General features: G+C 45.7%; 1 protein-coding gene across 1 annotated transcript; it reads right to left on the reverse strand.

Annotated features, from left to right (window-relative positions):
• Nucleotides 1-1067: 1067 nt before the first annotated feature.
• Nucleotides 1068-60496, reverse strand: EIF4B (eukaryotic translation initiation factor 4B). The gene is made up of 15 exons (XM_068267238.1): nt 60424-60496; nt 37317-37514; nt 32759-32967; nt 30462-30578; nt 22787-22841; nt 21826-21969; nt 19172-19300; nt 15580-15795; nt 15198-15441; nt 14097-14188; nt 12881-13088; nt 7933-7991; nt 7790-7847; nt 6995-7058; nt 1068-2388 (listed from the first exon to the last, which is right to left on the reverse strand). The coding sequence occupies exons 1-15, from the start codon at nt 60434-60436 to the stop codon at nt 2314-2316; spliced, it is 1881 nt and encodes a 626-aa protein (XP_068123339.1). The 5' UTR covers nt 60437-60496; the 3' UTR covers nt 1068-2313.
• Nucleotides 60497-72089: the final 11593 nt, after the last annotated feature.

Below are 72089 nucleotides of genomic sequence, written 5' to 3' on the forward strand. Positions count from 1 at the left end.
GAGGTCATTCATTAACTCCTTCCGTGTAGTTCTAGGATGCTTTTTCACCTTTCTCAGAACCATTGACACCCCACGAGGTGAGATCTTGCGTGGAGCCCCAGAGCGAGGTTGATTGATGGTCATTTTGTGCTCCTTCCATTTTCGAACAATCGCACCAACAGTTGTCACCTTCTCTCCCAGCTTCTTGCTAATGGTTTTGTAGCCCATTCCAGCCTTGTGCATGTCTACAATTTTGTCTCTGACATCCTTGGACAGCTCTTTGGTCTTTCCCATGTTGGAGAGTTTGGAGTCTGCTTTTTTGATTGATTCTGTGGACAGGTGTCTTTTATACAGGTGACTAGTTAAGACAGGTGTCCTTAATGAGGGTGACTAATTGAGTAGAAGTGTCTAACCACTCTGTGGGAGCCAGAACTCTTAGGGCCCGTTCAGATCACAAATGCGGATGGCCATGCGTGCGGAACGCGCGCGGACCGCAACACGTACGAACGCATGGCCATCCGCGTTTGTGTGCGTTGCGTGGCTGATCCCATCACTGAAAAGTGAATGGGACAGCCACGCGTTTTAGCAAAATCTGCGTGCAGCATGCGTTCCCGGACAACGCATGCAGTGTGAACATCAGACATTCCACTCTATGCAACGTCTGATGTCGTGCGTATCGGCCACCTGCACACGTTTCCAAAACGCGGCTGGAAACGCGTGCAGTGTGAACGGGCCCTTAATGGTTGGTAGGGGTTCAAAAACTTATTTCACTCAATGAAATGCAAATCAGTTGCTATCTTTTATTTAAGGTTATTTTTTCGATTTTCCTTTTGATGTGCGATCTGCCACTGTTAAAATAAACCTACCATTGAAATGATACTGTTCTGAGACTTTTCATTTCTTTGTCATTGGACAAACTTACAAAATCAGTGAGGGGTCAAATAATTATTTCCTCCACTGTATAAGATCCACATTTGATAATCATGCGCTTTCATAAATGGCTCACATTATATTCACAGAAAAATACTGACGCATCATTTTACACTCAAGCAGGGATAATTCCAATAAACCAAACAGTGAAACAGACGTAATACTTTAAAGATTAGTTTATTTGAGGGGGGACAGAGCTGATAAACAAAACAAAAATAGAGGGTTGGTCAGGTACTTTACATGATAATAAAACATCTCCCAGAAAGCTGATTACAAATCATTACAAGTTTTTCTTTTTTTTATAATTATATATTTTCTTCAGATTACACTTCTGCGGAAAGTGTAAAATGTTAAACCGAGGTTTCAATGACCGGTCCAAGAGAGACAGAAAAGGACCCAGCTTCTCAGATGCACATTAGTTATAAATTAGGGAAGGCCAGATGGAAGGGGGGTGGTGGCGGGGTGGAGAAGGACCAATCTTGATTCGGGATTTGTCAGCTGTGTCAAAGGCAGTGTTCTGGATGCAACATGCCGCTCACACGCCACCAGCTCCAAATACTTTATAGGAAAAACAAAAAATAAAAGAAAACCTTCCTAGGAACAGAAGTTTACTGCTACAGCAGTCTCCTGGTAACCAACTGCATCACACCAAGCCTGAGGGGGAGGGTCTCCTAACACAATCGTGGGCCAGAGGATACAGCTAGTTAACTTATCCTTGGCAAAGTGGATGAGGGGCTCCTGGCCAACTGCTCGAAGTCTGACTGCAAACCATGCATCTGAAGACTTCCTTTTCATTACTGAATGGGGCTTCATCATACAATTCATGTCATTTGCTATAACCATAATGTGCTAAAAATGTAATCATTCTTATATCAGGTCCAGCAAACCAGGTCTATGAATTTCTGTCTTGCTAATATTAAAAATAGGAGCTCTGGGAGCCGCCTAAAGTCTGATAGCGGATACCATACTTGGCTTCCTGAAAATCAATGGCTTTTTGGGCATAAAAATGATAAACCTTTGTGCAATGTAGCAGAGGTGTTTCCAGGAAGCATTAAATATACTATGTGATAATCCTGCTGACTTCCCTTTCCCAGAGAAAGCAGGAACTGCGATCAAAGGCTCCCTTGCCACACTCTGCACTTACGCCCCCCTCCTAATTCACGTACACACGGTATAAAGCTGCAGCAGCATGCAAGAGAACAAACAGCTCGTTGTGTATCAACTGAAGATCATTATCTGAGGTGTCAAAGTCTGACCAGCTTTTAGATTTCTGAGGGGACAGAGCCGGAAGGGGTGTTGCTTTTTCTTGCTCTGGCTTATGCCAATGACTGTCATGGAATAGGGCATATGGGAGATTAAAAGGAGAGGGAAGGAAGGAATCCATGGACGCAGGTGTTCCACGAGTTACTCTGCGTACTCTTCAGGTTCCTCTTCGCCATCCATTAACAAAGCTGCATATTTACTTGCTTGGCTAAATTTCTGCAGGTGTGACAGGAAAACAAATATTAGGAAACCATGCTTAAATACAACTGCTCAAGTCTCATAAAAACAAGGAAGAAATATTTAAAAGTTAATGTGGCCAGGTTTCTGTGGTTACCCCATATGACCTGTCTGAGGTCTGGTTCTGCTGCCGGGGCAGGTGACGGAATGAGGAGGACTGAACACTTGTGACACATAGCAGTAGATATATTGAATGTTATACTGTTACAACTGAATGATTTTGCAGATTTTCAGTAAAATGTAATAAAGAAAAACATTGAAGGTGAATTAACCTCCCTGGCGTGAACCCCCAGTCAGACTCGGGGCGGAAAACCGCAGCTCAGAGCTGTAACCCGAAGCCTGACTCGTGGTAGCCAGCAGGAGTTCTATGCAATTCACTTCCCAGGGATCCAGACATTGGTAGCAATTCTCCTTCCTGTTCTCAGAGGCTCTGTATCCCTCTGGTGAGATCGCAGTTTGTCGTCACGACGACAGATGGAAATCTCACTACAGGGTTACAACGCCAGCCAGAGGATGGAGGGAGAGTTGCAGCGCTGGATCTAAGGGAGGTAAGATCTCTGCAGTAGGATTATTTCCGGATTTTAGGGTCTGAAAGTGTGCTAACAAATTGCATCGCTTTTAGATCCTAAAATACAGAAATATCATCATCAGGGAGGGTAAAGCTTTGAATCAAAAAGACAGAAGTAGTCAAGCTAGACTGAACCTACGTTAGACTGCTTCTGCAGTCAAATGCCATCCAGTATATGGCAATCCTCAAACAGGATTACAGCAGAATACACTTCCCTATACACATTATATGAGAAGCCTCAACAAGTCAAAGATGGGTCAGGACCACCAGAATTAATTTATAGCTCTTTATTGCATCACAAGCAAGGCAGCAGTGGCAGGCGCTGTTTCCGGCCAATATTCTCAAACTGGCTTCTTTCAGTATGAGAAAGGGCACATTAGTCCAAAACTGTCACTGCTGCCTTGCTTGTGATGCAATAAAGAGCTATCAATTCATTCTGGTGGTCTTGACCCATCTAGGATTTATTGATCTTTTCCCCCTGGAAGCACTGGGGAAGGGGTCTTGGCACACCGTCCTCATGGGTGCTCCTTCACTTGTTTTCTGTATATGAGAAGGCTCAACTTCTAATTAAGTACATGTCTGCTTTTAACATGATCCTCTAATTGAGAGATATGGAGGCTGCAATATGCATTTCCTTTGAATCATGCCTATAGCCTGGCTGTCCTGACTCTCTAATAGCATAAAGGTGCCAATCAAGGATACAATCTTAACAAATCATGTAGTAGAATTGGACACTTTAGCTATAAAAGTGATAAGATTGTACAGTACATGCATGATTATACCATAAATCGGCAGTGACCCAGAGCTAGCATACAGATCAGATATGCTGATTAAAGTTTGACCACAGAAGCCAAGCTAAGGCCCTGTACCAAATGATTTTCCCAATGACCGGCGCTACTTTCCGCGACCAGTGATCGTTTCCACAATTTCTGAAACTAACATCGTTTAGCGTAACACGGCGAGAACAACTGTCACAGTAAATTTTTAAGAGCCCCAACGACTCCGCGCAAAGTACTGCGATCGCTTGACTTCCCGTTCACACCCGTCGTGTGACGCCACACACTCGCCGGCAGGAAGATGAATCAATGAACGCTCGTCATGAGGAGGGCGTCGCTGGATCAGTCTTCCTCTGTCGGGTGGTGAGTATTCAGCTTTAGGTGTGCCATTCAAAAAGCCAAAAAGATCAACAGAACAGCCAGGCAAACCGGCATAGCTTAAAAGAAAACGCATATGGCAATCTCCATAACCCTCTCAATACAGGGGTCACTTCAACCTCTGAGCCATAAACTTGCTTATGCAGAAGTTTCAAGTACATAAATACACTAGTGTGGCCTACAAGAGACGTGCTTAATGTACTGCTGAAGTTCATTACCCTCAGTTAAGACTTCCTCTTCCTATTCCAGTCTCAGCTTTCTATCATGTTTTCAGGCGACCAGTGGAGTCAATTTGATTTTTGACCACCAAATTATCTTTACTAAACATGGGAGACTTTTGTTGTTGAGCACACTTTGGGTGACAGGAGCAAGCCTTGTAGTTAGAACTCCTCATACCCACATGTAAAGGGGCCCATACACTGGTCGGTTACAACTATCGATTGATCAATTCTATAAAATCAATTAGAAATCGATTCTTTCAAATCGATCGATTTGTGGCCGATTTCAATGGATTTGATCTGACAGGATGGAAGATCTAGGTCGATCTGCTGCTGGTAGCAGATTCATGGCCCATAGAGTCGCATTGGATCTAATGGTCCAATAGTGCATTTAGATCGATTTCCAATAGATTTCTTCCTGAACTCTATTGGAAATCTGTTCCTAGTGTGTGGCTAACGTCAGATTCGACTTGCCAGGCATCTGACAGAAATCTGATGGTCAAATCTGCTGCGGGAATCTGATGTGTGCCACACACTAGGAACAGATTTCCAATAGATTTCAGAACGAAATTGTTTAGAAATCCAACTAAATGCATTATTGGACCATAAAGGGGCCCGTACACTGGTCGATTTCAGCAATCAATTGATCAATCGATTCTTTAGATTTGCAGACGGTTTTGATCAATTTGATCTGACAGGATGGAAAATCTAGGTCGATTTGCTGCTGGCAGCAGATCGATGGCTCAGAGTAGCATTGGATCTAATGGTGCAAGAATGCATTTAGATCGATTACCAATAGATTTCATTCTGAAATCTATTGGGAATCTGTTCCCTAGTGTGTGGCACACATCAGATAGATACCTGTCAGATTTGACTTGAAAGGCATCTGTTGATCTCCACTGAAATTGCCACTAAAATAAAGTGCTAGTGCTATACAATTAGAAATCACTTGGTGATATCTAATTATATAGCACTAGCACTTTATTTTAGTGGCAATTTCAGTGGAGATCAACAAAATAATAAAAATACTCCCTTATATATTAGTGTTTGTTCCCCTGTGGGAATATGTGACGCGGATGTCTCTAGATTATAATATTTTTTTAATTACTAATGAGGCACCGCTATGCACTTTACCACATGATTCCCCCAGGCGAACAATCAATCCATCTAGAATCATTTTTGACATTTGACTTAGTTTATGATTAATGTTATTTAGGGGCCTGTGACCCTGGTTGGCTGCTTGTTTTTAATTGTTTTTTAAATCATTGAGCTGGTTATGAATAAAGATCTTTTCATTTGATCTTTGTGTCTCAGGCTCTATTTATATATTTTTGCTTGTTTACAGCTATTTATGATATTACTTATGACCAGTGAGGGGGACCTTTGTTCTTTTTTGTTGTAGTCAGTATCCTATTGAGGCTTCCTTCAGTATTCAAATGTCCTGTGTCACTGAGTGTGGCTCCACTCCAGATCGCGCTCTTCTGTTACGATTGTGGCCGTGCATGCGCACTACCACTGAGCTGCTCGTACAGGAGTGGCTCCGACTTACTGTGCATGTGTGGGCGGCTCGCACAGCTATACTGCAGGAAGAGGACCTGCACAGCTACGATATTAGTGACAATGCCCAGTCGTTAATCTTCGGGACAACAGGGTATTGTCGCTGATCATATTTTCTTATTAACTTTAACCTCTTGAGGACTGCAGTGTTAACCCCCCCCCCCCCCTAGTGACCAGGCCATTTTATGTAAAATTGGCCACTGCAGCTTTAAGGCCAAGCTGCAGGGCTGCACAACCCAGCACACAAGTGATCCCCCCCCCCCCCTTTTCTCCCCACCAACAGAGCTCTCTGTTGGTGCGGTCTGATCGCTCCCCCCATGTTTTTTTTTTTTTTTAATAAAAACCCCATCTCTTTAAAGATTTTCCCTCCCTCCCCCAGCCTATCACAGCCGATCGCTTCTAAGTCCCCCAGGGGGCTGCTGCTAATCGCAGCGCTATACTGATGTAAACACGGCGGTTTCGCTGTGTAACAGTCTCCCGAACGGCAATCGCTGCTCGAAGACTGAAGGCGGAACTCGGCTCCGCCCCTCAAGCAGGTGGTGTGCGCGATCTCCTACAAACTGCTGCCCCAGGACTTTACACCGATCAGCGTTAGGCGGTCCTGGGGCTGCCGCCACAGGCACGCCCATTGGCGTGACGCAGTCAGCAAGCAGTTAAAATGCATATAAAATAAAATTCTTAGGAAAAGGTACCAATCAAAGAAAGCCTAATTTGTGGTAAAAAAAACCACACCATATAGATCATTTTAATGTGATGATAAGTAGTGATAAAGTAATTGTCGAATGAATGGACGTAGTGCTGAAATGTGAAAATTGGATACAGTACTAACCCAAGTACTGAGAAGCCTCTGTATGGTCCAGGGACTTACTCTATCCTTCCTTGATCCCACTGCTGTTGCCAGGACCCTCTTTAGCTTTGCGGGCCTATTCACGTAAGAGTGTGGCCATGCATGAATACGGTATGCACCTACTCAGAAGCATGCAGCCACTTTTTCCCCTTCCAGGTATACCCATGATCACCTAGTTCTATATTGGCTAATCTGCACGCCAGGAGGCGGTAACTAGAGGTGTAGATGAAAAATATCTTACCGCTGACTGTTCATCGTTTCGCCTTGGCTCTGACATTAAGTTTGAATCTATATCCTTCTCTTTCCTGCAAGTAAAAACAAAACTTCAGTTTTCAATGTGACATTACACTAAAGACAAAACTTTGGAATCAATTGCGTGATATATACACTACATGATTTGCAAATCTGAACGTAGATCAAAGGAACACTTCGGTGAAAATCAAAACACAACACGTGAACAAGTGATTTAGAGTGTGGTATTCCATAGTAACATGCATAGGGAATGAATGTTGTTCTCTATGGGAAGGGGTGTGGCATTCCATAGTAACAGGCATAGGGCATGAAGGTTGTTCTCTATGGGAAGGGGTGTGGCATTCCATAGTAACAGGCATAGGGAATGAAGGTTGTTCTCTATGGGAAGGGGTGTGGCATTCCATAGTAACATGCATAGGGAATAAAGGTTGTTCTCTATGGGAGGGGTGTGGCATTCCATAGTAACAGGCATAGAGAATGAAGGTTGTTCTCTATGGGAAGGGGTGTGGCATTCCATAGTAACAGGCATAGGGAATGAAGGTTGTTCTCTATGGGAAGGGGTGTGGCATTCCATAGTAACATGCATAGGGAATAAAGGTTGTTCTCTATGGGAGGGGTGTGGCATTCCATAGTAACAGGCATAGAGAATGAAGGTTGTTCTCTATGGGAAGGGGTGTGGCATTCCATAGTAACAGGCATAGGGAATGAAGGTTTTTCTTCTCCATGGGAAAGATACTAGATTAGGTTCCTTCACCCCCATAACTTGGCTATCTATGCAGCTTACCTCTCAGTTCCTCTGCCGCGCTCTCCCATGCTGCGCCCGCTGGACTCTATGTTCTCATCTACAATAAAAGATAAAGTGTATGTTTTACCTGGGCTGCTACTAAAGCTACATGACTACACACAGTTCTGGAGGAGAACACTTACCTCTTTTCTGAGAACCCCCAGACTGCCGCCTTTCTGAATCATGAGATCTTTCTCCTCCACTACAAGAAAAACACCCGTTAAGTCGGCTGGGCAAACCCCTAAAACTCACACTGAACAGGTTTTTCTAGCATATATAATACAACAAACAGTCCACATACTTGAAGTGTACCTGAGATGTGTGAACACCATTCCGTGTAAACTTAAAAAGAGAACCCGAGGTGGGTTCTAAGAATCCAATGAGGGGGGATGGGGTGTAACGTATAAACAGGGTGATCGGGGGGTGCCCGGCACTTGCACTAGCTAGCCTAGTGCTAGCTAGATGATTTTCAGCCATTAGGGACATTTATGGGGGACTCCTGGGGCCACAGAGCAGTATGCCCCATACAGTGCCGAGCATACCGCTAAGGAGGCTAAAGGATATCTGAAGTGAGAGGGATGAGGAGGCTGCCATTTCTCTCCTAGTGATCTTTCTGGCATCAGTAATATATGAATCACACATTTAAAACAAGCATGTAACTAGTGCAGTCAGATGTCATTTAGAGCAGTGTTTCTCAACATTTTATTGGTATGTACCCCTTTTAAAACCCTGGACTTATCAAGTACCCCCTAGCATAGTAAACATTATCACAAGTACCCCTTGACAAATATATATTTAATCGTAGTACATGATAATTGGTTCTAAACCATTTCCAAGTATTTGCTGTTGCTTTTAATTAGCTAAAACACTAATTTGGTGTTGTCTAAATAAGATTTATTCTTTTCTAAAACTCGAAATGTGTTAGTCTTTATTAAATATATCAAGCCCGAGTACCCCCTGGAACCATCAGAAGTACCCCCTGGGGTCCGCGTACCACAAGTTGAGAACCTAGGATTTAGAGCACCTGATCTGCATGCTTGGTATGGGGAAAAGTATTCAAGGTAAAGTATCAGAAAGACAGCCAGGTGATGTGCATTTAAAATGGATCTGAGATAAACTTTTACTCATTGCATAATTGTGTTCCTTTCATATAGTTTATAGGGCATTCCTCAAGCCAAATACTTTGTTTTAATACTCTAATTCCCTATAAACTAAACAAGCCTCGCCCACAGCTTCCCTAGAGTGCCTTGGCACTCTCAGACTTAGTAGCAAGGGCTTATGGGAGCTCAGTCTGGGCAGGAGGAGGTTACTAGCCAAAGATTTCAGAGGCAGAGGGGAGGAAGGAGAAAGAGGGGAGTGACGTTTTCACAGGCTGAGGGCTGGAGATGCAGATCAGCTTGCCTGCGTGTAATGTGAAAAATAGAACATGGCCGCTCTCATTGTATCACAGGAAGAAATCAAATTGTTGAAGCTAGATTTGCTGTGTAACTTTAGATAAGATATATAGACAAGTTACTTGTTATAGCTAGTTTTTCATCTTGGATCCACTTTAAAAAGGAAATAAATGTGGCCTCCATATCATCTCACTTCAGGATTTATTCAAAATACAGAGTAGTAGTTATGGTCAATGATATTCACATTAGTTTGAGTTGATGCTGTATTACAATTGTTTATGCAAACATGCAAGCAACTGCAGGATTTCATTGGTCCTTTATCAAGATAGATACATTTGAATAATTTTCCACAAACGAACTCATTTGCATCTGACCATCCCTACAGAGAAGTTAGATGTACTGTACTAGAAACTGAGTCTAATGATTTATCCATCAACTTCACAGCCCTGGTAGAAACAGGCCTTAAAGGGATACTGTAGGGAAGGGGGGGGGGGGGGGGGTCGGAGGAAAAGGAGTTGAACTTACCTGTGGCTTCTATTGGTCCCCCGCTGACATCCTGTACCCACGCAGCCACTCACCGATGCTCCGGCCCCGCCTCCGGGTCACTTCTGGAATTTCAGACTTTTAAAGTCTGAAATTCCAGCTGTGCCTGTGTTGCCGTGTCCTCGATCCCGCCAATGTCACCAGGAGCGTACTGCGCAGGCACAGACCATACTGGGCCTGCGCACAACGCTCCTGGTGACATCAGCGGGATAGAGGACACGGCAACGCAGGCGCAGTGGTTTTCAGACTTTAAAGTCTGAAATTCCAGAAGTGAACCGGAGGCGGGGCCAGAGCATCAGTGAGTGGCTGCGTGGGTACAGGATGTCTGCGGGGAACCAATAGAAGCCACGGGTAAGTTCAACTCATTTTCCTCCGACCCCCTACAGTATTCCTTTAAAGGGATACTGGGGGGGGGGGGGGGGGGGGGGTCGGGGGAAAAGGAGTTGAATTTACCCGGTCTTTGAGGGGACTACTGTCCTTGGTTAGCTTTTTTTTTTTCTCTTGTTTATTTTTTTATGAGCAGGAGCGAGGACACGGCAACGCAGGCGCAGTGGATTTCAGACTTTAAAGTCTGAAATTCCAGAAGTGAACCGGAGGCAGGGCCAGAGCATTGGGGAGTGGCTGCGTGGGCACAGGATGTCTGCGGGGGACCATTAGAAGCCCCAGGTAAGTTCCACTCATTTTCCCCCGACCCCCCTACAGTATTCCTTTAAGGGAATCGCCAGGCAAAAAAAAAGTTTCACTTACCTGGGGCTTCTACCAGCCCCATGCAGCCACCCTGTGCTGTCATAGTCACTCACTGCTGCTCCATACCACCCCCCCCCCCCCCCGTTTCGTTCGACCTCACGGCAGGCAGCCCGCATTGCGTACATTTTTACGCATTCCCCGCCTCCCCTGAGGTCGGCGAAAAGCGAAACTAGCTGGCGTGGCTTGGGGTTCTGGAGGGGTGAATGGAGCAGCAGTGAGTGACTACGAGGGCACAGGATGACTATGGGGCTGATAGAAGCCCCAGGTAAGTGAAACTTTTTTTTTTTTGCCTGACGATTCCTTTAAAAGTATAACAGGTCAGTGTATGGATTACGCGTATGTATTAGGCTCCCTGCACACTGCAAATCCGTTTTGCGATTACGATTCAGTTTCTCAATTCAGATTTTCCCTGAAAGCATTCAACAGAAAAACGGATCAAAAAATGCAGCATGCAGTAAAGATTAAAAATCGGAATCAGATGTAAAAACCGATTAAAAAGCGGAATCGTAATCGAATGCAGTGTGCAGGGAGCCTTAAAGTGCATCTGAAATCAGAACTTCCTCTATGCTCTAAAAGAAAACCAACATCATTACCTTTAAAGAAAAACATTTCTTTGTTACAGCCAAACAATCCAGCAATACATGTACATTGTGTCTACTTCCTATGTTCATGGAAGCAGACGTAAGGTTAACATGCTTTGTTTACAAATGATCTGCTCTGCCGAGGCAGCCAGCTGGCACAGCTGAATGATCCAATTACGGATGTGATTAGCAACAGATGAGGGGGAATTAGGCTAAACTTTAAATACATACAGGGTGCATTTCTCTCGGTTTTATTTCTGTCCAGAGCAAGAGTTCAGGTCCACTTTAACTGGGTTAACCCTCCTGGCGGTTTGCAAAAAAAATCGCCAGGGGGCAGCAAATCTTTTTTTTTTAAATTTTTTTTTTTTTTTCATGTAGCGAGACAAAGTCTCGCTACATGATAGCCGCTGCTCAGCGGCATCCCCCCAGCCCCTCCGATCGCCGCCGGCGATCGGAGATCCCGTTCAAAGAACGGGATCTCCCGGAGGGCTTCCCCCGTCGCCATGGCGACGGGGCGGGATGACGTCATCGACGTCGTGACGTCAAAGGGGATTCCGATCCACCCCATAGAGCTGCCTGGCACTGATTGGCCAGGCAGCGCACGGGGTCTGGGGGGGGGGGGGGGGGGGGGGCGGCTGCGGCGCGACGGATCGGCGGCGATCGGGCACTGCACGCAGCTAGCAAAGTGCTAGCTGCGTGCAGCAAAAAAAAAAATTATGCAAATCGGCCCAGCGGGGCCTGAGCGGTGCCTTCCGGCGGCTTACCCCGAGCTCAGCTCGGGCTTACCGCCAGGAAGGTTAAGCCAACATCTTAAATGTATTACAGCTATGAACTAAACAGTTCTGGGGGCTCCTGTGAGAGCAGCCATGGTAGCTCCTGGAGGATACATGGTTAGGGGACTCTCCACCATTCATAATAAATCCTCCAGTTATAAAGATTCCAATTTCTTGATAAAGGAAGAAACATTAGCATCCACTACAGGTTGCTAGTTTATTGCTCCAGCTTTGTGTCAAGATAGGTGGGAACAAACTTACCATTGAATTATTGTCAGTGACAAATGTCTTCTTTAAAGAAAACCCGAGGTGGCATCACAAGAAAAGAAAATACTACCTGCTTCACAACGCCTCCAGGATGCAGCCTCGCCGCTCTCCGTGGCCCCGTTCACCCTCCAACCAATGGCAGACAAAACCAAGTACTTCCTGGGTCACGGCTTAGCTGCCGATTGGAGGTGAGGGAGTGAGGTGAGGAGGCGGGGAAGCGATGCAGGGGGAGGCAATGCAGGGGAGGCGGGGGGAGCATTTAGATTGACGGTGGCAGGTAAACAGCAGGCTAACGACAATTAGATTGTCGCTAGCCTGTCGCTTTTTTGGGGGGGGGAGCACAAGAAAGCAAAGAGGGAGCTGACCGTAGCACATAGAGGACCCAGAGGCATGTCAATGAGCAGAGAACATGCCTCTGTGTCCTGTAATTTATTGTGTGAGCCGCCTCACGTACTCTCAGGAGCAGCCATGTAGAGCTACATACACACTTGACTTTTGGCTGAAACTATCTGGAGCAACGTTACAAGTCTAGCAAAATCTGAAGTGTGTACAGCTTTGGCTGGCTTCCTCTATCAGTATGGCATGATGGAGTTTGTTCCTACAGCGTGGTGCTGCTCACACCTCCTCCTCTCTCCATAGAGCAGAACACCCTGCTTGGCTGCAAACTGAGCTGGGTCTCCATACAGGTCTCATCACAGTAATCCAATAATGATCATTTTGCAAATACTGCTGGCGTGTACCTGACTTTGTACTTTCTGATTTAGATATAGCTCGTTACACACTTACCTCTGAGAGGACTCTGAACTGAGGGAGCGAGATGGGGTAGGTGCTGTGCTACGTTTCACCCATGCATTCTCCTTAGGAGGTGGAGCAGGCATAACTTTTAATGGTTGATGGGTGGAGTCCGATTTTGGGGATTTCAAGCTAGGAGATTCCTCATCTTTTCCAAATACTTCATTCTCTACAGATTTCTCACTTTCCCTCCTTCGTGAGACTGCAGAAAAGCAGAAAGAGGTTACAGTTTATGCTTGTGCACTGTGCAAATAATTGTTATTGCAGTTATGATTGGTCAACGAGATGCAAATAATTTCAAGTTGAGAGATGCAGTACGCAAATTTTGTATGCAGCTTGAGCAAGAACCAATCAAATCCTGCTGAGGTCAAATTAAATTGGTCCATTTTCAAGTTGAATCAATTTGCATAATACTGCATCAATTCAAAATGATTCGCATCTCATTGACCATCCTTAATTGTAGTTACCTGTCTTTGCCCCCAATAACCTGAACTTGACACAAACACTGGGGTAGAAGTGTCCTTTACAGCGCCATCAAAACCTGGACATCTCGTTTCAAGACTGGGCATTTCAAAACACATTTGCCGGTATATTGAGCTTTTCTCCTGGCAGACTCAAAGCACTTGAGCTGCAGCCACTAAGACGCCCTCAGTAGACCGTAGCAGTGTTAGGGAGTCTAGCCCAAGGACTCCGCACTGAATAGGTGCTGGCTTACAGAACAGGTTGTAGATGAGCCCCGCAGGAGGTGCCCCTCAACTGACCTGGTAACCTGCGAGGCTGTCCATGAGCTGATTGAGGACTGGTAAACTCCAACAAAAAAAAGAGCCCAGATACTGAGCATCTAATGGGAGTGTTTTGGGTTTATCACCACTGTCCAGGAAATGCACCTGCTTTGAGAGAAGTGGGCCAGGAGACCTGATGCAGCATATGGTAGATCAGGCAAATATTACAGCACTTCCTGCAATACTCTGCATGGGGAGGGGGCCTGAATATACTATACTGTTTTATCTCACATGAGTTAACTCATGAGTGGCGGCATGGACTGCAGATTTAGTACATTGTTCTTTTAACCCGCTTCAAAGTGCTTCTTCTCTACACCACCCTTCATAGCAATGTGAAGCTAGCCTACAGACTAGCAATGCAGCACATGACCCCAAACAGCCACCCAAGGGATCAAGTCCTGTTCCCTCAAATGTTGCCCTTTACTCACTTCTTGAGGATGAGCCACTGGTGCCTGTTTGAGACGACTCGCTTCCAGTCCTAGATCGCTCTTGGTTGTCTTCACTTCGCCAACTTGGATGTCTAATGATAAAAAGATTTTACAGCACTTGAGACACAGAAAACTACAACTCCTGCGGCAGGAAAAAGTTAATAAACCCAGTGCTTTATGTATGCAAATACTGCAGTCAAGCTACAGTCCAATACAGTCCTCTCCTGAAAAGTTAATGGCAAGAAAACACATTTCTCTGGCTGAGTAAACAATGCCGATAATACCAGCTAATAAATTCCTTATGTGGGGAGATAAACAAATCTGACTTCACAATAAACACTCTGGTGCTGTGCATGCTTCACAGTTAAAATGTATTCCTTAGTATAGAAAGTGTGAAGGTGGGCATACAGTTAACATTTTTCCAGCCCTATCGACCATCGCATTTGATAATTATTTCGGGCTGAAATCGATCAAATGCATAGATAGAGCATGCTGGGAAATATCAGTCGAAAGTGCTAAAATCAGGTGCTTGGCAGTAATGGCATTCAATATCACGACAACTGGCACATGCAACATACCCCCGGCTGCTATCCCACCACCACCTCCCTAACCCCGGTGCCCTTGCTGTGTAAATTCTCACCTGCCTGCTGGAGTGACTCCCAGCGTCCTCCACTGTCACCTGCGTTAGAGTGCCTGTACTGCATGGCACCAGGTGTATAAGGGACGTCACACACCACAGCACTTGCTGTAAGTGTGTTATGGTGGAGGACTCCAGGAGCTGTACCAGGTGAGAATTTAAACATAAGGGGATGCAGGTAAGCAGTGGAGGTGGGGTCACTAGGCTGATTCCAGATAGAGGTTATGAAATGTATTGGGAATTGGTCTGCTGAGTATGGGCCGACAACATATCTCTCTGGTAAGGTTCCATAACAGAGATCTGTCTCATGGTTGATCTGAGACTCCAGGAACGTTCTATTTATCGTTGCGACTACACATACAAGTCTCAAGTTATTTTCAGATCAGGTTTGGTTTACTAGAATTACTACCGTTGTCAAATGAAATTACAAGGTTGCATAAACATATTTAAAGCACCCCCCTTACCTCTCTCTTGGCTTCCTATCCATCTGTCGAGGTCTATCATCATCCAGATGACGTTGTTGCAGTTTTTCCTGCTCCTTCTGCAATCGCTCCTCCACCTCGCGTTCTCGGGCTGCAGTGTCCACAGGTTTAGCACCCCCAAATATGGAGGCTGCTCTACTAGATGCTACTGGACCACCACTGGTGGGTTCATCCTCTTTAGGGGCAGTTCGAGGTTTGAGATTCAGCTTTGGCCTTTGTGGAGGACCTGCATTGAAAAAAAAATGGCACAGTGAACTTACCAGCTGAACTGAAATAGAAAAAAGCCTTTCTAGATTTCAATCACAGACAGGAAAAAGTCAACAATGATACATGCAACAAGATAGATAAGCATGTTGGGTCTTACCTCTTTCTTCCCTCCTGTCATCGCTTCGAGAAGAGCCGTTCCATCTGTCTGATCTCTCCTCGCGGCGGTCATCATACCTACCGCTATCTCCATATCTATCTCCTCCACTACTACCACCACCACTACCACCACCCCTGTAGTCATCATCTCGACGATATCCGCTGCCAAAGGCTCTCCTGCCACTACTTCCTCCTTCTCCTCCTCGAGAGCCATAACCTATAAGGCAAACAGGAAAATTTAGGCATACAAGAATAGCAGATATGTTGCAGATGATTACTGAATTGAAGGAAACACTGTACTGCTTTAATAAAAGGTATCTTCCCACAAGAGAGGTTCGTAAATACCATTAGGGGGGTGTGCATGTTTGTGTGCGCTGCTCATCTGTACGCTCTTCTCCAGCCAGACCCACAACTGGAGCAGTTTTAAGTTCCCATCAGCAGTAGTGCGATTCCGACACAATGCATGCTGGGAGATCCTTCAATCTGAGTACATCTCCTGTCCAGGATGTACTCATCTTGAAGGACTACACCTCCTGCCAAGCCTTTGATGAAGCAGTAACAGAGAAAAAGCTGTCAGGTCATCTGCCTACACCACTAGTGTACTGCTGTATTTGCACCTAGCTAACAAAGGGGCGTTTTAAGGTTTGGTGAATTTCCTGGCATGCATTAAGCACAACCTCCCAACTACTAACCACTAACCACTTCAGGATGAGATAAATTTCACATATCAGCACTGCTCCCATTAATTCGCCAATAACTTCATTACTACTTATCACAACTATATGATCTGTTTTTTTAAGGACATTAGGATTTTAGTGCATAAAATTTTTGTTTAGTAATTACCTTATCTATGCATTTTAAAAGGAAAAGGGGAAAATGGAAGAACACACCATTTCTCCATTTACATCCATTATAGCTTTACAATAAACAGTGCTAACTATACCTTAAACCCACAAATTGTATTTGCTTATCCATCCTGTTTACTACAACATTTAGATTATGTTCTTAGCACAATGAATGACAATACTGTATTAAGAAATAAAGGTGTCTTTCTGTTTTTGCTTTACCATTATACACCATCAATGATTACAAGTCCTTATTTTCAAAAATAACAGTAATATACCCTTCATGGCATACATATTTAAAAAGGGCAAGTTCCTATGGTAACAATAGTTCTTTTCTTTTATATTCTGTAACTTTGTTTTAATTATTAAAGAGAATCTGTATTGTTAAAATTGCACAAAAGTAAACATACCAGTGCGTTAGGGGACATCTATTACCCTCTGTCACAATTTCGCCGCTCCCCGCCGCATTAAAAGTGGTTAAAAACTGTTTTAAAAAGTTTGTTTATAAACAAAATGGCCACCAAAACAGGAAGTAGGTTGATGTACAGCATGTCCACACATAGAAAATACATCCATACACAAGCAGACTGTATACACCCTTCCTTTTGAATCTCAAGAGATCATTGTGTGTTTCTTTCCCCCTGCATCTCTCATGCACTGAAGTTTAAGGCTGCTCTTTTCTTCCTGCAAACACCTTTGCCCTTGTCTGAATTTCCTCAGTATGTGAAAGCCCAGCCAGCTCAGAGGACGATTTATCCAGCTTGTAAAAGATAAGAGAGCAGAGAGAAGCTGCCCTAATCTAAATAATACACAGGCAGTGTGCATAGAGGGGCCTGGAAGGGGGAGTTCATAGCAGAACCACAACACTGAAGAACTTGGCAGCCTTCCAGACACAGGCCGACAAGTCTGACAGGGGAAATATACATTGATTTATTACAGAGACTGTGATAGCAGAAAGTGCTGCAGTAAGCAAGAACACATTAGAATAGCTTTTGGAACTTGTAGGATGATAAAAAACCGAATGCAATTTTTGTTACAGAGTCTCTTTAAGTATTGGTTTTGGTACAGAATATACAAAAATGTTATTGCTTTTGATTTGGTTACTAAATAATACACAAGACATAGCACTTAACCCTAAAACACCCTGAAATCTATTCTAATACTTATCACGGTTAAAATGTTACCAAATATGTATTGTTTGATCATAATTTTGAAATTATGTTGAATTGAGTTTGTCCCTACCTATTTCTTATGTGACATGGGTCCAAGCTTTAAAACACACCAAAATGTATTCTACAACTCGTCCTGGTTAAAATGATACCCCATGTGTCACATTCAGTAACAAACTGGTGGTGCACTCTCCACAACTACACTGGATGTGTATACAAGTCCAGTTAGCTTAAGTGGTTAAGATCCAGGTGGTGCGGATTTGTAAGCCAGAAGCACTGGTAACATTTAGAAAGGGAATTTTGCAGCACACCACAAATCCTTCCTTTGTGCAAAATGCATAGGTGAGAGACACAGGCTACTTGGTCTAAAAGATATATACTTAACCCTCCTGGCGGTTCGATTTTTCTGCCAGATAGGCCGAAATCCTTTTTTTTTTATTTTTCTTATTTTTTTTGTTTCATGTAAAGCTACCAGAGTGGTAAGCTACATGAAACACCACTAGAGGGCGCATGTGTCCCTCTAGTGCGATTGTCGCTGGCATCAATAGCAAACAGGGGAACGCGTATAGAACACGTTCCCCTGTTTGGCTTCTCCTGTCGCCATGGCGACGATCGGAATAACGTCATGGACGTCAGCCAATGTCCTGACGTCAGACGCCTCCGATCCAGCCCATAGCGCTGCCTATAACTCATTGGTCTGGGCAGCGCAGGGCTCTGGCGAGGAGCCCTCTTGCGCCGCTGCGTGCGGGCAATCGCCGCAGAGCGGCGGCGATCAAGCTGTACGCGCAGCTAGCAAAGTGCTAGCTGCGTGTACAGCAATTTAAATGGGGCAAATCACCCCACCAGGGGCTGAGATATCTTCCTGCGCGGCATAGCCCGAGCTCAGCTCGGGCTTACCGCCAGGAAAGTTAATGCTGGCCCTACTCCCATTTTTCAGAAGCTTTTGAATCTCCCTATGATTGGAAAGGCAATGTGAGTTTCGGAACAGAAGTCGTCTTGTTTTTTTAGGGTTAAGCGATGAAATACTGGGATTACCAAAGGTCCACAAGCCCCTCAGACCTCCGGAGAGTTGCCCTATAGAAGCTAGCATTGGTACTTTGGGAGAGAGGTTGGACAACTAATAATCACCTTCAACTCCCTGGTGCGTCGTCTTCCTGGTTATATCAGAGATTCAAAATCTGTTTTGGAATCATTACAAGATATCTCCTGGCAGGAATCATATTAACGAGTTACGTTCGATATTAAGAGTTGTGCATTTCTGTACAGTGACAGAAGTCAATTTTTAGCTTTCCTCAGCTTTATGTTGAGGTTTATTGAAGTATGCCTTTGCACACTTTTCTGTGTCAGGTTTGTAAGAAAAGAAAGTGGAACATAAAACTCAGAAACTCTGCATAATACATAGACGGGACAGAACAGTGTTAATGTGGATGTCCATTTGCTTTGAAGGAGTTCACACAGTAAGGAAAGAAAATTACATAACTAACGAGTCTACACATCAGAGACCTAAAAAATTAATTTCCATGTAGAATACACATACAGGAGACTGTAAACTCACATGGTCAGAGTTCATAATACTTGCCTCTATCGTAATCTCTGCGATCACGGTCATCATAACGATCCCTTCCTCTGTCGCGATCATAGCGGTCGTCCCGGCGTGGGCCATCACGGTCTCTGTAACGGTCTGACTCATAGCGGTCATTTCTATACCCTGTAAAGTGACTGACGTTATTCTACAAAACTTAAGAACACAAATACCATGACATAACTACAGAAGACCCCAGCAGTCAATATTCACATGGCTGTCATATGTAGAACAATACTTCTACCCAGGTAACATGTATTATTCTGGACTTCAGGAAAAGTGACAAAAGATAGTTCACTAAACAGCTGATTAAACTTTTTTTTTAACTTACGCTATGTCTCACTTCAGACCTGCAGAATCTGATGCGCTCATCACATCCAGCTCTCCCTGAACAGGCTTTTCACAAACTCCAGTGACAGACACTAGACTGGGTGTAAGATGCAATTAGCAGGCTAGATGAGCTGTTAGCAGGCTAGAGTTTTCTACTCTCTTTTCAAAGGCTATAGGAGGTGTAGACTGCTGCAGTGCACTTGTGCTCAAACCATTTATAGGACACTTGAACAAAGGGATATGGAGGCTGCCATATTTATGCCCTTTTAAAGAGACTAACAATTTTCAGACTGATTTATTCTATCCTATAAGTTCCTATACCTGTTCTAATGTGGTCTGGAATACTGCAGCCTATTCTAGTTGCACTGTCTCTAATCAAATCTTTTCTTTGTCAAGCTTTGTCGACCCAGGGAGGAAGGGGCTACTTCTGTTGTAATAAATACAAGTTATGCACGCCCCCACCAGGCTCTGTCTGCTTTGTTTATTACTCACAGACCACGTCTCTGCTCTCAGTTTCAGCATGTCTGTGTGATGCAGTTTGTGAGGCTGAGGGGGGAGGGAGCTATATAGATGGCGATTAAAATCCAGGATTGCGGCGGAAACGGCAAAGAGGGATCCAGGAGATCAGTGTGACTCGATTGGTATGTTTTTTATTGTACAAATCGGACAGTACAGATTCTCTTTAAGCAATACCAGTTGCCTGGCTATCCTGCTGATCCTCTGCCTCTAATACTTTTAGTCATAGACCCCAAACAAGCATGCAGTAAATCAGGCGTTTGACATTTTTGTCAAATCTGTCAAGATTAGCTGCATGTTTGAATCTGGTGTGTCCACAATACATAAACACACACACAAAAACCCCACAACACCCCAGCAAAAAAAAAAAAACTTTAACATAGAAAATTCCTGGATGCACCAATTATCCATTTGCAACCAAGTTTGTAGACAGATCATCCAACTATCTGTCATTAAAAAAAGGCATCAACAATGGGTCAACTAAACGACCACAGTGGCAAGTGTAACCAACCAAAAAAGCAGGTTGAGATTTTGATCCCGTCTCCACTTGGGTGATCCCACATAATTCTGATGCAAGATTATTGCTAGGTACCAGCTACATGCAGGAAGACTGGGAACTAGGTTCCCTCCAAAGCAGGAGGGTATACAGCACAAAAGGTGTAAAGGATGCCCAAGTGGAAATAAAGCTGCGGCTTTGCTAATCTTGTGGTAGATTATTGGCCTGAGGAAGAGTGCTGAACCCCACGAAACGAGCCACCAGTGTCTGATAAAATTCTTTTCAATTGACCCAGTGTCATCTAGTGGCTGCATAGTGTGCTGGTTAAAGGCTGCCTTTGACATGAGAGAGCAGGGTCAAATCCTGGCTAGGGTCATTACCTATTCAGTAAGGAGCTCAAGCCAAGACTCCCTATCACGGCAGGGTGGCCTCTTTAGCGGGTACCAGTGGCTGCAGCTTTTGAGTGCTTCGAGTCCGAAAGGAGAAAAGCACTATACAAATGTTTGGATCATCATCTATAGATGTCCCCTCCTACTTATATTTTGTTTTTAATGCAAATTTATTTCCACTTGGGCATTCCTTACCCTCTTTGTTCTGGGGCTAGCTTGCATTTGAAAATGTTTGTCTCTCCAAGTTAAAGTGAATCTGAAGTAAAATCTAAAAGAGAAAACAGATACCTTATGCTGGGTACACACGATACGTTTTTTCAGTCGATTTTCCATCTGATCGATTTCAGATTTGATTTTCTGATCGATTTTCGATTGGATTCTGTTATCTTTTCTTATCTATTTCTATTGACTTCTATGAGAAATCGATCAGAAAAACGATCGAAAATAAGATCGGACATGTCTGAAAGTATCTATCGAACACAAAATTGTATGGTGTGTACCTAGCATTAGAAGAGGGAAGGCTCTGGGTCCTGTAGAGCTCTCCCGTTCTCCTGCCGGCCTTTTGGTTCCCCCGCAGGCTTCACCATTTGAATCTCCCGCTGCAGGAGACTTTGGCAGTCTTCAGAAGCGCTCTGGCTTCCGAAGACCAGCGGCTCTGTGATGCGCGCGAGAGAGGGCGCTTGTACATGCGCAGTACAGAGCGGCCCATCTTCGGAAGCCAGAGTGCTCCACAACACGGAGGAAAGCAGTCCATGACCACTGCTAATGGGGAGCCTGCGGGGGAATGGGGATTCCAGTAGAACGGGAACGCTCTACAGGACCCAGAACCTTCCCTCTTAGGTGAGCATCCGTTTTTTTGTTTTCGATTTTACTTCAAACTCTCATTAAATAAATAATTTTTACAACAAAGAACAACTTACTGTCACCACCAAAGCCTTCCTCACGACGGGGAGGATAATCATCAAAACTGTCTGTGGTGGGACGCGCCCTCCAATCAGAAGAATCGGTCTTGTCAGAGTCTCTATTGCGATCCCGATCTCGGCCAAATGAACGATCGTCCCGTTCTGTTTACACAGAAATGTCAGTGAGTTATATCTGGAATATGTTCAGCAACTTATACAGACATATGGCAGAAAAGACTAATGGAGCACTGTGCGCGCATTACAACCCATTATTAGGAACATGGGGAGGGCAGACAGTGACATGGAATCAAACTTAGGTATTCAGAAAATATTATATACACACACACCATTTTTTTGCTGCTACAGAGATTTTTATATAACTGTACTTAGCATTTCTTGCTGCTACAGAGATGGGAATATTGCCTAAAATGGTCGTTCATGAAGTTGTGCTTTTTAAAGAGACTCTGAAGTCTCTAAAAAAAGTCTTTATTTCATAACTAAACCACCGCATTCCTGCCACTATAAACTATCGAAATCCCCCCTAACTCCCCCCTCCCCTGCAAAATCCACAACTTTCTTGGTCGTGGATTTTGCCGCCCTGTACACTTCCGTGTGAGGCAGAGCTATGAGCTGCAGCCCTGCCTCATTCGCATCTGTCAGCGGCGGATCTCCGCCTCTCCCCCGCCCCTCTCAGCGAAGGTAGACTGAGAGGGGCAGGGGAGAGGCGCTGACAGACGCGTGCGAGGCAAGGCTGCAGCTCATAGCCCTGCCTCTCACGGAAGTGCTGCCCGTAGTGTGCCCCGGGGAGTTCGGGCTGGGGGGGGGGGGGGGGTATGTGGGGATTTAGATAGTTTATAGCGGCGGTTTAGTTAGGGATAAAATATTAAACATATTTTTGAAATAAAAATACTTTTTTTTTTTTTTTAGAGACTTTAGAGTCTCTTTAAAGTGTTAGGTTCAGAGCAAAACAAATACTCACCTTTATCCTGGGCTTGGTCAGCTATGTCCACTCTTATCCTTCTGTTTCCTAGAGACTGGAAAAAACACATGGTTTTAATCATGTGATAGACTTTTCTTTCTTGAATTATTTGTAACGCTGACTTTACAGAACTAATAGAATTACCGGAAACTTACCTGGAATTTTAATTCAATATATGTTTGATTTCCCTTAACCTCCCTAGCGGTATGGACAGAAATGTCCGTCCATAAAAACATGCTGTGAACAGTATAAACGTGCATACACATCAATACTCTCCTGCACTGTATACTAGACCCTTGCTTGACACATTTTGGCAAGTTACAGGAAAAAAAAAAAAAGTTTTAAAAATACATTTTATTACTTTTTGCACAGAAATCCTGGGAAAATTGAACGCCAGAGAATACTTAAAGCGGATCAGAGATGAAAAACTATAACAAGTAACACACACATATCTTATCTAAAGTATAGATAGTGTACATAGCAAATCTAGCTGCAAACAGCTTCAAATTAGTTTATGACTATTTATTCCTGTGATACAATGAGGGCAGCCATGTTCTGTTTGTTACAGGCTGAGGGCTGGAGATGCTATCACCTTGCCTGTATGTAATGTGAAAAATTCAGTCCCTTCTCCTCCCTTCTGAAATCTCTGGCTAGTAACCTCCAACTCCTCCTGCCCAGACTGAGCTCCCATAAGCCCTTGCTACAGCGTCAAGGCACACTGGAAAGCTGTGGGTGAGGCTTGTTTAGTTTATAGGGAATTAGAGTATTAAAACAAAAAAAAAACAAAAAAAAATTTGGCTTGAGGAATGCCCTAAAACTATATAAAAGGAGCACAGTTATGCAATGAGTAAAAGTTTATCTCGGATAAACTTTAAATAAAAAAAATAAAATAAAAATAAGATTTTAACTTACCTGGGGTTTCTTGCAGCACCCTAGCGTCGTGCTGTGACTACATCGTCTTGATCCCCTCTGGCCAGCTTGAGCAACCCTAGCAGAGCTGGCCTGTAGCTGGCTACCGTGCATGTGCGTCCCGAGCCCCGCACACCCTGATGGTGCTCCCGTTCTGTGCATGCGCGGATGCTCCAGGTCGCAGTAGCCGGCAATAGGCCAGCTTTGCAGGGGATGCCGCTGCTGGCCAGAGAGGATCAAGAGGGCATGGTGGTGGTCACAGGACGACTCCAGGGGACTGTAAGAAGCCCCAGGTGAAAATACAAGACTCTTTTCTTTGCTACTAATGTTCTATAAGGGACTGTGATCGGGGTCTTGGGCAGAGGATGTCTCCAGGGGGGCTGCAAGAAACTTTTTTTTTATTACACTTAAGATTCCTTTAAATGTCACTTTATAAATGTACACACAACTTAGGTAGAAAACGGGAAGGATTGCATTGTATTTTCTGCTTAACTTGCCACAGCACTTTCATGATTTTCAGCAATGTGAGAGCTTCAATAAGGAAAATGCTACAAAGTGATAAAACCTTTAGTCTTACAAGACTCGCAATATTTAACATTAATGTCAACCAACTGAGCATAGGAGAAACAGAGTGATGAACTCACCAGAGCACTGCTGTTGTGGGTGAAGCAAGTCAGCACATGTATTGATGTCACCTCGCCACTGTCAGCATTCCCCACTACGCACACTCACAAAGGAAATATAAAACCGCATGAGACATTCTGCCACACTCAGCAGTTCTGGCTCTACAGAGCACGCCAAGGAACACTGACTGAGGTACACAGCATGGCCTTTGCAAGGGAACCGTTCATAAGCTCAGTATCAGACTATGCAAGACAAATGTTTGCGATACATTATGCATAGGTTCCATAGAAATGATCTAAATTTATAAGCTGACAGTTAGAGAATGATTGAATGGTGATCACCACAAAAATATTTGCTCAATATACAGGTCCTTCTAAAAAAAATTAGCATATTGTGATAAAGTTCATTATTTTCTGTAATGTACTGATAAACATTAGACTTTCATGTATTTTAGATTCATTACACACAACTGAAGTAGTTCAAGCCTTTTATTGTTTTAATATTGATGATTTGGCATACAGCTCATGAAAACCCCAAATTCCTATCAAAAAATTAGCATATTTCATCCGACCAATAAAAGAAAAGTGTTTTTAAAACAAAAAGAGTCAACCTTCAAATAATTATGTTCAGTTATGCACTCAATACTTGGTACGGAATCCTTTTGCAGAAATGACTGCTTCAATGCGGCGTGGCATGGAGGCAATCAGCCTGTGGCACTGCTCAGGTGTTATGGAGGTCCAGGATGCTTCGATCGCGGTCTTAAAGGGGAACTGAAGAGAGAGGTATATGGAGGCTGTCATGTTTATTTCCTTTTAATCAATACCAGTTACCTGGCAGCCCTGCTGGTCTATTTCTCTGCAGTAGTATCTGATTAAAACCAGAAACAAGCATGGAGCTAGTCTTGTCAGATCAGACTTATAAGTCTGAACCACTGAAACACCTGATCTGCTGCATGCTTGTTCAGGGGCTATGGCTAATAGTATTAGAGGCAGAGGATCAGCAGGGCTGCCAGGCAACTGGCATTGTCTAAAAGGAAACAAACATGACAGCCTCCATATACCTCTCTCTTCAGTTCCCCTTTAACCACCCTGGCGTTCTATTAAAATCGCCAGGGCGGCTGCGGGAGGTTTTTTTTTTAATTAAAAAAAAAACTATTTCATGCAGCCAACTGAAAGTTGGCTGCATGAAAGTCCACTAGGGCCTCCGGCAAGCAGAAGTAACAAGGAAGGCTGCAATGAGCAGCCTTCCTTGTTTGGCTTTCCTAGTCGCCATGGCGACGAGCGGAGTGACGTCATGGACGTCAGCCGACGTCCTGACGTCAGCCGCCTCCGATCCAGCCCTTAGCGCTGGCCGGAACTATTTGTTCCGGCTGCGCAGGGCTCGGGCGGCTGGGGGGACCCTCTTTCGCCGCTGCACGCGGCGGATCGCCGCGCTGCAGCGGCGATCAGGTAGCACACGCGGCTGGCAAAGTGCCGGCTGCGTGTGCTGCTTTTTATTTTATCAAAATCAGCCCAGCAGGGCCTGAGCGGCAGCCCCCGGCGGTGATGGACGAGCTGAGCTCGTCCATACCGCTAAGATGGTTAAGCTCATCCAGAGTGTTGGGTCTTGCGTCTCTCAACTTTCTCTTCACAATATCCCACAGATTCTCTATGGGGTTCAGGTCAGGAGAGTTGGCAGGCCAATTGAGCACAGTAATACCATGGTCAGTAAACCATTTACCAGTGGTTTTGGCACTGTGAGCAGGTGCCAGGTCGTGCTGAAAAATGAAATCATCTCCATAAAGCTTTTCAGCAGATGGAAGCATGAAGTGCTCCAAAATCTCCTGATAGCTAGCTGCATTGACCCTGCCCTTGATAAAACACAGTGGATCAACACCAGCAGCTAACATGGCACCCCAGACCATCACTGACTGTGGGTACTTGACACTGGAGTTCAAGCATTTCCCTCTCCCCAGTCTTCCTCCAGACTCTGGCACCTTGTATTCAGAATGACATGCAAAAGTTGCTTTCATCCGAAAAAAGTACTTTGGACCACAGAGCAACAGTCCAGTGCTGCTTCTCTGTAGCCCAGGTCAGGCACTTCTGCCGCTGTTTCTGGTTTAAAAGTGGCTTGACCTGGGGAATGCGGCACCTGTAGCCCATTTCCTTCACACGCCTATACACGGTGGCTCTGGATGTTTCTGCTCCAGACTCAGTCCACTGCTTCCGCAGGTCCCCCAAGGTCTGGAATCGGTTCTTCTCCACAATGTTCCTCAGGGTCCGGTCACCTCTTCTCGTTGTGCAGCGTTTTCTGCCACACTTTTTCCTTCCCACAGACTTCCCACTGAGGTGCCTTGATACAGCACTCTGGGAACAGCCTATTCGTTCAGAAATTTCTTTCTGTGTCTTACCCTCGTGCTTGAGGGTGTCAATGATAGCCTTCTGGACAGCAGTCAGATCGGCAGTCTTACCCATGATTGCGGTTTTGAGTAATGAACCAGGCTGGGAGTTTTTAAAAGACTCAGGAATCTTTTGCAGATGTTTAGAGTTAGTTGATTCAGATGATTAGGTTAATAGCTCTTTTAGAGAACCTTTTTATGATATGCTAATTTTTTGAGATAGGAATTTTGGGTTTTCATGAGCTGTATGCCAAAATCATCAATATTAAAGAGAATCTGTATTGTTAAAATCGCTCAAAAGTAAACATACCAGTGCGTTAGGGGACATCTCCTATTACCCTCTGTCACAATTTCGCCGCTCCTCGCCGCATTAAAAGTGGTTAAAAACAGTTTTAAAAAGTTTGTTTGTAAACAAACAAAATGGCCACCAAAACAGGAAGTAGGTTGATGTACAGTATGTCCACACATAGAAAATACATCCATACATAAGCAGGCTGTATACAGCATTCCTTTTGAATCTCAAGAGATCATTTGTGTGTTTCTTTCCCCCATGCACTGAAGTTTCAGGCTGCTCTTTTCTTCTTGCAAACAGCTTTGCCCTTGTTTGTAATTCCTCAGTATGTGAAAGCCCAGCCAGCTCAGAGGACGATTTATCCAGCTGATTAGAGCAGCTTCTCTCTTCTCTCTTATCTAAATAACACACAGGCAGTGTGCATAGAGGGGCCAGAAAGGGTGAGTTCATAGCAGAACCACAATACTGAAGAACTTGGCAGCCTTCCAGACACAGGCCGACAAGTCTGACAGTGGAAAGATACATTGATTTATTACAGAGACTGTCATAGTAGAAAGTGCTGCAGTTAGCCAGAACACATTAGAATAGCTTTTGGAACATGTAGGATGATAAAAAACCGGATGCAATTTTTGTTACGGAGTCTCTTTAAAACAATAAAAGGCTTGAACTACTTCAGTTGTGTGTAATTAATCTAAAGTATATGAAAGTCTAATGTTTATCAGTACATTACAGAAAATAATGAACTTTATCACAATATGCTAATTTTTTTTTAGAAGGACCTGTATATTGCCAAACATATTCTAAAATTTAAGGGATTATACACAAGATCCAATTTGCCACAGGCAGCATTGTACAGTTTATTGCCCCATCCACTAACCCCTGTGTCTCCTTACCCAACCCACTACTCTCTGGAATGTAAACTCACAAGGGACCTCCTCCTAGTGGTTTTTATTCTGCTGTAATTTATCATATGAACTTGAACCAGTATTGGTGATGTCTCAAACCACACATCAAATTTGTATGTATTTGTACTTGCATTGCTGGATGTCCTGATTGTCATGTATCTATGCTTCCCACTGTTTTGTACTATGTATAGCGATATGGAAGAGGTTGGTGCTATATACCTTATTTACACACATATAAGCATAATTTTAAAGTGAACCTAAAGTCACTTAAAAAAAACGAGATTAACTCACCTGGGGCTTCCCTCAGCCCCCTGCAGACGATCGGTGCCCTCGCAGCTCCGCTCCGATGTCCCAGGACCCGCCGGCGAGCACTTCCGGTTTGGCCGTCACCGGCCGACAGGGATGGGAACGCGAGTGATTGTTCGCGTTCCCAGCCTGTATATCGCCCCCTATGCTGCTATTGCGGCCAGGAGGTCGCAATAGCAGCATAGGGGGCGATATACAGGCTGGGAACGCGAACAACCACTCGCGTTCCCATCCCTGTCGGCCGGTGACGGCCAAACCGGAAGTGCTCGCCGGCGGGTCCTGGGACATCGGAGCGGAGCTGCGAGGGCACCGATCGTCTGCAGGGGGCTGAGGGAAGCCCCAGGTGAGTTAATCTCGTTTTTTTTTAAGTGACTTTAGGTTCACTTTAAAGCACAAAAAATGTGCTGAAAAGTTACCCGCCTCTGCTTATATGCGAGTCAGTGGAACAGAACGGATGGTGGACCAGGTTTTTTTTACTGGCATAAGAGAACAAGGATTGTGATCCTGCTCTTGCCAGCTGGCTCCCTGCTGTGTCCGTGCCCCCATCCCCTGCAACATGGTGTGCAGAGTGTGCTGCTCAAAACCACCCGTGTCCCCTGGCTTGTGGAGCGGAGTGTCAGCGGTGCAATGATTGGGGATTCTTCCTGTATGGTAATCATTGCATCTCATATCTATGACGCCATCTAGTGGCTTCTTGAGACAGCTGTATCATGCTTGGGGTACATCTGGTTATAGGGAAAGGGGCTAACTTGTACTGGGGGTACATCTGGCTATCGTGGAGGGGGCTATACTGGGTAGAGGGATTATATGTGAGTCAATCACTTTTTTCCTGTTTTCTAAGGGAAAAGTAAGTACCTCGGCTTATATGCCAGTCAGCTTATATGCAAGTATATATGGGTAAATAAAAAAAGAAATGAAATGTTTCTTTTTAGCTCTGAGCAGAGATCAGAATATTTGCCGATTTGAATGTATTTTCACACATGAACCTGTTATTTATAGTAGATAAGTCCGCACTTACAACTTCCCCATTAAGGCTCTGAATGCTTGTCAGTTAACCACTTGATGACCCAGCCGTTACCCCCCCTTAACCTCCTTGCCAGTTATTCCGAGCTCAGCTCGGGGTAACCTGCGCAGGAGGATTTCTCAAGCCCCGCTGGGCCGATTTGCATAATTTTCTTTTGTTACAAGCAGCTAGCACTTTGCTAGCTGCTTGTAACTTCCGATCGCCGCCGCTCACCGCCTATCCGCCTCTCCCCCCCGCAGACCCCTGCTCAGCCTGGCCAATCAGGGGCAGGCAGCGCTGAGGGGTGGATCAGGATTACCTATGACGTCCCGACGTCGGTGACGTCATCCCGCCCCGTCGCCATGGCGACTGGGGAAGCCCAGCAGGAAATTACGTTCTGAACGGCATTTCCTGCTTACTCCGATCGCCGGAAGCGATCGGAGTGGCTGCAGAGCTGCCGCTGCTCAGCGGCTATCATGTAGCGAGCCCTGGGCTCGCTACATGATTTAAAAAAAAGAAAAAAAAGCCTCCTCCACCGCAGGATTCCCCCTCTCCTCCCTCCCTTCCCCGGAGATCGGAGGCTGCACAGGAACGTATCTGTCCTGAGCAGCCTCTAACAGGCTCCTGCCTGTCATGTGACAGCGATCCCCGGCCGCTGATTGGCCGGGGATCGCTGATCTAGTACAACACTGCTACTGTTAGCAGCGTTGTACAAATGTAAATAAAGCGGATTATTTCCGCTTGTGTTTACATTTAGCCTGCGAGCCGCGATCGGCGTCCCGCAGGCTATTCACGGAGCCCCCCGCCGTGAATTGACAGGAAACAGCCGCTCGAGCGGCTGTTTCCTGATTAATTAGCCTGCAGCCGGCGACGCAGATCCACGTCGCTGGTCCTGCAGCTGACACTTTGCCGACGCGCGTTATGAGTGCGCGGTCGGCAAGTGGTTAAATAACGCACTTCTGATTATACTAGGCTAAATAATTGGAAAACAAAATAGTGTAAATTCAATGATTAGTGTGAATTGATTGCAAAGCATATTCTGCTTTCTCTTCACATTCAAAACTAAAATAAGCTGGTTATGCCTGGCAGGCAGAAGATGTGCCAAATTTCATTATTTTCAAAAGTTTTAAATTGGAGTAGTGTGGTCTAGTGAGGTAATGTGCTTAAAGACTGCTGAGCCATCCCCATGCGCCCTCAACATCTGTACAGGCATGAAGTCTCACAGGCAACAAAAGATCAAGTATTGTAAATTAACTTACTTCCTCATTAAGACTAAGAGCCCGTAGAAGAGAATCAATGTCATCAAATTCTGCGTAACCAAACCCTTTTAATCTCTCTGGGTTGCTGGGTTCGCGGGGCAGACGAACAGCACTAATCTAGAAGAGGAACAAAGGAAAAATCTTAACAGACAAAAATCACATGTAAAGTCGTATTTTAACCAGGGCTGTGGAGTCGGTCCAAAAATCCACCGACTCCGACTCCTCAGTTTAGGATTCCACCGACTCCGACTCTTCTAATTTGCATATAACAATTTTGTTGATCAAAAGAATGCAACATGAAATTCGTCTCTTAACTGTCAACGCTTAGGAATTTTACAAGACAACTGAAGTGAGAAGGATATGTAGACTACTATATTCATTCCCTTTAGACTAAAACTAGTCCTTGGTAAGAGTACTTGTAAAAGGTACAAACCGGAACAAAGAACATCTATCAGGCCCTAGGCAATGTAAGTGTGGGTACATGTAAGAATGATGTGCAGGTACTCTGCAGGGGAATGAGGAGATTCTTCCTCTATTACACATTCTTCATGCACAATCTGAACAAGGTTTATGGGTGACAGACAACAACTCTGTGTTCAATGTGCACAGCATGCTCAGTGGATTCCCTGCAGCTCTGTGGGGAGTGCATATGTAGAGTATAGTACTACTGTGTAACAAAGTAAACCTGAGACAGATGAAATTAAAGTTTTATACATACCTGGGGCTTCCTCCAGCCGCCTTCAGGATAATCAGTCCCTCGATGTCCTCCTCCGCCACCTGGATCTTCTGCTATTAGTCCAGGTACTTGAGCCAGTCGGGCGTAGTGCGCATGCACACACTCCGCCGCCAGGAGCATACTACACCTGTGCAGCACTATTGCGCAGGTGCAGAATGTTCCTGGCTGTGGGAGCGGCATGCGGCCGGACAGCGCTGACTGGCTGAATTACCAGGACTCATAGCAGAAGATCCGGGTAGTGGAGGACAGCGAGGAACCGATTAGCCTGAAGGGGGCTGGAGGAAGCCCCAGGTATGTATAAAACTTTACTTTTCATCCGTCTCAGGTACCCTTTAATTTGTAGTCACCAAACCAAATTTTAACAACATATCAAATTATTTGATTTCATCAGCAAAGGGAGTGCATACATTTGCATAAATCAGCATCAGTGCAGAATTATTTCCATCTCAATGACCATCTCTATTAGTGACACAGCTACACATCGGGCTTTATTCTTACAGCACAGATGTTATTTAGTATATATATAAGAGATTCCTGTGTACGCATCATATATACAGTCACAATCAGATATGTATATCTGACCTTAAAAATACGGTGACTGCTTTATTGAAGCAGCACAAATAACTAATTTTGATTGGTTTATTTCATTTTTGTGGACTAAGCACAGCTATTACTGTATATATACATTATTTTTAATGACTATTATCTGAGAAATAGAACATTTTATCATATTTTCTATTTTAATTACAGTTACAAATTCATTAGGAGTCGGTCGGAGTCGGTGCATTTTTTCCCAACTGACTCCAGGCACCCAAAATTGCCCGACTCCACAGCCCTGATTGCAACACCCCTTAGCCGCCTACGTCATCCTAAAACATACCTGTATAAAACTTTAATTTCATCTGTCTCAGGTTTACTTTGTTACACAGTAGTACTATACTCTACATATGCACTCCCCACAGAGCTGCAGGGAATCCACTAAGAATGCTGTGCACATTGAACACAGAGGTGTTGTCTGTCACCCATAAACCTTGTTCAGATTGTGCATGAAGAATGTGTAATAGAGGAAGAATCTCCTCATTCCCCTGCAGATTACCTGCACATCATTCTTACATGTACCCACACTTACATTGCCTAGGGCCTGATAGATGTTCTTTGTTCCGGTTTGTACCTTTTACAAGTACTCTTACCAAGGACTAGTTTTAGTCTAAAGGGAATAAATATAGTAGTCTACATATCCTTCTCACTTCAGTTGTCTTGTAAAATTCCTAAGCGTTGGCAGTTAAGAGACGAATTTCATGTTACATACTTTTAATCAACAAAATTGTAATATGCAAATTAGAGGAGTCGAGGAGTCTGAGTCGGTGGAATCCTAAACTGAGGAGTCGGAGTCGGATTTTTGGACCGACTCCACAGCCCTGGTTGCAATGACACCCCCTCCCCCCCAAGGTCCTGCAGCTTTTTAAATTAACCCACTGCTATTTATTTTGGCTGATGAGAGGGTGCAGACAGCATTTCATACAAGTCCTGTATATCTGCTTTAAGGCTTTCAAACACTCACATTCAAACCCCTGAAGAACTTTTGGATAGATTCTTCAGTCACATCATAAGGTAGATTGCCGAGGAAGGCTGTGTAGGGAGGGCTTTTCGGCAGGCGGCTTCGGTCCACGTTGGGTTCACGAGCAGCTCTGGGAGCCGTGGGAAGGATGGAACGATCAATCGCAGGAGCTCTGTACCCATCATCATCATTACTGTGCCATGTAGTGGAGACTGAAAACAACATGAAAAACAAAAATCATTATACAAGGACATAAAATGAGGAAAAAATATATCCCATCTCTCAAGTAACCTCTTGCAGACCTAGAGGATTGTAATCTACGCCCAATTTGACAGATTTCAGTCTTCCCCACCACTGCACCCGCTTGCTTTGCCGTCACGCCGAAAGCAGAGCTTCAGTGTATCGGTAAGGAGCAGACCCAGTGATTGCTGTGAGCCAATCACTGCTCTTAAAAGGGCACTTATGGCTCTGGTCTTACAGCGTCTTAGAGCTGTCAGAGCCGCAACTGGTTAAAGAACATCATCTTGGATGTCCTTTAAAAGGAAGGGTAAAAAAAATAAAAAAAAAAAATAAAAAAAAAAACACAAACAAACCTGCTGTGACTTGCAGCAGGTGTTAAGAGGTCACCCCCTTTGGCGGAAGGGGCAAAAAGTGGCTTTTGTGCGGCCTCTTTGGAGTAGCTATTTTGCCATAATGATGTGATGTAGCCGTAGCAATGTGTCCATCTTACTTCTTAAAGTAAACCAGAGACGAAGCACCCTCTTCACTGCTCAGCATGCTTGTTATCAGCCCTGATAAAATCCCTGACTGAGCATTCAGTCTGGCTTTGCTCAAGAATCATTATAGCCGAGTCTGAGCAAAGCCAGACTGAATGCTCAGTTAGGGATTTTATCAGGGCTGATAACAAGCATGCTGAGCAGTGAAGAGTGAAAGAGCAGGGTAGGTGTTTTCTCTAATGTTCCCACTGATATAAAGGATTTGATACACACCGGCGGCTTCCTCCAGCATCATAAGCTTGTGTCCAAGTCCCTCGCCGTCCTACCTCGTCTGCCCTTCAGCCCAGGTAACTGACTAGGCTGAGCCAGTTACCAGGGCTGATCACGGCAGACCGCAGGAGGACGGTGAGGGACTCAGACAAGAGCTTATGCTGCTGGAGGAAGCCACGGGTGTTTATCAAATCTTATTTCACAGTCCTGGTACATTGTAAAGGTCAACTGAAATGAGAAGTATATGTAGGCTGCCGTATTTATTTCCTTTTAAGCAATACCAGTTGAATGGTGATCCTACTGATCCCTCTGCCTCTAATACTTTTAGCCACAGACCCTGAACAAGCATATGCAGAACATATGTTTTTGACATTGTCAGATCTGACAAGATTCTGCACGCTTGTTTCTGGTGTTATTCAGACACAAATCCAGCCAAATAGATCAGCAGGGCTGCCAGGCAACTGCTATTGTTTAAAAGGAAATAGGATAGCCTCCATATTCTCCATTCAGCTGTCCTTTAAAGTGAACCTTAAGTCGAAAAAAAAAATGAGTTTTACTCACCTGGGGCTTCCCTCAGCCCCCTGCAGCTGATCGGTGCCCTCGCCGTGTCTCTCCGATCCTCCCGTCCCCGCTGGCGGCCACTTCCGGTTTCACCGTCAGGACCCAACAAGCTGGGAACGCGAGTGATTCTTCGTGTTCCCAGCCACAATATCGCCCCCTATATTGCTATTGCGGCTTTCCTTGCCGCAGTAGCAATATAGGGGGCGATATTGTGGCTGGGAACGTGAAGAATCACTCGCGTTCCCAGCCTGTCGGCGAAACCAGAAGTAGCCGCCAGCAGAAACGGGAGGATCCTAGAGACTATCCCATCTAAGTCCAGCCAGCCTCAAAAGGCTTGCCTAGTTTTTCCAATTTCAGACAATTCTGGTTAAATGTCACCTGCTATTTAACCAGTTGGATATTTAGGTCTATTGCTAAAGCCCCAAACTTAAATGGATCCTGAACTAAAGGACACCTGACATCCGTGATATGGAGGCTGCCATAATTCCTTCCATTTAAACAATGCACATTGCTTGGCTGTTCTGCTGAAAATCTGCCTATAATATGTTCAGCCAGAGACTCTGAACAAGCATGCAGATTAGGGCTGAACGATTTTCGGTTTAAAACTGAAAATCGTGATCAGGCCCAAGACAATCTTCAGATCGTCAAAGCGGCGTTTTTTGCCGCCGCTGTCACCTACTTTGCTCCTGGCCTTCCCCTCCAATCCCAGCTCCCTCCTCCGGTAAAATTTCAATTCCAATCGGCTGCACCGCATTGCATAGCCACGGGGTGAGCCGCAGTGAAGAGGCGGCGAGCGTTGCCAAGTAATGCTGGCCGCCAGGAAGTGATGTCACTGGTACAGGCCCCACGTTACTATGAGAGCACTTGTTCGCTCTTCACCGCGGCTCCCCCTGTGGCTATGCAATGGAATTGAAACTTTACCGGAGGAGGGGGCCGGGAGCGGTGGAGAAGGCCAGGAGCAAAGTATGTAACAGCGGCCAGTGGCGGCAAGGGGGATCTGCCTATATACACGAGGGGGATCTGCCTATATACACAAATGGAAGAGGGATTTGGATGGCTAACCTGTACTGTGGCACCTATACACTGGCTAAGCTGTACTGCAGCACTTATACACTGGCTAACCTGTACTACGGCACCTAAACACTGGCTAACCCATATTGCTGCACATATACTGGCTAACCTGTAGTGCGGCACCTTTGACTGGCTATAACCTACAGTATACTGTGTCACCCATACTGGCTAATCTGTACTGCAGCACCTATAGTTGGCTTACCTATACTGGTGCACCTATAACTAGCTAACCTTTCCTAGGGCACCTATACTGGGGACACCTATATGTTGCTACCTATACTGAGGGAACTCATACTCACCCATCGGTGTGCTGATCCATCGTTGTGTATTGAAAATCATTAATCGAATAGAAATCACAATTTTTCACAGAAATCAAGCAATTCAATCTTTTCCTAAAATCGTTCAGGCCTAATGCAGATTAGGTGCTCTGACTGAAATGTGACTGAATCAGATGCATGCTTGTTTCAGGTGGGTGATTGAGACACTACTGATCCCTGAAACATCAGCAGGACAGCCAGACATTTAGTGAGGTTTAAAAGGAAATAAATATGGCAGCCTGCATATCTCTTCAGGTGTCCTTTAACTTTAGCATTATAAACTGAGCCCAGTATCCTATTGCAGATGTTAGTGCCCAGAGACATGTCACAGGCATAAATATCCAGTGACCAGTCAAAAATAATGGCATTACAAACAGGCAACTGTTGGATGCCTTCTGCCCACTTTCCTACATCACACCAAAATGAGCTCCGGTGCCTCACAAATCCCCCACACACTTTACCAATGTCATTATGCTAGGATCACATCAGTGCTGCCAAGTAATGGCTGGTTGCACCTCCCCAAGACTAATGTTAGGTAACACACACATCTAGTCAGCACTAACTCAACAGTATTTTTTTTAATTATTTAATGCAGGTGGTGGTTAGATGGACATCATAATTGCCCATTTCAGACAATAGAGGTTAAAAGTCTAAATCAGTCAAACACCCCCCAACCAAATCTGAAGTGAAAAAACAAAACAGATATTTGCCTATTGTGAGGGGAGGCTCTGGTTCCTATAGAGCCTACCCGTTGCTCTCAGTCCCCTTGTTCTAGCTTAGTCGCCCTTGTTTGTATCTGCATCCACGGGGGACGGGCGGCTCTCTACTGCGCATGCGTGAGTGCTCATGCAAGCGCAGTACGGAGGCCAACTGTCTTCAGGAGCAAGCAGGCCCCGAAACCTCCCGTGGTGGCCCGTTGCTTGCATACTGCTGGTTGACCGCACTGTGTTCCAGGGGACCATGAGAGGAACAAGAAGGTTCTATAGGACCCAGAGCCTTCCTTCTTCATAGGAAAGGATCTTATTTTTCACTTCAGTATAGCTTTAAAGAGACTCTGTAACAACAAAAACCTCCCCTGGGGGGTACTCACCTCGGGTGGGGGAAGCCTCCGGATCCTAATGAGGCTTCCCACGCCGTCCTCTGTCCCACGGGGGTCTCGCCGCAGCCCTCCGAACAGCCGGCGACTGTGCCGACTGTCAGTTCAATATTTACCTTTGCTGGCTCCAGCGGGGGCGCTGTGGCGACTTTCGGCACGGAAATAGACGGAAATACCCGATCTCCGTCGGGTCCGCTCTACTGCGCAGGCGCCGGAAACTTGCGCCTGCGCAGTAGAGCAGACCCGACGGCGATCGGGTATTTCCGCCTACTTCGGCGCCGAGAGGCATCAGAGCGCCTGCGCAGGAGCCAGGAAGGTAAATAATGACGTCACCGCTGCCCGGACTGCACGGAGGGCTACAGCGAGACCCCCGAGGGACGCAGGACGGCGTGGGAAGCCTCATTAGGATCCTGAGGCTTCCCCCACCCGAGGTGAGTACCCCCCAGGGGCCGTTTTGGCGTTACAGTTCCTCTTTAAGAATACTCACATTAACACATGTATTTAAGCATTTCCATTGCAGAACTACTCACCATCCCCCTCCAGATCATCAGTTTCATCCGCCCAGCTAGTAGGTTTAGGTGCGAAGGAGCCGCCGCCGCCACCACCACCACCTCCTCCTCCACCACCGCCGCCGCCACCACCACCACCACCACCACCACCACTGTTCCCTTCATCTGCTAGGAAGTCAGTCAGGGTCAAAGTCTTCCCCTTCTTGTTCTTCTTCTTAGCTGTGAGAATAAAGGAAAGAGAGAGTTTACATAATTGGCCAAATGGAAATATCAAACTGTACAGAACAACAATATGGCAGTGTTTGTCCAAAATGAAAACAAATCAAAACCAAAATGGGTGGTGGGGGGGGGGGTTGTTTGCAGCTGGAGTTAGTGCAGTGTACCTTAGATAGAGACAGTTGTGAGGGAAAAGGTCCATAAGTTGCCCCTACATCATAGGTGCACCAGGTTAAAGACCCCACTTTAGCCTTCTAAATCTAGGTGTGTATTAAAGTATGGAGCATCTTACAGTACCAAAAATACGGTAATTTACTCCCACAGAGGTTCCCCTGGCAAGTTTGAAAAGATTTGGAGAAACTGGCTTGGTGCACATGATTACATAGTTCGGGCCCATTCACACTTGCTGATTGCAAAACGCTAACGCTTTTGCTAGAGTTTCGCTATGGCAATTTTTTGCCATGCATAAAAAAAAAAAAAAAAACTTTTAGCGATCGCGTTTAGTGCGTCTATAGCACTGAAACGTGATCACCGGGAAATCGCCTGAAAATGGTGCAGGCTACGCGTTTGCGTTTAGCGTTTTTGGGCAATTTGCGCCGATTAGTGCAAATTGCCCAAGATTGGGCCCATAGGGTTTCATTGCACTAGCGCTTTTAAAAAGCACTAGCGTTTGAGCGTTTTGCTGAAATCGCGGCAAAACGCTCAAGTGTGAATGGGCCCTTAGAGACCAGATTCTCTCTGGGTTAGGTGAGGTAGGGGAGTTACAAATGCATTGCATACTGCATTTTTTGAATGAGGTGTATAGCTAATGGAGGTCTGCAAACAACAGATCAAATGCTTGCCTTTCCAGCATGGCTTGCATTCAGTAGAGGGAACAGGACTTATGCGTGCCTGGCAGGCATTTTTCAGTGATTCCATTGCTAGAGAAGTTAAAAGTATCACCAAAATGCCAGAAGTAGGAAAGCAAGCCAGGACACCATCACTAGTGTGGAGCTTAATAAAAAAAAAAGCCAGGGAAGCATTTGCAGTTTGAAAAACTCTATAGCTTAGCCTTACACAAAAAGTGTCACATTCCTTTGACATTTGCAATCGATATAGCTTGGCTGAAGGTAACTGTGTCAAATAGAACAGTGGTGACTTAAACGCAACCACACTATTTGAAATATTTTAGAAAAATGAATTTTGTATGTTTCATCACTGTACATCACTCCATATCAGAATATGGGTCGTACCATTGTTGCCACTAGTAGTTTGGTGCAGTATAACCATGCAGCTGCTGACTGACCTTGCATTTGACAGGTCCACAGTAGTTCCCACTATGGATTAAGGGCTCGCTTCCATTATGCAATGCAGAGCCGTGCACTCAGCGCAGCTATGCGTTGCACATATGCCTCCCCCAGGGCCGGAGCTTGTGAGCCCATTCATTATACTGAATGGGATCGCGTGCGAATTCGCCCTGAAATGCAGGCAATCACGTACTGCAATTCAGTGGTGATTCGCAGCGCATGTATGTAAACAGCAGACATTGCAGTCTCTCTGATGTCCCTGCAATCGCGTTCCTGAAAGCGTGCATATGGAAATGAGCCCCAAGACCGCAATAGAAAAAAAATACAATGTATTGCACTTTCCGTTTGGTTACACATCTGTAATTCCATGTCTATGGTGTTTATCAAAAATAGCACACGAAATAACTTTCAAAAACACCACTATAGAGGTCCAGTATAGAACACACTAATGGCATGCATAGCCAAACATTCGAGATAAGTTGTCCAAATGCAGCATGTTTCCTGCATTTAGAAAAACTACAAATGCAGAACACACTATATGAATGCAATGCATTTGCCTATAAGGTTTGTGGTGTGTTTGTATCATGCTTAGTGTACACAGGTCTTTAGACCTTCCAAAGTCTTGTACACGTTAGAGGATTCTCAGCCTTGGTTGCCAGCCGAGGTCACCTCTGCTAAAAACGTGGTGTGTACAGCAGCTCTGATGCGTCAGAGGGATCCGGAGCACTAGGTCGTCTCAGGCAAGCCTATTGGGTCCCCTAGTTACCTTGCCCTCGCATAGCTGCACCATTGTGTGCTACACAGCGGTCACTCCTCTCCTCTATAAAACAAGACCTCTAGCGACGCATCTTTACAGCACTTACACCTGAACTGTCACCCAAGGAATAGAGCCCCAATCCCTGCAGGAGATGGCAACGGTGCATGGGTGCGCACCGTTAGTCTACAGTGGACCCGCTGCAAGCTCTCCAGAAAAAATAAAATATTCCATACACTTTACTTCTTTTGATAGCAGGGAAAAACTACAGAGAAGTACGCGGAAAAAAATTTGTGTTAAGGTTTTTGCCAACACAGGCTACAGACTGCATAATCTCGAGCCAAAAATAAAGCATGCTAAGCAACTATTTATCTTTCCACTTGCAGCAAAGTCCCAACAAAAGATAAATGCCCCGCCTCCACACAATCCAGTAACCAGCGCTAGCAAACCTACATTTAGCATAGACAAGCCAACAGCACCATCTCAAGCATGGCTTCCTCAGCTCATTTTCTTAGCTTATATGGCATGAAATGTAAGTTACTGCAAGTTCTGGCTAGTATTCATATTTATGCAGCTTGAACCTGGACCAATCAAAAACTTCCTGTCCAATCTACAATTCTTCAGCGTTACAATCATTAGTATTCATATCTGTATACAATGGTTTGCAAAAGTATTCGGCCCCCTTGAAGTTTTCCACATTTTGTCACATTACTGCCACAAATATGCATCAATTTTATTGGAATTCCATGTGAAAGACCAATACAAAGTGGTGTACATCTGAGAAGTGGATCGAAAATCATCCATCATTCCAAACATTTTGTACAAATAAATTACTGCAAAGTGGGGTGTGCGTAATTATTCGGCCCCCTGAGTCAATACTTTGTAGAACTACCTTTTGCTGCAATTACAGCTGCCAGTCTTTTAGGGTATGTCTCTACCAGCTTTGCACATCTGAGACTGAAATCCTTGCCCATTCTTCTTTGCAAAACAGCTCCAGCTCAGTCAGATTAGATGGACAGCGTTTGTGAACAGCAGTTTTCAGATCTTGCCACAGATTCTCGTTTGGATTTAGATCTGGACTTTGACTGGGCCATTCTAACACATAGATCTGTTTTGTTTTAAACCATTCCATTGTTTCCCTGGCTTTATGTTTAGGGTCGCTGTCCTGCTGGAAGGTGAACCTCCGCCCCAGTCTCAAGTCTTTTTCACTCTCCAAGAGGTTTTCTTCCAAGTTTGCCCTCTATTTGGCTCCATCCATCTTCCCATCAACTCTGACCAGCTTCCCTGTCCCTGCTGAAGAGATGTACCCCCGAGCATGATGCTGCAACCACCATATTTGACAGAGGGAATGGTGTGTTCAGAGTGATGTGCAGTGTCAGTTTTCCGCCACACATAGCGTTTTACATTTTGGCCAAAAAGTTCCATTTTGGTCTCATCTGACCAGAGCACCTTCTTTCACATGGTTGCTGTGTCCCTCACATGGCTTGTGGCAAACTGCAAACGGGACTTCTTATGCTTTCTGTTAACAATGCCTTTCTTCTTGCCACTCTTCCATAAAAGCCAACTTTGTACAGTGCATGACTAATAGTTGTCCTATGGACAGAGTCTGCCACCTGAGCTGTAGATCTCTGCAGCTCGTCCAGAGTCACCATGGGCCTCGACTGCATTTCTGATCAGCGCACTCCTTGTTCGGCCTGTGAGTTTAGGTGGATGGCCTTGTCTTGGTAGGTTTACAGTTGTGCCATACTCCTTCCATTTCTGAAGGATCGCTTGAACAGTGCTCCATGGGATGTTCAAGGCTTTGGAAATCTTTTTGTAGCCTAAACCTGCTTTAAATTTCTCAATAACTTGATCCCTGACCTGTCTTGTGTGTTCTTTAGACTTCACGGTGTTGTTGCTCCCAATATTCTCTTAGACAACCTCTGAGGCCCTCACAGAGCAGCTGTATTTGTACTGACATTAGATTACACACAGGCGCACTCTATTTAGTCATTAGCACTCATCAGGCAATGTCTATAGGCAACTGACTGCACTCAGATCAAAGGGGGCCGAATAATTATGCACACACCACTTTGCAATTTATTTTTAAAAAATGTTTGGAATGATGTATGATTTTCGATCCACTTCTCACGTGTACACCACTTTGTGTTGGTCTTTCATGTGGAATTCCAATAAAATTGATTCATGTTTGTGGCAGTAATATGACAAAATGTGGAAAACTTCAAGGGGGCCGAATACTTTTGCAACCCACTGTATTTAGCCACACACAATGAGGTGTTTTCTCTGGATTATGTGCAGTCAAAAAAATATACCAGACCAATCATAATTCGCATAAAGGTGGGTGCCAATTAGTGGTACAATTTTTCCTTCAGATTCAATCTTTCGGCGCGTTTTGTATGATTTAATTGTATAGAAAACTGAGCTGTGTGTGGGGTGCAAATCAATGTGATACGATTCTTTGGCTCTGTAAAAAAACTTCTTATATCGTTCTGTTAATGTGATCAATCGATAATTGCCTTCAAATTAGTTTCAATTGTTCAAATAGCATCAAAAGATCGAATATGAAGGGAAAATTGTACAGTTAATGGGCACCTTTAGACAGATGGAAACTGGGACAGATGTGAACGGCCCTATGCACTGTAAAGCCCCATCTACACCATACAATTTGTGCGATTCGATCAATTAGATTAAATCCGACATGTCCGATCGGGATTTGATTCTATAGTGTGGTCAAATGTCATTGCAAAACAATGGCAAATCAATCACATTACCGATTGAATCTTGATCGGACATGTCAGATTTAATAAAATCGCACAAAAAAAATAAAAAATTGTATGGTGTAGATGAATACAGTACAGGACAGAATATAAAAGTCACACTCCAGTACTTATATGGTGGGAAATTTTCAGATTAACAATTCCATCATAACCTGCTTATGATGGTCACACAAATAAACGGTACTCACCATACTCCAGAGGATTATAAAAAAAAGCAAAAAAAAAAAAAAAACCAACAACAACGAGGTAATTACCTCTCCTCAACTCAGAAGGGGAATCCTATTGAGCGCGGGCAGGAGTTTGGCTGGAGCAGGGTAAGCCATCTTTAGGTTTCACCCTGCACCCAAATTTGCCCGTGCCATTTTTAAATGTACACCTTATGGCCCCATCTTATTGACTAGGTATACATCTGGTACAAGCAGGACCAGCGACTACGCAGTGAAGCTTTAGCAGCCAAACGAATAGAAACTTCTAAAACAACAATGATGAATTCAAAATTAATATAACAGAAAATCAAGCTAAGAATACAAGGGTTGATCAATAATACATTTGAATTATTGATGGAATAATACTTTGGCATGGAGCACCTTGCATAGACTACAAACGTCCTGGTGTATCTACCGTATATTTACTTAAAATATCATTATGCCTGCAAACTGTGCTGGTATTTATGACAGAGCTTTAGACCTGGGGCCCACTGGAGATTGCAGATCACTCTCCACAGACTAGGAGAGTATTTGCACTGAGCATTGCATGAAGCTGCCAGGGCAGACAATAAAACGTATGCTTGTGAAACATTATGCAAGATTTTACATGCACACGCTGGATATATAACTTTATGAAGTCATAAGGACCCTTTTATGCACTAGTTTTCAGAGGGAAAGAATCATGCAGTCTCTAGCTGTGCCTCCTTGCAAACAGTCAGTGCATGACTTTGTGAAAGTGTCAGTTTAGCTTTCAGGGCGCACATGTTCAGGCCACACGTCTTGTGCACATACTGGCATATGTCCAAAGCACAATATAGGTGTGTCTTAAATTGAGACTCCAGCCGTAACTTTTTTCTTAGCGATTAGTCTTGACAAGAGCAGTCTGTCAGGACTCTGCTTAAAGAGAATCTGTATTGTTAAAATCGCACAAAAGTAAACATACCAGTGCGTTAAGGGACATCTCCTATTACCCTCTGTCACAATTTCGCTGCTCCCCGCCGCATTAAAAGTGGTTAAAAACAGTTTTAAAAAGTTTGTTTATAAACAAACAAAATGGCCACCAAAACAGGAAGTAGGTTGATGTACAGTATGTCCACACATAGAAAATACATCCATACACAAGCAGGCTGTATACAGCATTCCTTTTGAATCTCAAGAGATCATTTGTGTGTTTCTTTCCCCCCTGAGGGGGGAGTGCATAGCAGAACCACAACACTGAAGAACTTGGCAGCCTTCCAGACACAGGCTGACAAGTCTGACAAGGGAAAGATACATTGATTTATTACAGAGACTGTGATAGTACAAAGTGCTGCAGTAAGCCAGAACACAGAATAGCTTTTGGAACTTGTAGGATGATAAAAAACAGGATGCAATTTTTGTTACGGAGTCTCTTTAAGTCTGTGTCCCGACTTTGTATTAAACTAATAGGAAGAGCCAACACCTCCTCTTCAATATTTCCACTTTGTTTCAAAGACGACGTTTCGAGGCCATGCAGGGCTTCTTTATCAAGACAACATACTGTACTTTAAGGCAGCAATCCAAAAGAATTGCAAAAAAATTTCTCAAATACGGCAGTCTAGATGAATGTATTCCCCTCTATGCACTGGCTCACGACAATGTGATGTAGCTGAGCGCCTACAGCACTGTCTAAGAAGCCAAAGCAAATGACTGTGCATGTGTAGAGGTGAGTATACCCCTCTCTAGACCATCATGTTTGAGAATTTTGCTGCAATTATGTTGGCTTGTGGCCTTGAGCATGATGCATTGATAAAGAAGCCATGTGGGTCTTGAAACATTGGCTTATCTTGGTCTTTCACTTTTAAATATTCAAGTGGAGGCGCTGGATTTTTATCAGTTTGTGTGCAAATGAATGGCCTCATCCACCAGGAACAGGCTTTAGCTACATACTCATTTTGCGACCCGGGAACATGGATCCAAGTTACGTCCCTCAAGCACTCGCCGTCCATTTCCCTGGCGGTGGGTATGCGTGACGGCACATGATGGGCGCGGATGAGATTTCAAGCGATCACGGTAGTCTGAGATCTTAAAGATCTGATCTGCTGTGCCGGTCGTTATCGCCATGCGACGCTAAATGTCATTTGCGTAATTCTGCCCCTATACCCACATCGCAAGAACGCAGAAACGATCGCTCGTCACTCAAAAAAAATAAAAATTTGCATAGTGGGTACGGGCCTTTAGGCACGTCAGTCATTGTTAAAGTGAATCCAAGAATTTGTTACTGTGTTCTACTAGTAAGAAAACTTCATTACTCCCCATTTTGGTGGTATCCAATTTATATACTGGGTGAAAATATCCAGATATGCCAAGCTGATTGTTCCCCATCTGAATGGAATTCGGTCGGCTAGTGACCAATTGCTATCATACACAACAAACTCATTCCCATATATTTCAACACAACTCTCTTTAACCTCCTAAGCGGTAACCCCGTGTGTGACACGGGGTAAGCCGCCGGAGGTTGCCGCTCAGGCCCTGCTGGGCCGATTTTAATAATTTTTTTTTTGCTGGACGCAGCTAGCACGTTGCTAGCTGCGCCAGCACCCCGATCGCCGCCGCCGCGCGCCCGATCGCCGCTATCCGGTGCGGCGCGCCCCCCCCCCCTCTCAGACCCCTGCGCTGCCTGGCCAATCAGTGCCAGGCAGCGCCAAGGGGTGGATCGGGTCTCCCAATGACGTCCCGACGTCGGTGACGTCATCCCGCCCCGTCGCCATGGCGACGGGGGAAGCCCTCCAGGAAATCCCGTTCTTTGAACGGGATTTCCTCATCGGAGATCGCCGAAGGCGATCGAAGCGGGCGGGGGGATGCCGCTGAGCAGCGGCTATTATGTAGCGAGCCCTGGGCTCGCTACATTATTTAAAAAAAAATAAAAAATTTAAAAACTGTTTTGCTGCCCCCTGGCGGTATTTTTCATACCGCCAAGGGGGTTAAAAGCGGGAGTAATAAATCTTATCTCAGTCAGTCTGACTGTATTTGGTACATTGCAGATGAGAATGTCCCCTCCAACATTCCTGCTCCTCACTGATTGGCCGAGGGCAGTTCAATGTGACATGAGGCTGAGGCAGAAACTTCGGAAATATGATATATTTTGTGCTCACATTTGTTTACAAAGCAACCCAGATATAACATTTACTTTCCATAAGTTGTGACAGGTTTGCTCATAGTGTAATCCCACTCTAGCTAAAGATTTCCTGTAAGCTTGTATTGGTGCTGCACAAATGTTTTTGTGATTCAACCTTGTTAAAAATTAGCTTTCCATTTTACTTTGCAGCCAGCTGATTCTTTCACAAGACCAGCTGTGACTGCAAACCGCAACCGTTTACATGCTCAAAATCAAGGTTTAGGCTGCATTTCCACTTGTGCGGTGCGGAATCGCCGGGAAATCACCGGACGAAATCGCATGCGGGTGCGATTTTGCATGCGTTTTTTCACGCGATTTCGCATGCGATTTCGCATAGGGTAGTAGGTGGGCGATTTTAACCATGTCACTGCCTGTGTAAATTAACATCACCTCCTATGCGAAATCGCATGCGAAATCGCGGGGAAAAACGCATGCCAAAATCGCATGCGATTTCCCTATTAGATACATTGTATGCGATTCGCTTTGCGGTGTGCGGGGAGCGAATTCTGACGGCTCTGCCATGCAGATTTTCCCCGCACACAAAAACGCTCCGTACAACGCACAAGTGGAAACAGGCCCATGCACTTGTATTGGCTGTGCGAATCCGCATGCGGACAACGCATGCGGATTCGCTATAGTGGAAATGAGCCCTTACAGTGTGAAACAACACGTGGCATTAATCCTGGTAATGTGTAGCACTGAATTAAAGGCAGGGCTGTGGAGTCGGTACAAAAATCTTCCGACTCCGACTTCCCAGTTTCTGAAACCACGACTCCAACTCCGGGTACCCAAAATTGCTCAGACTCCGTCTCCTCGACTCCGACTCCTTAGTCTAATACTTAACAGGGCTGTGGATTTTGTACAAAAATCATGCGACTCCGACTCCTCAGTTTCTAAAACCACGACTCAGACTCCAGGTGCCCAAAATTGCCCCGACGCCAACTCCACAGCCCTGATTAAAGGGATGACATACAAAATGATTCTCAATATGTGCTTCACATATCTTTGGCAGCAAAGCCAGTGGAGTCGGAGTAATTTTGGGTACCTGGTGTTGGAGTCAATGGTTTCAATAAACTCAGGAGTCAGAGTTGGATGATTTTTGAACCAAATCTATAGCCTTTGTAAAAATTAACCTAAAGAGTCCAGGTAATTTTGTGTACCTGGAGTTTCATAAACAGAGGCGTTGGATGATTTTTGTACCGACTCCTCAGCCTTGCTTGGCAGCTCAGTGGCACCTTTTAGGACGCACCTCAGGGACTGCGGAAACTACAGTGGATCATACCACTATTAGAGATACTGAAGCGAAAAAAAAAATGATATTATGATTTGTATGTGTAGTACAGCTAAAAAATAAAACATTAAGATCAGATACATCAGTCTAATTGTTTCCAGTACAGGAAGAGTTAAGAAACTCCAGTTGTTATCTCTATGCAAAAAAGCCATTAAATTCTACGACTTTCAAAGTCGTGGAGAGGGCTGTCTTCTGACTTTTATTATCTCAAGTGTTAGTGGACTATTTACTTTTTCTCTGCCAGAGGAGAGGTCATTAGTTCACAGACTGCTCTGTAAGAATCATTTTGAATGCTGAGTGTTGTGTAATCTGCACATATTAGAGAATGATGCAATGTTAGAAAAAAACACTATATACCTGAAAATAAAAGTATGAGAATATTTTTTTTGCTGCTAATCTTCTAGTAATTATTCATAGTACACAACCAATTCACTATATCATATTTTTTTCCGCTTCAGTGTCTCTTTAAATGATTATGTATACAGATACCTCACCAGTTCATTATCTCCCCATGCTGCTTCAGTATCCACTCCTCTGCACATCCCCCGATCTCACCTTCACTGACGGGATTACCAAATGCGTCTACTAGGGCTGACGCATTTCCCTGCAAGTGAGTTGCATTGGGAAACACTGCCTATGTGGCCAATAATTTCCCATCCAGAATGCATGCCATGGAGAAACTGGGGCATGCTGTAGGTTTCTGCAGCACTCGCCCGAATCCCTGAGCGATCTGGATGTGTGCTCGCATCCCTTCAAGTGCTGGTGTGAGCACTGCAAGACCCATACCTGCAAGTGGAAACTAGTACATGAGGTGATGGCATCCTCAGTGTGTGGATGATGGGTTAAAGGGAACTTGAAGTGAGAGGTATATGGAGGTTGCCATATCTATTTGTTTTAGCCTCAATGGCGGTGCATTTTTTTTAAGCATTCTTTTAGAACCTAAAATTAGTGGGGAAAATTACCGCAGAGAGATCTGCAGCTGCCTCAGCACTCACTTTCCTGGGATCCAGCGTTGCAATTCTCCCTCTATCCTCCGGGTGTTGCTGTAACCCTGTAGTGAGATTGGCATCTGCCCTCATGACGGCAATCTTACTAGAGGGATGCAGAGCCTCCGAAGACAGGAAGGAGAATGGTTGCAGGTGTCTGGATCCTGGCGGAGACGAATTAAAACGATTGCTGCGCATAAGGCTCTGCACAGACATCCCAGTGGCTACCCCGAGTCAGGCTCAGGATTACAACTCCTAGCTGCTTTTTTCCATCCCAAGCACGACTTGGGGATTACTGCCAGGAAGGTTAAACAATACCAGTAGCCTGGCAGTACTGCCGATCTCTGACTGCAGTGGTGTCAGAATTCCACACCTGAAACAATCATGCAGCTAATCTTGTCAGAAACATCTTGTATGCATGCTAGTTTAGAGTCTATAGCCTAATGCATTGAGAGGCAGATAATCTACAGGAAAGGCCAAGCAACTGGTATTTATAATTAAAAGGTCAGCCTCCATATAACTGTAATTTCAAGTTCAACTAACCTGTGCAGTATATGGAGGCTGCCATATTTATTTCCTTTTAAACAATACCAATTGCCTGGCATCCTGCTGATCTTTCATGCATCAGTAGTGTCTGAATCCCACACAGTCAATCATCTGATTTGCATGCTTGCTCAGGTCTATGCAGGGCTGTGGAGTCGGTACAAAAATGTTCCGACTCCTCAGTTTATGAAACCACGACTCCGACTCCAACTCCGGGTGCCCAAAATTGCCCAGACTCTGACTCCTCGACTCCACAGCCCTGGGTCTATGGCTAAAAGTATAAAGGCTAGTTTCACAGTGGTCAGTTGCATAACATACGTTATAATGCATTATGAATGTGAACAGCAATGGAGACTGGACTTTAATACAAAGCCTGCATGTAGCGAGTTAAAATAATATGATCTGTTACAAGGCAGTACTGTGAACAGGCCCATAGAACTGTAAAGAAAGTAAGTTGACATGCAGAATTATTCCGTAATGCAACTGAGCACTGAGAACCAGCCCTTAGAGGAAGAGGATCAGCAGGACAGCCAGGCTATTTGAATGAATTGTTAAAAAGTAAATAAATATGGCAGCTAGGGCTGCACGATTTTAGGGAAAAATCGAAACTGCGATTTTTCTCTCCGAAATTGCAATTTCGATTCTTCCCCGATTTTTTTTTCAAATGCGGGGGGGGGGGGGGGGGGGGGGGTGTGTGGTTGGTCCGCACTGCCCGGTCCTGTCCGTAATACTTTGCTTCTGGCCCCGCTGTGCGCGGATTGGCCAGAAGCAGTGAATATGTATGAGAGTTAATGAGCGGGGAAGGGGGGGCGGATCCACTCCAGCAAGCGGCCGGGCACAAGCAGCATTACCAATCACTGGCTAGCGATTAAATGACGGCAGCGGTAGGCGGAGCTGTATGCTCTGTACAGCTCCGCCTACCACTGCCGTCATTCCATCGCTAGCCAGTGATAGGTAATGCTGTATGATGTGCCTGGCCGCTCGCTCAAGTGGATCCGCCCCCCGCTCATTAACACTCATACATATTCACTGCTTCTGGCCAATCCGCGCACAGCGGGGCTAGAAGCAGTGAATATGTATGAGCGTTAATGAGCGGGGGGCGGATCCACTAGAGCGAGCGGCCAGGCACATCATACAGCATTACCTATCACTGGCTAGCGATGGAATGACGGCAGTGGTAGGCGGAGCTGTACAGAGCATACAGCTCCACCTACCGCTGCCGTCATTCCATGCTAGCCAGTGATTGGTAATGCTGCATGTGCCCAGCCGCTCGCTGGAGTGGATCCGCCCCCCCGCTCATTAACTCTCATACATATTCACTGCTTCTGGCCAATCCACGCACAGCGGGGCCAGAAGCAAAGTATTAAACAGCAGACCGGAAAAAACGATGGTACTGACGATCAGTAGATCGTCTTGCCACGAACCGCGGTTTCGGTTTTAAACCGAAAAACCGTGCAGCCCTAATGGCAGCCTCCATATCCCTCAAGTCAGTTGTCCTTTAACCATCTTAGCGGTATGGACGAGCTCAGCTCGTCCATCACCGCCGATGGCTGCCGCTCAGGCCCTGCTGGGCCGATTTTGTTGAAATAAAAAGCAGCACACGCAGCCGGCACTTTGCCAGCCGCGTGTGCTGCCTGATCGCCGCCGCTCTGCGGCGATCCGCCGCGAGCAGCGGCGAAAGAGGGTCCCCCTAGCCGCCTGAGCCCTGCGCAGCTGGAACAAATAGTTCCGGCCAGCGCTAAGGGCTGGATCGGAGGCGGCTGACGTCAGCTGACGTCCATGACGTCACTCCGCTCGTCGCCATGGCGACGAAGTAAGCAAAACACGGAAGGCCGCTCGTTGCGGCCTTCCGTGTTACTTCTGGCTGCCGGAGGAGATCAGAAGAATGCCTCCGGAGCGCCCTCTAGTGGGCTTTCATGCAGCCAACTGAAAGTTGGCTGCATGAAATAGTTTTTTTTTTTTATTTAAAAAAAACCCCTCCCGCAGCCGCCCTGGCGATCTTAATAGAACGCCAGGGTGGTTAATGTACTCCTGAACTGTTAGTTATTGACCGGTTTAAGCCACAGTATAACTTGCTTACTCCATGCTCCCCTCGCTGTCTTTTCCATCCTGTCAGCTTTCCTGTTCTGCCACAGCGTTCTCTTGTAAATGCCAGCAATGGCAATTTACAATGCCGGCAATTTTGACTGCAATGGCGCTCACCTTGAAATGCTGCGCTGCTGTCAGCCCCAGTAAAATCCCTGACAGTCATGGACAACTGCGCATGCGCGACCCTAGCTGTGCACACCCCATGATCACCAACGATCGACAAACTGTGCTTGCGATCAGGGGGTGCACATGACCGGGACCGCACAAGGGCAGTGTCCAACAACCCAGCTGGATTGCAGACTCCACAGTAGCAGAACAGAGGGGACCGGACAGACATGGAAGAAGCTATTGGACTACGGGGGCTGAAAGAAGCCCCAGGTACATTTACATTCACCTAAAGGATTAGCAGAAACACCTGTTCAATTTCTCATTAATGCAGTTATCTAATCAACCTATCACATGGCAGTTGCTTCAATGCATTTAGGGGTGTGGTCCTGGTCAAGACAATCTCCTGAACTCCAAACTGAATGGAAAAGAAAGGCGATTTAAAGGGAAGGTCCAAGCAAAATAAAAAAATGAGTTTCACTTACCTGGGGCTTCTACCAGCCCCATGCAGCCATCCTGTGCCCTCGTAGTCACTCACTGCTGCTCCAGTCCCCTGCTGGCAGCTTTCCGACCTCAGAGGTCGGCGGGCCGCATTGCGTACGTTTTTACGCATTCCCGCTAGTGCAGGAACATTAACACATACATTTTTACGCATTACTGGTTCAATGCGTAAAAATGTACGCATTGAACCAGTAACGCGTAAAAATGTATGTGTTAAAGTTCTTGCACTAGCGGGAATGCGTAAAAACGTACGCAATGCGGCCCACCGACCTCCGAGGTCGGAAAGCTGCCAGCGGGGGACTGGAGCAGCAGTGAGTGACTACGAGGGCACAGGATGGCTGCATGGGGCTGGTAGAAGCCCCAGGTAAGTGAAACTCATTTTTTTATTTTGCTTGGACCTTCCCTTTAAGCAATTTTGAGCGTGGCATGGTTGTTGGTGCCAGAAGGGCTGGTCTTTCACAATCTGCTTAGTTACTGGGATTTTCATGCACAACCATTTCTAGGGTTTACAAAGAATGGTGTGAAAAGGGAAAAACATCCAGTATACGGCAGTCCTGTGGGAGAAAATTCCTTGTTGATGTTAGAGGTCAGAGGAGAATGGGCCAACGTATTCAAGCTGATAGAAGAGCAACGTTGACTGAAATAGCCACTCATTACAACCGGGGTATGCAGCAAAGTATTTGTGAAGCCACAACACGCACAACCTTGAGGCGGATGGGCTACAACAGCAGAAGACCCCACCGGGTACTACTCATCTCCACTACAAATAGGAAAAGAGGCTACAATTTGCACAAGCTCACCAAAATTGGACAGTTGAAGACTGGAAAAATGTTGCCTGGTCTGATGAGTCTCGATAGAGTCAGAATTTGGCATAAACAGAATGAGAACATGGATCCATCATGCCTTGTTGTCACTGTGCAGGCTGGTGGTGGTGTAATGGTGGGGGATTCTTGGCACACTTTAGGCCCCTTAGTGCCAATTGGGCATCGTTTAAATGCCACGGGCAACCTGAGCATTGTTTCTGACCATGTCCATCCCTTCATGACCACCATGTACCCATCCTCTGATGGCTACTTCCAGCAGGATAATGCACCATGTCACAAAGCTCGAATCATTTCAAATTGGTTTCTTGAACATGACAATGAGTTCACTGTACTAAAACGGCCCCCACAGTCACCACATCTGAACCCAATAGAGCATCTTTTGAACGTGAGCTTCGTGCCCTGGATGTGCATCCCACAAATCTCCATCAACTGCAAGATGCTATCCTATCAATATGGGCCAGCCCACTGCAGGCCGCAAGGTCCCCTGGCGTCGTCCTGGCTCCACTCCTGGTCCCACTGGCGGCTCCGTTAATTAGCAACTCTCGCCAGTACGAGTCCCTGCCGTGCACGTTAAGCGCCATCAGGCCAGTGTGAGAGTCCTGGGCAGTTCAGAGTTAGAAAACCACGCATGTGCAGGACTTTCACGTTGGCCGGTATGACTTGACTATGGCTGGTGACTTCAGGCAGAAATCACCAATTAACGGAGCCGCCAACAGGACCGGGAGAGGAACCAGGACCTCGCGGCCTTACCCAGGTAAGTACCAATTCTGTTTTTTGGAACCTGCTCAGTATCCCTTTAAAGTGAACCTGAAACATTGAAAGCAAAAGGATTTATATGTAACTGGGGCTTCTTTCAGCCCCCGTAGCCCAATAGCTTCTTCCAGTACCAATTCTGTATTTTGGAACTTGCTCAGTATCCCTTTAACCAACATGATTTAAGGATTTTTGTTATGCTATACAGCATAAAATCAGTGAGGCAAGTACATTTGAAACCACTGTGAAGTAAAAAAAAAAAAAAAAAAAAAAAAAAAGTACTTTAGAAACTAATGACAAAAAGCTGGAAGGACAAAATGTTGCAAATCAAAATAGTGCTGCGTCACTATATTGAACATGCCCCCCAATAATATGGCCACTATTTAAAAATGTTATTTTAAAAAGTTAAGACTACAAATACAATTACTTTTGTGCCTTGGAATTTATTAATTTTGCAATCTGCTACATATTTTATCCACCATGTTACATTTGTAACTGTAATTACCAATTCTGCATTGTGTACCAGTGTCTATATTTGGTGTATTGTCTATTATTATGTACCCCATGTTTGTTTTGCTCACTTTGTACAGAGCCAGGGAATACACTGGCGCTTTATTAATAATAATGTAACACTAATATGTTGGGCTGCTATGGTTACTTTAGTTGTGCTTTACTGCCCAACAAGACAGGCAATTCTATCTGTGCGCACTTGACATACCATCCTTATGGACAGATATAGAAAGTGCAAGATGGAAATTCTACAGACAGTACCCAGAGAGTCTGACAGGCGGCAAAAGCAAGGAGCCAGTATACACCGTGTTAGGCCCCGTTCACATCACAAACGCGGATGGCTATGCGTGCGGAACGCAACGCATGCCATCCGCGTTTGTGTGCGTTGCGTGGCTGATCCCATCACTGAAAAGTGAATGGGACAGCCGTGCGTTTTTGCAAAAAATGCGTGCAGCATGCGTTCCTGGACTGCACAGGTCCGGAACGCATGCAGTGTGAACATCAGACAGTGCACTCTATGCACTGTCTGATGTTGTGCGTGTCGGCCTCCCGCACGTGTTTCCAAAACGCGGCTGGAAACGCGCGCAGTGTAAACGGGGCCTAAAGCAGTGTTATCAAAAGCAGCGCAAGGATAATTGGAGCAAATTAGCCATTTTCCCCTGGCAGCAATCCGATCAGTATCGCAAAACACATGCGATTTGCAAGAGTAGGCATTTTAAAATAGAAATCATGGAACACTATTTCCACTCATGTGTTTTGATTGTTAGAAACGCTAACTCATTCTTGATTGATTCCGTTGTGATTAATTCACAAATCGGACGCCTTTATGTTTTGCGATTAGAGTGGAAAAAGCCCCTAATAGGCAATTTGGGCAGTGTGCGGTGGCGCGATTCCAATAAGTGCCATCATGGGAATTACAGCTAAAGTAGCTAGTAGCTCTCACTGTGTACTTTGGGCACCAGCAATAGAGTTTACAGAAGGAGATAGTTTAAAAATTTGGTAGGGGAACAGTTTGTGCAGGGAGACAGGCCAACCAGATTCAAAAGACTACTGATTAATGCTGGACACCTGATTAATCAGCTGTCAGGTAATCAGTTTCTGAATCAGATTTGTCACAAAAGTTCTGCTTCTTCCCAGGGCTGTGGAGTCGGTACAAAAATCTTCTGACTCCAACTCCGACTCCTCCGTTTCTGAAACCACGACTCCAACTCCGGGTACCCAAAATTGCTCCGACTCCTTAGTCTAATACTTAACAGGGCTGTGGATTTTGTACAAAAATCATGCGACTCTGACTCCTGAATTTCTGAAACCACGACTCCGGGTGCCCAAAATTGCCCCGACTCCGACTCCACAGCCCTGCTTCTTCCCAAAGGAATTCCATTTCTTGTAGAGGGAGAACTTGATTTTGCTAAGCGTTGTATGCATTCTACCAACATCCAACATCATGCCCAACACCTGGACCAATCTACTGACTTCCAGCAAAATGACACTTCCATCTCCCAGTTTTTGTTACTCACACTACTGGATGACTGTTTCACACACCACAACTAATATGAATTACCACCATCAATCCTTGAAATCCTGATGCAATCCTCTTTTTTTCCTATTTTACGTTATGTGTGTACCAGTTAACTGGATAAAAGTGTGAGAGGATGTGTAAGACTGCATTCACAATGGTCAATTGGTTAACGCACATGTTATAAGGAGTGTAAATTGAAATGTAGACAGGACAAAGACTTGGGGCCAGTTTCCACATGCGTTGTGGATGCGAGACAATCACCACATCACCTCCCAGGTACTTCCGGGTTGTCGTCTGTACAACCGAATGCGGCTTCCCATCAGCAGCTATTGGGAATAGGATACATGCTGCAGAAAACTGCAGCATGCTATCAAATTCCCCGTGTCGCTTAGCGCCGGATTGCGTAGGTCAATTTGCATCAATGGAAACTACTCCATTGACGTGAATTGGTTGCAGTTTCTTTGCATTGCGATGCGGAGCATTTTTTGCATAGCAACGCGTGTAGTGGAAAGGTGCCCTAATACAAAGCCTGCATGCAGCAAGTTAGAATAACATGATCAATAACAGTACTGTGAACAGCCCAGACTACAGGAAAACAGAGGAGGAGGCAGAAAAGATACACAGGTTGGCCAACATTGATGCATGCAGTGCTGCAGTAACAGGCTGCAGACGGCATGCAATTAAAGGGTCAAAAGCAAAGGCTCAGCAGGTCACATTTGGCCAGCGGGCCAGATTTTGCACATGCCTTCTCTATGGGATCCAGAGCCTTCCTTCTACATAAGCCACTATCTAGAGTTTCCCCGCTTCAGGTTCACTTTAATCCACAAAATATTATCTCACTTTAGGGGTACTTTAACTGAAAATAAGAAAATAAGCACTTCCTAGCATTAAAGTAAACCTGTAAGGAGAAAATAAAACAGCAACACCCAGAGGGTGTGAGCAGTCGAACCGCTTGGGGGAAGAAGGTGTTCATCCGTCTGGTGGTTTTGCATGGTATGAACCTGTAGCGGCGGCCCAGTGGGAACAGCTTGAAGTAGCGACTGCCTGGGTGGGAGGGGTCACGGGAGATCACAGTGGCCCTCTTCCTCATCCTAGCGGAGTGGAGGAGGTCAAGAGGTGGAAGAGGGGACCCGATGATTCTCTCTGCATCAGCTATGACTCTCTGCAGTCTGTGTTTGTCGCTGGCCGTTGCGACCGCATACCAGACAATGACTGAGGAGCAGAGGATGGATTCTATAGTGGCAGTATAGAAGCTGGTCAGCAGTTCCCTGGGCATGCCGAATCTCTTCAGCTGGCGCAGGAAGAACAACCTCTGCTGTGATTTCTTCTGTATTATGGAGGTGTTCTGCCCCCACTTCAGGTTGTTAGTGAGAGTCGTGCCGAGGAACCGCACCGATGTCACCCTAGAGACTTCGGTACCCCCAATGAGGATAGGTAGGAGGGGGGGAGGGTTCCTCCTGAAGTCTACGACTAGTTCAACAGTCTTTGCGGCGTTGAGAACTAGGTTATTTACTCTGCACCAGTTGCAGATTCGCTCAACTTCGCTGCGGTACTCATGCTCGCCATTGCTGCCAATTACATTTGAAATTCACATGCACAAAGTAAAAGGTTACAAACGTGAAGTAAATGCTGACATCTCCTCAGAATTACATAAACCTAAACTTCTGAAATCTTCAAAGGACAAGCATAATCACTTATGCTGGCTACACTAGCAAAACTGACCTGATTTTAATAGATCAGCAAAACGTATCAACAATGCAGGTGATTTATTGAATAAAATGCACTCTGAAGCTACCTGTGATCATTTCAAACATCCAGACGACGAGGGTAAGAAAAACCCAGAATGTTCACTACATAAGAGAGCTGTATTAATGTAAACATGTAAGCAGAAAAATATAAAAAATAGATACTTCTCAAAGAGAAGCCTCTGGATAGTCCAGAGAGCTCACAGATTTAATACTGAGCCCCTATAAAGGTACACACGTCTGATTTTTCCAAACAACCGGTCGTTCGGACGCCAAATCGGGCAAGTGTACAAGCGGTCGTTTGGCTGATAAAACTGGTTTTCAAGTCAAAATCAGCCTTATCAGCCGAACGACTGTTTATACACACGCCCGATGTGATATCCAAATGACCGGTCGTTTGGAAAAATCAGATGTGCGTATAAACCTTAAGGCCAGAAACGCACTAGGAGTGATTTCTAAGCGCTAGTGATTTGAAAAAGCTCTTGCTAATGCAATGCTATGGGGGATTTTTATCAGGGCTGTGGAGTCTGAGTAATTTCGGGTACCCGGAGTCAGAGATTTCATAAACTCAGGAGTCTGAGTCTGATGATTTTTGAACAAAATCCACAGCCCTGGTAAGTATTAGACTAATGCTGGGAATACACGTTAAGTTTTTACTTTAGATAGATGGGTTCGATAGATAAATTCCAACCTGTTGGATCTGGTCGATTCTACTTTCGTTTCGATTCTCATTCAAGTGAATGTAATTGATAAGAAAAGATAAGGAATCGAGAGGAGAATCGAGCAGTGAATCGAGAGTAGAATCGATCGAAAGCGAAAACGACGACAAAAACGAACGCAAAAACGCATCGTGTATTCCCAGCATAACGAGTCGGAGCCATTTTGGGTACCCGGAGTCAGTGATTTCATAAACTGAGGAGTCAGAAGATTTTTGTACCGACTCCACAGCACTGATTAAAAAAAAAAAAAAAAAAAATCACATTGCTCAGGTGGGATCGCACCCATAGCATTACATAGCAAGAGCTTTCAAATCGCAAATCGCTCAGAAAATCGCTCTTAGTGGGTTTCTGGCCTAAGCATTGTTTCACACCAAAAATTGCTGAGAAAAAACAAAACACAAAATTCTACACGATCGCTCCTAAAGCACTACATGCAGCACTTTTGGGATTGCTATAGTGTGAATGCTCCCATAGGGAGACGATGTACTAGAGATTTGCCATCGCCGACTATGGTAATGGTAGGTTCATACAAATCTGTGAGCTTGGTAAAACTGGATACTGTGTACGAGTGAAATATAATGTACTTTCAATGCCTCATCTACACGATACGATTCTTTGTGCGATTCGATTACGATTCTATTTACGATCTGATTAAATCCGATATGTCCGATCGGGATTCGATTCGCAATTGTTTTGCAATGGCAAATCAAATTGAATCGAATCACGATGGGACATGTCGGATTTAATCAGATCGTAAATAGAATCGTAATCGAATTGCACAACGAAAGGCATCGTGTAGATTGGGCTTTACAGTACCATATTGGGCAGATACAGCTATTCTAAATCCTGTTCATGTATTTATTGGTCTCTAGACAATCCCTTATTTGCCAGTCAGCCCAACAGCAAAGTACCTGACCGTTAAAATGTGTGTCCACTCTAATGCTCAGATAAATCTGTCATTAAACCCTTATTTTGCACACCTGTGTAGAAAACGCTGCAAACCCAGCATAAGAAAAAATAATCCTTGACCAAACGTATAATATCTGCCAGGTCTGACATATCCTCACCACCTCTACTCCCTCCTGACTTTCTTCTGTTTCTTGGAGGGGGGAGATTCTACTACTAGGCCTGACCACTCTTTACAACCTCTGACCATCCCCATGTAGAAAAATAAGAGAGGGTTAATTAAAACTCCATGTCCCCTGAAAATCAACTTGATTTCTCCCAGTTCCCAGGCTCCTGGGCTCTGGATTGGCCAGAGGTCTTTCGCCAGCTGTTGACAACTGAATACCCCTGCATAGACTGAACTGACTACAAGGTTTTGTTTCCCCAACTATATAAACAAGGCAACACTTAAAAGATCATATAGAGGCAGCATTTTTATATTAATTTAAATAAGCAAACTAAGTTCTTACCGCTACTTAGTAAGCCATCCGTGACTAAAAGTGCGTAGACACGTACTATTGTAACAAACGACAGGTCCGTCAGACCCTCCAGCGGCACAGTCGCTCTGTCGACAGTAGTACGTGAGTACAGGCTGTTGGCAGACTGATAAGACTTTTGACTGATCCACCGGGATGTGTTAAAATACAGTTTAGCTCCTGACACTGGCTGTACAGACACCCCAGGTTTGTGATTAAACGATGTAGGTGAATTACAGACCCATTACTTTAAGTGACCCTGTAGCAAAAAAGAAAAAACGTGCCCCAGAGGGTACCTTTAGAACAAGATACAGAAAATGTATATCCCTCCTGGCAGACTACAAGCATTAGCAGTGTAAGGAACCTTTTCCACTAGCCACTTACAAAAAGCCTATCGGCTGAGTTTTGCCGATCGCTAGTACACTGTCATGTAAATCGCAATGCACTTTTCCATTAGCGCATTTCAATTGTCTACAAATTGCAATCGTCGGGCTGCACACATTTCACATCACACTTACAAGTTGAAGAAGGCTCTTGGGGAGTCTTGCCCAGGTGGGAGGAGCCCCTGGATCCTAAATAGCCATCTTTATCCTCAGCCGAGGCATTCCAGCAGTGGGATCCCTGAGGCAGGGAACACACTACATGCGTTTTTGCGCGTTTTGCCGCGAACGGCAAAACGCGCACGATTTTAGAGGCTATTGAAAATAATAGCCTAGCTCGGGAAACGCTGCGCCGCATGCGTTTGTGCGCGTTTGCGTTCGCGTTTTTTTCCGCGTTTTGTAGCCGCACAGTTTTCTGCTTTTTTCCGCACATTGCATGACACTACATGCCATGCAAACGCAGAAACGCACGCGGAAAAACGCACGCGTTAGACGCGACCGCAAAACCCGACGGAAACCTGGGAAACGCAGGGGAAAACGGCCCTGCAAGTGTGTTCCCTGCCTGAAAGTCTGCTTGTTGCTGCTGCGCACAGCTCGATTTGCGCTCCGGTGGAAATAGATGAGCCCAATCGGGTCTGCTCTACTGCACAGGTGTATCAATGCCTGCGCAATAAAGCGGACCCGATCAAACTCAGCTATTTCTGCCAGAGCATAAAGCCACTAGTGCGTCTATGCAGGCAGCCCACTGTAGTCATCGTGGACTGTTAGGGGGTCTCGGCGCTCAATCAGGCTGGCTGAGGACGAAGCCTCATTAGGATCCAGAGACTTTCCCCTCCCAAGGTATCTGTTTATGTTTATTTTAAATTACATGTTCTCTTTAAACTGTATCCCATGATTTATTTTCTACTTGAAAGCTTTCTTTAAAAAAAATAGGGTGCTGCAGTTTGTCATCTCATGATAATACATCCACATGCATCGTCAGTAGCCCACATGGCTGCTGTGCACTTCCTTCAGCAGACGTGTACCAGAGGATCACATGCAGAGCCATGGAGAAGGGGCGTCCCTGCTGATAAGGGCCAGCTGGCATCCCTCCCCACAGGCGCCATGCTGCGTGCGGTCACATCTGGAGCCGCCCCGCCACCCCTCCATGCCCGCCACCCCTCCGGCCTTCCAGCGAGGCTCACACAGACAGGGTGCGGCCTGAGCTAGCCCGAGGATTATGCAGCGTGTCTCTCCACCCGCCCCGCACTGACAACACGCAGGCCGGACACTCGCAGGATAAGCAGCCTGCAGGGAGGAGATAAAACCCCGACGGAGCGCTGCAGAGCCAATACCGGCCGCGACCCCCCTTCCCTCTACCACACTCACCTGAAGCAGCCATGTTGGGCCGAGTGTGAAAGAACGCGAAGACCCGGATGAGACGATCACGTGTGCTCAGCGACAGGTCTTTCCAGCAAAGGAAAGCGAGCTGGCGGGTGACGTCATGACGCCACAATCGCGTTAGCTTACGCTGCCATCTTTGTTCTGGGAACTGCCAGTTCTTATGAATGGGAGACGCAAACGTGGACTTGGCTGTTTCATAACCTTCAGTTGCAGCCAGACACTGCTTTGTTTGTGAAAGAGGAGACAGGAAGGGCAATAGTATTCCATAAAAAGGGAAAGAACACTGGGGCTAATTGTATATGCATTATTATACAGTTGTTCTTCTGAAGCGTCTAAATATCCTTATTTGCATACGGTAGCTCCCAATAGTCTACAGCAGGGGTGCCCATTATGGTGGCCATACATGGTACAATAAAAACGTTCGATTTTCCCGTTTATTCGATCTAAATGATCGAATTGAATGAAAGTTGAAAATATTTTTTTTTTTCGATCAAGAAATTCGAACGATTATCCCATTTTTTCTGGAAAAATGATCGGACATGCTGGAAAAATCTTTATATTCGATTTAATGGAATAATCGAACTAAATTATCTAATTAAAAAATTGTACCATGTATGGCCACCTTTAGGTAGATCGCGATCTACCGCGAAGGCCTTCATGGTAGATCCCGACCCCATTACATTTTCCATTCTGTATATACAAGTGAGCTCCTAAAATTGTACGTAGGTAGATTACTTTGACTTGCTAATTTTTGAAAGTAGCTCACAAGCCGAAAAAGTGTGGGCACCTCTGGTCTACAGTGACATAGCTCCTAACTGTCCCTTTTTCGGAGGGACAGTCCCTTTTTGGGAGCCCTGTCCCTCTGTCCCTCTTTCTATGTAGATATATATATTTCTCTACTAAAAATGTGTTTGATTGACTCTAAACTTTATTCCCAACTTTTAAATTGATAAATTAATAATTTTAAAATGGCAATATGAAGGAAAATGAACCAGGATAGAAAGGACCAGTGTGGTTTGAATTATAAAACAACATATGTTTCTTATGAAATCTTTATGGTATGCGGGAGTAGAGGCGTGGTGAGGGCATGGCCAGGGGTGTGGCAGGGGCGAGGCTTAAGTGTCCCTTTTTCTCATCTCAAAAAGTTGTGAGGTATGCAGTGACCAGATTTTTCTTGGCTCAACCTGGGACGGGGGGGGGGGGGGGGGGGGGGGCTAGTACGCCATGCAAAATGTGCTGCGCCAAAAATGGGCGTGTCCATGACCATGGTGGGCAAATGGGTGTGTCCAGGACATGGTGTGGGCGGAGTGAACTGTAATGTAACTCTGAGGCAGTGGTTCAGAGTTTCCTCCCAAAACGCAGGTAGGCAATGTTCCCCAAACACACAAGAAAGCAATGTTCATGCAATGATGTGGTAAAATGGGAGATTTGTATCATGGATGTCAGTCCAGGACATGACTATGTACACTGTAAAGTGCTGCAGAAGATGCAAGTGCTACATAAATACATAATAATGATATGGCAGGACATTAGACTTTGACTATGGTAGGATTAGATTGTGAGCTCTGCCAAGGACATGACTACATTCTCTGTAAACTGCTTCCTTAGATGCCAGTGCTATATAAATACATAATAATATCGTAGGACATTAGATTATGACTATGGTGGGATTAGATAGTCTGCACAATCTACAGAAAGATCCCCCCAAATGCCAAATGCTGCAACAATAACACCAAAGTTTCAAATGCAGTCTCATCAAATAATAACTGCAGCAACCGTTACCTCTGACACATGAATTGCAATAGCCGTTTCCTCAGACAAATGAAATGCAACTACCGTTACCTCTGACACATGAAATGCAGCAGAAAATGAATACTCTGACTCCGCAAATAGTAAATGAGGCAAACATTACCTCCTGTGTCCATAGAGTCCCACGGCTGGGACACCCGGCGGCCAAAAGTGGGACAATACCTGGGACACATTGCAGCCTGGGACAGGGGACCTTGAACCTGGGACATGTCCCAGGTAAAACGGGATGTCTGGTCTGGGTACAATAGTTGCACTTCACAAACCCAGTCCCACTGTCCCTCGTTCTTCCTCATTTGTCCCTCTTTTAGAACTGATGTACAGATCTATGTATATAATATAATATATATGTGAGAAAATGCGGAAAAGCCGCCGCGTGTGTCAAGAGCAAGGCGGCTGACTCCGCGTCTAACGCGGCGGTTGCACGCATAGACACGCGTCTGGTAGTATGGTGGAATGCGGAAAGGCCGCCGCATGTCCTGACAGCAATGCGGCTGTTTCAGCGTCCAACGCGGCGGTTTGCATGCAGCAGCGTGCGCTTGGTGTGGCTGGGTCTGTTAGTGCACATAGGCAGATGGAGAGCTACGCGCGTGCGGGCCTGAACTCAGGACCTTTATACCAGCAGGGGAAGTGTCAGCTGATCAGGAAGGTCAGCTGATTCCTACAGGGCTCATGATTGGCTGAGTGGCTCGGGCGGGACGGCAGAGTCCAGCTACTATATATTCTGCTGCTTGTCAGTTGCTGGTTGTCTGCCATTGCTAACACTTACGTGAAGGCACTCAGACCTTAGTCAGATCCCACAGTGTGTTAGAACCGGGTGGACTGGGAATTCACACTGAGCCAGATTATTTTGCATACTGTATTTCATCTGTGTTATTCTCTAGCATAGTTCCAGGGTGTTGATGATCACGGACCTCACACCCAAGATTAGGGACTTGTGTTATCCTGCTGTTATACTGCAGACGAGTTCCGGGGTGTTGATGACTACGGACCTCACACCCAGATTAGGGAACTTGTATTATCATTTATGTTATATTCCAGACTAGTTCCAGGGTGTTGATGATCACGGACCTCACACCCAAGACTAGGGAATTGTATTATCATTTATGTTATACTCCAGACTAGTTCCAGGGTGTTGACGATCACGGACCTCACACCCAAGACTAGGGAATTGTATTATCATTTATGTTATGCTCCAGGCTAGTTCCAGGGTGTTGTGACTACGGACCTCACACCCAAGACTAGGATTGTGCTACTACTGTATTACGTTAGCCCAGTTCAGGGCAAGACCTTATATTAGCAGCAGGGCTTCCTGCAATCCCAGCCTCGGTCCCTCACTCAGGGGTCCACAGGCTACAGGAATATCACCCACAGTCAGGGGTGAATTCCTCAGGAGTCTGAGGCTGCCAGCTCCTCTGGTGGTCTTCACTCAGGGTCGTTACTGTTGCACCAAACACTTACACTCTCTCTGGTGTCTAGAGGTTAGACATATTTGATTATTGACGATTCCGCAGATCCTCAATAATCGGGTATATCTGTATTCTTGGGGATACTGCGGATCGCCAAGGATCAGATTCTCTCTCTGGTTGCTGACACCGATCGTTACAATATATATATATATATATATATATATATATATATATATATATATATATATATATATATATATATATATATATATATATATATATATATATATACACACACACACACATATATATATACACATATATACACACACACATATATATATGTATATATATATATATATATATATATATATATATATATATATATATATATATATATATATATATATATATAGTGGGATGCAAAAGTTTGGCAACGAAACACACAGTGATATTTGGGAAGTGAAGTGAAGTTTTTTTTGGGATTTACAGGAAGTGTGCAATAATTGTTTAAATAAAATTGGGCAGGTGCATACATTTGGGCACTGTTATTGTAACGATTGTGTAACGTTTTTTGGTGTAGCAACACAGACGTCTGATTATGTGGTGATCTGCAGAATCACCAATAATACAGACGCTATAGCTAATTATGTGGTGATCTGCAGAATCACCAATAATGCAAGTATAGCCAACAGGAAGACAGAATGAGATGTGCTTGGTGCAACAGTAACTGATTAGTTTAATGAGACCTCGCCAGAGGAGCTGGTGGGTACTATCAGAAACAGTAACTGAGTAGATTTAACTGAACCTCACCAGAGGAGCTGGTGGGTACTATCAGAAGAGCACCTCACCAGTGGCAAGGGCCCACTGGTGAGTAGAGAGGTCAGACAGGCTAGGTTTGGCAACTGAGAGGCAGATACAGTACAGATTCAGTAGGCAAAAGAGTAGTAGATATTCAGGCAGAGGTTCAGCAACAAGATCAGATGGGCAGAGGTACAGAAACGTTAAGCAAAAGCAAGGTCAGAGATAAGCCAGAGTCATACACAGAATATCAATAATACAATAATGCAATAGTCCTAGTCTTGTGTGGAAATCCCTGGTTTCCTCCCAGATCAAAGCACACCGGATACTAGTCTAAGGTCTGAGCGCTAACACGAATGTATTCGCAACAGCAGACAGGTTGCGAATGAACAGTGAAGGCTTAAGAAGCAGAGGAGACCTCACAGCCGCGCTCACTACAATCAGCCAATCCTGAGCGGCGTGAGTCCCCTCTGACGTCAGCCGACCAGCAGGTCAGCTGACGCGCCTCCTCCCAGCAAAAAGGTTCTGTCTACGTGCGCGGCCGCGCGATACAGCAAACCTATGTGCAGATGACAATTCCGTCCTCGGCGTGCTAGACGCCGGCGGAACGGAAAAAAACTCCGAGCAGGAAACCGAGGCGGCTGCGAAGACACCCTGTGTGCCCGCAGCCGCAAGCACAGCAGATGTTACAGTACCCCCCCCCTTGAGGTGTGGACTCCGGACACGGCCCACCAGGTCTGTCAGGATGCAACCTATGGAACTCTTTTCTAAGTTTTTCTGCATGCATACGATGACTGGGAACCCAAGATCTCTCCTCAGGTCCATACCCCCTCCAATGAACCAGGTACTGTATAGAGTTGCGCACAAAGCGAGAATCCAAAATTTGTTCTATCTCATACTCAGGTTCCCCATCAATCACCACAGGGGGGGAGAGGAATCCACATGCACTGCAGGTTTTAACAAGGACACATGGAATGACTTAACACCTTTCCAACTGGACGGGAGTGAAACAGCATATGTGACCTTATTGATTCTGTTGGAGACAGGGTATGGGCCTATATATCTAGGGCCCAATTTGGCAGAGGGCTGCTTCAGAGCCAAATGTCGAGTAGGCACCCACACCAGATCCCCCGGTGCAAAGTCCCACTCTCCCGAACGTCTCCTGTCTGCCTGTTTTTTCTGGGTCACGAAAGCCTTCTTGAGATTTTTCTGAACCAAGGCCCAGATCTCTTTCAAAGTTCCCTGCCACTCCTCCAGTGCTGGGAAAGGAGATGCCACCACAGGCAAAGAAGAGAACTTAGGAGATCTCCCCGTCACAACCTGAAACGGAGAGAACCCCGAGGAGGAACTCTTCAAATTATTATGGGCAAACTCTGCAAACGGCAAGAATTTGACCCAATCAGTCTGGGCGTCTGCCAAGTAACACCTCAGAAACTGTTCCAGGGACTGGTTAACCCTTTCCATTTGCCCATTCGTCTGTGGGTGGTAGCCGGAGGAAAACGATAGGTTCATGCCCAGATGATTACAAAAGGCTCTCCAAAATTTGGAGACGAACTGGACTCCCCTATCTGACACCACATTCTCCAGGATACCATGCAAACGAAAAATGTGGTGAATGAAGAGCTCTGCCAGTTCTTGAGCAGAGGGGAGTCCATCCAAAGGAATGAAATGGGCCATTTTGCTGAACCTATCGACTACCACCCATATGACAGTTTTTCCCTGAGACCTGGGCAGTTCCCCTATAAAGTCCATGGACAAGTGTGTCCATGGCTGCTCTGGCACAGGTAGTGACTGCAAAGTGCCAACGGGAGCTCGTCTGGAGGGTTTGCACCTGGCACAAACAGAACAGCTCTCCACAAAGTCCTTACAGTCAGATACAATGGAGGGCCACCAAACACATCTGTCCAATAACTCCTGCATACGGGCAACACCAGGGTGACCTGCATTCTTATGGGAGTGAAACACATGAAGAATCTTAAATCTGAACTGAAGTGGTACAAATAGAACTCCATCTGGTTTCCCTTCTGGGACTTCCTGCTGAAATGGGCTCAGCATAGTGGCCCAGTCCTTCCAGGCCTCAATATGAGTGGAACCAAAGGAGTGAGTTGGCAACCCCTCCACTTGGATCTCGGTAGCTCCTACTGTGACTTTCTCCAAACAATGATGATGACAGTAGGAGGACCAGGATAACAATTGTCTGGTACTCCAGTCAATCTGAGGGGAGTGTTTTCTAAGCCACGGCATACCGAGAATCACTGTGGAGGTAGACATCTCTAGAACCAAGAACTGTATCTGTTCTTTATGCAACACCCCAGCTGACACAACAATAACGGAGTCTGAGTGAGTGGTAATTTCCCTTGCAATGGTGAATCATCCATTGCAGTCACTATAGTCTGACGTAATGGCGAAGTCATATGCCATCACATTAACTGCAGAACCCGAGTGTAACGATCGGTGTAACACAGAGAGGATCTGATTACCGGTGATCTGCAGAATCACTGGGAATACAGATATATACCCGATTATTGATGATCTGCAGTATCACCGATAATCAGATATACTTTCTAACCTCTGGACACCTGAGTAGAGTACTAGTGTTTGGTGCAACAGTAATATTTTGAGGGCTGCATCTCAAGAGCAGGTACTAGGCAGTAAAGAGTACTGCACAAGTACAGATTCCTTCCGAAGGCCTAGACTCTCCCGAGGGAGGAGTCAGGCTGAGCGTAGGAAGGACAGAGCGTGAGTGACACCAATGAGGTAGTGTCACTAACAGATCTGGGAACTGCCTCTAACAGTAAGGTCAGTTCTCGAGGTCGGGCAAGCCAGGTCGTTAACACACAGACAGTTCAGGTACAAAAACAGGAGACAGATGCAGAGTAAACAGACAAGCGGGGTTCGGCAACAGGGTATCAGAAATATCGAGGTACAGAATCAGGAGGCAGATGCAGAGTCTAAGGACTAGCCGGGGTTCGGCAACAGAGTATCAGAATAGCAAGGTACAGGATCAGAGTTCAGAAGAATAGTCAGGCAAGCAGAAGGTCATAACAGATAATCACAATTCCTAGTCTAAGGTGTGAGATCCTTAGCCGTCAACACCTAGGAAACTGTCTAAATAATTACAGCTAATGTCACAGAACGGACAGGGTCTGAGTGCTACCACGTAGTGATCGCAACGCCAGACACTGGAGGAATGACCAGGCTCCAGTATATATACACCAGCGCTCTCCAGCTGTTAGGAACTGACAGGAACTTCTCTTCAGTCCCTGTTGACCTTCCCACGATGGAAGAGACTTTACCCAGTAGTGGAGTCTAGGTGACCACGGGTCTTCACCCACACCCCCTTGAGGGGGATGCAGGACCACACTCCCAGGAGGGGAATGTGGAACTTCGCTGCCTAGTGCCCTACCAGGTCACTACTGGGATCGCCTCAGCAAGTGGTTGGGAGAACAGAGACACTAATTGTGGAGCAAGCGTGGTCAGACGAGATCCGGAAGTCCAGGTAAACAGAGATCAGCAGTAGTTGGGGTCACAAGCCAAGAGGTCGGGGGCAGGCGGAGATCAGCAGTAGTTGGGGTCACAAGCCAAGAGGTCGAGGCAGGCAGCGGACAACGGTAATCCAGTAGACAAGCCAAGGGTCAGGGCAGGCGGAGATCAGAAGTAGACGGGGTCACAAGCCGGGGTCACAACAGGAGATCAATCAGGATATCAGTGGAACTGGAACAACGGTTCACCAACAGGCTAGCCAAAACTGATCAGAACGAGCAGCACTGCAGTTAGGGGCAGTGCTGCTTTTATACTGTGTATTGGCGCCCAAAATTAGCGCTCTGCGCATGCGCAGACGCGCGCGTGCACAGTACGGGCACGCAGCGCCAAACGCCGTGTAGGAAGAGGGACTACAAGGGCCAGAGAGCCCCCGCGCGTGCGCACTAGAGGCCGTCCCCGAGAGCTCCGAGAAGGACCCCAATGGTGAGTATGACACCAGCGCCTCCCCTAAGTGCTGGATCAATGAGGAGTGAAGCAAATGTCAGCTGACCAGCCTGGTCAGCTGACCCTCTTTTGGCTGCCATATAAACTCTGCCTCTCTGCGCGCACGCGCGTCATTCTAAACCTTGGTGGACTATGAGTCCCAGCCACACAAACACTGTCTTGTAATGTGTTTGCTGACCTGCGCGCGGGGTTGGTCGCACCGCCAACAGCGCAGGCGGCGGCCTCCCCGCGCTGGGTCAGACTGTTAGCAACAGACCCATGCACGCTAACCGCCGCGTCAAACGCGGCGGTTTCTCCGCGTTCCGCCATGCCATCCGCGGAAAGAGCCGCCTCACGCTGACTTAAAGCGGCGGCTCTTCCGCGTTTCTTCACAGTACCCCCCCTCCACCCCCCCCCCCCCCCCCCCCCCCGAGGAGTGGACTCCGGACAGCTCCTTCCAGGCTTCTCCGGATGAAAAGTGTGGAACTCCTTTTTCAAATTGTCAGCATGCATGCGGCCCTCAGGTACCCATGTTCTTTCCTCAATCCCATATCCCTTCCAGTGCACTAGATATTGTACTGAGTTCTGCACTATATGTGAGTCTAAGATTTTCTCTACTTCATACTCAGGTTGGTTATCCACCATCACAGGAGGAGGAGGAGTGGGACCCACATGGACTGCTGGTTTGAGCAGGGACACGTGAAAGGACCTTACCCCACGCATGCTGGCGGGAAGATCCACAGCATAAGTAACGTCGTTGATCTTTTTAGCTACCGAGAATGGACCCACAAACCTGGGGCCCAACTTGTCTGAGGGTTGTCTCAGGGTCAAGTGACGTGTGGACACCCAGACCAAGTCTCCTAGCTGGAACCTCCACTCTAAGGAATGTCTCTTGTCAGCTTGACCCTTTTGACTCTGAAAGGCCTTTTCCAAATTATTCTTCACGATCTACCAAATGTCTTTAAAAGACCTCTGCCAGGCCTCCAGAGCTGGAAACGGAGTGGAGGCCACTGGCAATGGAGAGAACTTAGGCAATCTCCCCGTCACCACCTGAAACGGGGAAAATCCAGAGGAGGAACTTTTCAAATTATTTTGCGCAAATTCTGCAAAGGGCAAAAATTTGACCCAGTCGTCTTGTGCCTCCGCAACGTAACATCTCAAAAACTGTTCTAATGACTGATTGATCCTCTCAGTCTGACCATTGGTCTGTGGGTGGTAGCCCGACGAAAACGACAGCTCCATGCCCATTTAATGGCAAAATGCCCTCCAGAATCTGGAAATAATTTGGATTCCCCGATCTGACACTATGTTTTCCGGAATGCCATGCAGTCGGAAAACGTGGATGACGAACAAATCGGCCAATTCCTGGGCCGAGGGGAGTCCTTTCAAGGGCACAAAATGGGCCATTTTACTGAAGCGGTCGACTACCACCCAAATGACCGATATGCCCTCAGATCTGGGAAGCTCACCCACAAAATCCATGGACAGGTGGGTCCACGGGTCACTCGGTGTGGGCAAAGGCTGCAAGGTACCCACAGGTGCCAGCCGGGAGGGCTTGCTTTTTGCACATATCACACACTCCCTAACAAACTCTTTGCAATCAGCTCTCAAAGAAGGCCACCAGGCACACCTGGTCACAAGATCTTGTGTTCTGGACGCCCCAGGATGTACAGCATTTTTGTGCGCATGGAACATCTTCAAGATTTGGAGACAGAAAGGCAGAGGAATGAACATAACCCCCTTAGGCTTTCCCTCCGGGATATCCTGCTGAAAGGGGCTTAAAGTCTCCTTCCAGTCTTCCCAAGTCTCAGTTGTAGCCAGCACCAATTTCTGTGGGACAATGGTCTCTGGGACGGAGGGCTGTGTTGTCTCTGGCTCAAAGCACCTGGACAAGGCATCCGCCTTAATATTCTTGCTACCTGGAGTGTAAGTGATAATAAATCTGAACCTAGAGAAAAATAATGACCATCGAGCCTTACGGGGACTCAACCTCTTAGCCCCCTCGATGTATTCTAGGTTCTTGTGATCAGTGTAAACCGTGATCGTATGTTCTGCACCCTCTGTCTAACCAATGTTGCCATTCTTCAAAAGCCAATTTAATGGCCAGGAGCTCCCTGTTGTCTATATCGTAGTTTCTCTCTGCTGGGGAGAACCTACGAGAGAAGTAGGCACACGGATGCAATCTACCCCGCAAGCCTGACCGCTGAGACAGCACAGCCCCCACTCCGACTGTTACTTCAAAGATACTCTTCTCCAGTTTAGCGTAAAGCGAGTTTTGCCTCAGTTTGTCCAACACAAATCTTACATGGGTTCTATGCTCAGAGAGGTTGTTGGAAAAAATAAGTATATCATCTAGATAAACTAGAACAAATCTCCCCAACACCTCTCTGAAGACCTCGTTGATGAGCTCCTGGAAAACGGCCGGGGCATTACATAACCCGAAGGGCATCACCAGGTACTCGTAATGCCTGTCCGGCGTATTAAAGGCCGTTTTCCACTCATCGCCCTTTCTTATTCGTATCAGGTTGTACGCGCCTCGTAAATCCAGCTTCGAAAAGATCTTAGCGTCGGTGACCTGCGTGAATAAGTCGTCTATCAGGGGCAACGGATAGCGTTTCTTCACTGTAATTTTATTCAGGCCCCGGTAATCAATGCAGGGCCGCAGGCCCCCGTCTTTTTTCTTAACAAAAAAGAAACCTGCCCCAGCAGGCGATCGGGACGGGCGAATGAAGCCCTTTTCCAAATTCTCACGGATATATTCTTGCATGGCCAATTTTTCGGGCCCAGACAAATTGTACAGATGACCCCGAGGGGGCATACAACCTGAACGGATATCAATGGGGCAATCGAAAAAGCGATGTGGGGGTAACTTATCTGCTGCCTTGGGACAAAATACATCAGAATATTCCAAATATTGCTCAGGTACCCCCTCCACATGAATCTTGGTTTGGCCCAATGTCACTTTCCCTAAACATTGCCGAAAAAGGTGAGCTGACCAGGAAATTAGTTGGCCGGTGGCCCAATCAATGTGTGGTGAATGAAGGTGTAACCATGGCATACCAAGTATAATTGTGGAGGTTGTCATATGTAATACAAAAAACTGTAACTTTTCCCAGTGCAGTACCCCGATAGTGATTCCCACCTCTGGTGTCTGGGACAGTGGATGACTCCCCTGCAGAGGAGAATCATCCACTGCCGTAATTGGATGGGTGGTTTTACTGGTGTGAGTGGAATACATAATCTCTTAGCAAACTCAAAATCCATAAAATTGGCCGCGGAGCCTGAATCAATAAAGGCTTCCGTGACCTCGGTTTTATCTTCCCATGTAACTGTACAGGGAAGAAGCAACCGTTTATCTTCTAGGGGTAATAGTCGTACGCCTAGGGTGTTACCCCCTACAACTCCTAGGCGGTAGCGTTTCCCGGCTTATTGGGACAGTCTCGCACTCTGTGCCCCCCCTCAGCACAGTACAGACACAGCTGTTCCGTCATCCTCCGTCTTCGCTCCACCTGGGACAGTTTTCACCGACCTATCTGCATCGGCTCGGGTGGAGGCAAGACTGGAGCAGGCGAGACAGAGGGAGGTGACGTCACTTGGGGTGCAGCGTAAGACACCACTCTGACACGATGACTACCCCTGGTCTGTTTTTGGTAGCGCAGCCTGCGGTCA

Source organism: Hyperolius riggenbachi, chromosome 2 (genome assembly GCF_040937935.1).
Source record: "Hyperolius riggenbachi isolate aHypRig1 chromosome 2, aHypRig1.pri, whole genome shotgun sequence".
Lineage (NCBI taxonomy): Eukaryota > Metazoa > Chordata > Amphibia > Anura > Hyperoliidae > Hyperolius > Hyperolius riggenbachi.

What these genes read in the sequence shown, in the direction of transcription:
- EIF4B (XM_068267238.1), bottom strand. An exon ending in TGATGATCTGGAGGGGGATG is followed by an intron (nt 32,968 to 37,316) that starts GTGAGTAGTTCT and finishes TGTTGTTTTCAG; the next exon opens with TCTCCACTACATGGCACAGT. An exon ending in AGTTCTTCAGGGGTTTGAAT is followed by an intron (nt 30,579 to 32,758) that starts GTGAGTGTTTGA and finishes TTCCTCTTCTAG; the next exon opens with ATTAGTGCTGTTCGTCTGCC.